The 72,089-nt window shown below is 34.3% G+C and overlaps 3 protein-coding genes across 14 annotated transcripts; 1 reads left to right on the top strand and 2 right to left on the bottom strand.

Annotated features, from left to right (window-relative positions):
• The first annotated feature begins 10,950 nt into the window (after window positions 1–10,950).
• Window positions 10,951–15,416, top strand: LOC107961752 (uncharacterized). 9 transcript variants are annotated; one of them, XM_041115572.1, is made up of 6 exons: window positions 10,951–11,932; window positions 13,116–14,309; window positions 14,443–14,493; window positions 14,562–14,660; window positions 14,771–14,935; window positions 15,004–15,416. In XM_041115572.1, exons 2-6 carry the CDS (start codon window positions 13,140–13,142, stop codon window positions 15,007–15,009), a joined length of 1,491 nt encoding a protein of 496 aa, XP_040971506.1. In that variant the 5' UTR covers window positions 10,951–11,932; window positions 13,116–13,139; the 3' UTR covers window positions 15,010–15,416. The 9 variants fall into 9 exon arrangements, with proteins under 9 accessions (XP_040971506.1, XP_040971505.1, XP_016753340.1 ...); XM_041115571.1 differs by having other exon boundaries at window positions 10,952–11,578; XM_016897851.2 differs by having other exon boundaries at window positions 10,956–13,004; window positions 15,026–15,416.
• A 378-nt stretch (window positions 15,417–15,794) lies between these two features.
• Window positions 15,795–19,673, bottom strand: LOC107961754 (uncharacterized). Of its 4 annotated transcripts, XM_041115574.1 has the most exons (6): window positions 19,454–19,673; window positions 17,528–19,244; window positions 17,086–17,145; window positions 16,627–16,676; window positions 16,490–16,535; window positions 15,795–15,994 (listed from the first exon to the last, which is right to left on the bottom strand). In XM_041115574.1, exons 2-3 carry the CDS (start codon window positions 18,750–18,752, stop codon window positions 17,126–17,128), a joined length of 1,245 nt encoding a protein of 414 aa, XP_040971508.1. In that variant the 5' UTR covers window positions 18,753–19,244; window positions 19,454–19,673; the 3' UTR covers window positions 15,795–15,994; window positions 16,490–16,535; window positions 16,627–16,676; window positions 17,086–17,125. The 4 variants fall into 4 exon arrangements, with proteins under 4 accessions (XP_040971508.1, XP_016753348.1, XP_016753349.1 ...); XM_016897859.2 differs by having other exon boundaries at window positions 17,086–19,244; XM_016897860.2 differs by having other exon boundaries at window positions 15,795–16,041; window positions 17,086–19,244.
• A 1,090-nt stretch (window positions 19,674–20,763) lies between these two features.
• On the bottom strand, window positions 20,764–27,268 carry LOC107961755 (plasma membrane ATPase 4). Its single transcript, XM_016897863.2, is given in 17 exon segments — window positions 20,764–21,058; window positions 21,135–21,316; window positions 21,404–21,586; window positions 22,038–22,223; window positions 22,317–22,477; window positions 22,587–22,668; window positions 22,758–22,790; window positions 22,892–23,130; window positions 23,336–23,500; window positions 23,583–23,727; window positions 23,814–23,918; window positions 24,009–24,131; window positions 24,222–24,931; window positions 24,934–24,982; window positions 25,064–25,300; window positions 25,388–25,507; window positions 26,803–27,268. Coding segments are annotated over 17 exon segments (2,874 nt in total). The 5' UTR covers window positions 26,860–27,268; the 3' UTR covers window positions 20,764–20,961.
• Window positions 27,269–72,089: the final 44,821 nt, after the last annotated feature.

Here is a 72,089-nt window from a genome sequence, read left to right on the forward strand (position 1 = left end):
GCAAAAGCATGGGGTAGAAGAGACTACATGGGAACCTGAAGAAACTATGAGAAACCAATACCCACACCTGTTTACCGGTAAGATTTTCGAGAACGAAAATCCTTAAAAGGGGGAGAGTTGTAATATCCTGAATTAGGGCTTAATCGGAATAGTGGTTTCGTGACCACAAATCCGAGATAGAAATAATTATTTTACAATGATTTTGATGTTTATGATATGATTGCAAGATTGTGTGAAAATTTCGTGATGAAATTCTATGCCTAAAGTGCTTAAATTGAAAGTAGGGACTAAATCGAATAAGTTGCAAAACTTGCATTCTAGAAGTTTTTAGTATGAAATTGTTTTGGAACATTAATGAGGACGTCTTTAAGTTCATGGACAAAATTAGGACATGGAAGGAATTTTTGGAAAGTTTAGTAGTAAGGGTATTTTGGTCATTTAGTTATTAAAATGAATTAAAAACAAAATTAAAAGCCAATTTTTGTCCATCTTCTTCATTAGGCCGAAATTTCAAGGGTTCTCCATAGCTAGGGTTTGTTTCAAGCTTCCAAGCTCCATAGTAAGTGATTCCAAGCCCCGTTTTTAATGTTCTTTACGTTTTTGGAATCCCAGAAGCTCGATTAAGCTTATGCTAGCAATAATTCAACCTAGGGTTTATATTTGGAAAAATACCCATAGGTGAAATTTGTGTATTTTGATGTTTTATGATAGAATATGGGGTTTTAAATTATGTTAGACAACTTGTGCTACTCGGTTTTTAGTGAAAACGAGTAAAATGGCTTAATCGGCAAAAATACCTAATAGTCACAAGTATATGTTAGAGAGAGAATTTGATGTTGCCATAGAAGGGAAAAGTGATCAGCATGTTATAAAACATAAGAATAAGGAATAAAGTTTAATTCCCGAGCCTAGGGGCAAAAGTGTAATTATGCAAAAGTTTAGGGACAAAAGTGTAATTTTTTTAAAGTTCGTATTAAATGCTGTTTTGATAAATGTATGTATTAAATAAGATTAATTTGGTATTATAGATCAAGAAAAACGAGATTCAAGTCATGATCGAGGAAAAGAAAAGATTGTGGACTAAATTGCAAAATCTTTATATTTTGGTACCAAGGTAAGTTCATGTGTAAATAATGTAGCATAAATGTTATTTTTAAGTTATTAATGTTAATTATATGATATGCTAATTTTTAATCGTGAAATATTATGCTTTGTGGTTAATGTTGAGTAATATGCAAATTATGTTTACTACTTGATAAATATGAATTGCTACCGAGTATCGGTTCCGATATTCCATGGAAGACGGCAAATGTGAGATCGAGGGAAAAAGCCCGTTTGAACCTTAGGAATAGATTAGGATACAAGTGACATGCCACTAGGATGGTTGAGCATCCGAACTCGTTGAGTTGAGTCCGAGTTCACTTATGGATGCGAATGTCCGAACTCGTTAAGTTGAGTCCGAGTTCGTGAAATGCAACTAGGCATCCGAACTCGTTGAGTTGAGTCCGAGTTCACTTATGGATGCGAATGCCCGAGCTCGTTGAGTTGAGTCCGAGTTCGTGAGATGTAACTAGGCATCCGAACTCGTTGAGTTGAGTCCGAGTTCATTTATGGATGCGAACGCCCGAGCTCGTTGAGTTGAGTCCGAGTTCACTTAGGGGCGGGTTACATGATTTCTTGATTACATATGAGGCACTTATGTGCAAATTATCCGTGTATCCGAGTTGTATTCCGATGTGTTCAACGGGTGAAATTTCTAGTTTAATGGAAGAGCACTTAAGATATAAGTGACGTTTTGGGTAAGTGTTGTGAAATGGACACTTTGGACAGGTATGTTCTTAACCCTCGAGTTGAAAATAGATACAACAACGATAAGGTGGTAAGATGATGAATGATGTTTAAAGATGTGATATATGTTTTGGTGGTACCATGCTAAAGTTGTTTGGTATATTTGTATTGTTATGTTACTTGTTATTTACATATGAACTTACTAAGCATTTATGCTTACTCCTTCCTTTTCATTCACTGTAGTTTTGAACAAGCCGGCTCAGGAATCGGGACAGGTCGAAAGTTCGATCACACTATCCAAAGGACTTTTATCTTGGTAAATGGCTTGTACAACTACTTAAGTATGGCATGTATAGCAATATACCTATTTTGTGTAAATAATTTTATGATATGACCATGTTTGGTTGAGAAAATGTTTGATATTGATAAGTCATGGTGATGGCTAATTTAGATCATCTTTGATATCATGGAAGTTTAACAGGTTATCTAGTTCATAAAAATTTATGGAAAGATGAAACTTGCCTTAAAACAGAATATTGCTGCAGCAATGACATGAATTTGAAACATCACTAAAAATAGTATAAATAGAAATAAATGATGAGTAAATTATTAAATTGAAGCTTAATGAGTCTATTTTGATATGGATTGAACAAAACAGGAATATAAATTATATTTTATGAGATATTTGAACTTTTGCGAAACAGGGCCAGAGTGATTTTTGGATCCCCTGTTCTGACTTTAAAAATTCATAATAAATTTTACTAAAATAATTAGAAGTTGTTATTTATATGTACAGATTCCTTATTGAGTGTAGTTTTAATAGAAACAAACCTCATAGTCATTGAAATTTTTTATAGAGATATATCTGATTCGTAATACACAGAGGTCAGAGCAGTCGAACCCTGAAACAGGGGATACTTTAATTAATATAATGTACTAATTTTCCCAATAAAAAAATTCTATAAAAAAATTAGTAAATAGATATATGAGTCTAGATTCAGAGAAAATTTACGGATCTTGATTTTGAGTTTCGTAACTCGAGATATGATTTTTCTTGTAACTGTGACGCGAGTAGCTAGAAAGCTATGAATGTAGAAACAAATGATTTGAAGTTCTTAAATTGATAAATTATGTTCGGTAACCCCCCAAGCTCGACTCCGGTAATGGTCTCGGGCGTGGGGGCGTTACATCCTCACTTTGGCAATTTTGTGGATATGGCTGAACTCTAAGATCTAGGTTTCAGGGGACCTCCCTTTACTTGGCACAGAGGTGGTATTTTCGAAAGATTGATTAGGCGTTGAGGAATGCTACGTGAATGCGTAATTTTCCAAATAGCCTGATTACTCATTTCTCTAAAATCAAGTCAAATCACAAACCTCTTCTACTCTCCTTAAATTTGGATTTAATTTTACCTAAAGGTAGACCCTTTCGATTTTTGGCTGGGTGGGTTGAACATCCTTATTTTGGGAAGTTCGTGGACGCTAACTACAATCTTAGTAGAGATATGGCTGACATTTTAAACAAGCTTACCACTGGTTAAAGACTGGAATAAATCGGTTTATGGCTTTATCACCACTCGGAAGAAGAACCTGATTAATAAATTAGCTGGTATTCAGCGATGCATGGATAATTAAGGCTCAAACCAACTAGCCTAAGTTGAGTCCAGGGTTAGAAAAGAACTGGATAATGTGTTTTATCATGAAGAAACTACTTTAGAAACAAAAGGAAAGATGTGACTGGTTGAATTTGGGGGACTGCAATACTAAATTTTTTCATGCCTGGATGCTCAAAGAAGGAAATCAAATCACATAACAGCTATTCGCAATTAGGATGGGGATTGGATTTATGATCCTGAGAGCATTGAGTCTAAGGCAAATAACTTTTTCCAAAAGTTGTATGGGGAGGACCTTGGGCCTATGGGGTGCCTACCCACTAGTTGTTTTCCTCAATTAGACTCCATTGATAGAGATTTTTTGGGGAAACCAATCACTGATGAAGAAATTAAGTTTACCCTTTTCGACATGGCTTCTCTTAAAGCTCCAGACAGTGATGGTTTTCACGATCTTTTCTTTCAAAAGTAGTGGGATACGGTAGAAGGAGCTAGTTGTGCTTGGGTCAAGTCGATATTTAATGGTGGTGTCATTGACTCAGAGTTGAACAACACTTTGATTGTTCTTATTCCCAAAGTTCCAAATTCAGAAGTTTTCACTCAATTTTGTCTCATAAGTCGATGCTCTGTCCTCTATAAATTGATCATGAAAGTAATAGCTAACCGATTCAAATGTATTTTCCATAAAATTATAGCATAGGAACAGGTTGGTTTTATTGCAAGAATAAACATCATGGACAATATCAATATTGCACTAGTGATCTATTTTATGAGTAACAATAAAAGGAAGTGGATGGCGATCAAAATTGACTTGGAAAAAGCATATAATCATATTAGATGGGACTTTATTAAGGCTTCACTTTAGGATGTAGGTATTCCTGATCATCTTGTAAATGTGATTATGTCTGCTATGTCTAACTCCACTATGCAAGTTTTGTGGAATGGCGTTCCGTTGTCTAAATTTAAGCCCATCAGGGGTATTCGTTAGGGTTGCCCGCTATCCCCTTATCTTTTTGTGCTTTGTATGGAATGGCTCAGTCACTCTTTTCAGTCAGCCATATCTAATGAGGGATGGAGCCTTATTCATCTGTCTCGTTCTGGACCAGCCCTTTCGCATTTTTTCTTTGCTGATGATTTAGTCATTTTTGGCAGAGTGAATTTGGAGCATGGCAGGTTACTTAAGGAGATGTTATCGAATTTTTGTAAAGTTTATGGTTATAAGATTAATTCCAGGAAAACTAATATTTTCGTCTAGTGGAAGATGTCACGACCAATTTGATTAATACCTCGTTTGGGTTCCAAAAAAGTTCAAGACCTTGGGCACTATTAGGAGTTCCTCTTTTTCACCAGAGACTGACAAATAGCACCATGCATTTTGTTGTTGAGAAGATACGTCGAAAATTATAGAGTTGGGATACTAGACAACTTTCCATTGCCAATCAAGTTACTTTAGTGCATTCGATTCTTCTGTCCATCCCTAGTTACTTCATACAGTCCATGTTGGTACTTAGGTCAATCTGTTATGAGATTGAAAGTTTGGTGAGAAGATTCATTTAGGGTTCTTCTGATAGTAATAAGAAGATGTCACTAGTTGGGTAGGGTTTCATTTGTCAACCTAAAGGTTGTGGCAGCCTTGGAATGAGGAAATTAAGGGACCAAAATATTTCGTTCTTACTGAAGCTTGGTTTCAATATTATATTTGAGAAGGAAGCTCTATGGGTTCAGGTAGTTAGGTCGAAATATTATTTGAATGATGTTTTACCGGATTGTATTGATTGGGATAGGAGCTTCTTTCTTTGGAAATCTCTCGTTAAGGTCTGGCCTTTATTAAAGGAAAAATTAATCTGGTTTGTAGGCAATGGGAACAAAATTAGATGTTGGAATGATAGTTGGGTTCCAGAAGTGGGGCGTTTGATTAATCTTATTCCTATTAATATCAATCTTGTTTTTTATTTTCTACTCAAAGAAATGGTTACAGAGGAAGGATTGTGGAACCTTGACCATTTAAAAAATTAGTAATCGGATGATGCGGTTCAAAGAACTATGGGTGTTCCCCCAACCTTCTGAGGGGACTGACAGAGTAGCTTGGTGTCATACCTCGATAGGGACTTTTTCAGTCAAAAGTGCTTCAAAGGTTTTGAATGAAGAGTCTTAGAGTGCAGATGATAACAAATGGAAATGTGTATGGAAGTTGCCTGGCCCACAAAGGGTCCATTTCTTCTTATGGGCTATTCTGAGACAAAAAAAATTTTAGTAATACGGAAAGAGTTTGACGAGGATTAGTGGTTGATCCTTCTTTTCCTATTTGTGGATGTGACTCAGAAGATACATTGCTTATTATCAGAGATTGTCCAGCAGCTAAAGCGATTTGGAGACAAGTTATTCAAATAAAGTATCTATCCAATTTCTTTTCGAACACTTTAAATGAATGAATCCTTTTTAATGAGCAGGATGCTACAAGAATTCATGAGGAATGTGCTAATTGGACGTGCCTTTTTTGTATTCTTGTTTTGCGCATTTAGAAAAATCGCAACCTCTTTATCTTTCAAGGTAGAACTTGGATCCCGGAAGAGATAGCTAAAGTTTCAAGTAGTTAAGCTAAACAATTTTCTTCGGTCTTGAATGTTGATCCAATTGGTTGCTTCGAGTCTTCCATTGGAGAAGGGTCAAATGAGGAATAGATTCTGATTAACATTGATGGAGTTGTTCAGTTACAATCCAAGAATGCAGCTGACGGGGGAATTGTACAAGATGGGACAAGAGATTTGGTTTTTGGTTTCAATTGATATCTTGGAAAGTGCTCGATTTTTTACGCGAAACTTTGGCGAATCTTAGAGGGCCTCAAGTTTATCCGACGTCGTGGTCATGAAAAGGAGATAATTCAAACTGATAGCCTTGAAGTTGTGAAAACCATATAAGGAAGTGTTTCGAGCATTTCATATTCAGCATTGATTAGACGGATACAATGTATTTTGTCTCAAGAAGGTTAGTAGATCTTGTGCTATATCTTTAAGGAACATAACCAGGCAGTAGATTGTTTAGCAAAGCTGGCTTTGGCTAATAAAGAAGACTTGTAAGTTTTTGACTTGCCTCCAAGAGAAATTTTAGCTTTTATTGATTCAAACAGGTCAAGGGGGTTTAGCCCTCATCAGAATAACTTTTCATAATTTTTTATTTATATTTGTTCTTTTTCACCACAAAAAAAAAAGAATTATGGATAAAAAAATGGTATTTTTATTTTTTAAAAATATCAATCAAAAACACATTTTTTTAACTTGTAATTTTTTTTGAAATGTATTTCTTTTGGTATTAAAATAGGCCTGAGAAACTGTAGAAGTCCAAATAAAAAAAAAATGAAAGACGTCCAAACAACACAGTAAGCAACTGGAAAATTAAAAAACACATAAACATAAAGGAGAATCTAGAAGCTTCAGTCAGACCCTTCAGTTACCAAAAAACCAAAACTGCAAAATCCTCCTTTGTTTAGATAAACTAAGAGAAAACAAAAGGTAGGTGATTGAGGGTTACTTACGATAGATCAGAATGTCATCAATCTACAAGAAGATAAAAAGACACAGATGTTTATAGTGGTTGAAGGAAATGGTGGTCAGAACCTACCAACTCCGAAGCTTTTGTCGATGCGTCTTCAACTCAGAAACAATTCTCAAGCCTTCTCATACCTTCCTCCGCTAATGCATGTGCAACAAATTTCGTAGGTAGCTAAAATGTTGTCTGAGATAAGTCTACCGAGTACAAAGGTGCTTTGTGCTTTATTGATGCAATAATGAAGTACATTCTGAAATCTGTTTACTAACATTTTGGCTACAATTTTATAAAGAATATTGCAAAGGCTAATAGGCCTGAATTGAGTCATGGAGTTAGGATTACTAACCTTTGGGATCAAGACGATTCATGTCTAATTAATTTATGAGATATTGTTGGAGCCATTTAACAACTTTATACAATAATCTGCAGCTTCCTTTCCCACAATGTGCCAGAATCTATGATAAAACACAGCACCCAAACCATCCTCGCCCAATGCCTTTAATGGGCTCATATTCTTAAAGGCTAGACATACATCTTCATAAGAAAAAGCTCTTGTAAGTTCATCATTCATCGATGGAGTAATGCAAGGCACGACTCCTGCTAAAATCACATCATCATTTTCAATTCCATTTGATGTAAAAAGGGAGTCAAAATAGTTGTTGGCTAGCGATAAAAGATCCTTATTGTTTTCACAAGTATTTCCATTTGAGTCCATCAATTTTCCATCCTATTTTTTCTTCTTCTCTCGGTTGTTGCTTTGTGAAAAAATTAGTATTTCTATCACCATTCTTCAACCAATTCACTTAAGCCCTCTGTTCCCAATAAAGTTCCTCTTTTTTGACCTCCAAACTAAAGGCTATTTGGTATCAATAATATCCCCAAGACTTCATCGGTTGGATTCAAAACATTCAACTTTTGGAGCTATTTTTCAATATCCTTTCTTGACAAGGATCTTTCTCTTTTTATTCTTTGAACTAGGCCTCAAGACCCTCCCCAACCTTCCTTAGTCTCACTGAAATAAAACCCAAACTAGTAGCCCATAAATTATTTACCTCTAATTCGCAAGTGTCCTCTAAGAGCCAAGCAGCCTCAAAATGAAATGCCATATTTTTTTATTCATATTATCCATCATCGAATTTAAGAGTAGAGGACAATGATCCGAGAAAAAAATGTGTAAGGTGGTGCAATTTATAATTCAAAAACAAATTCTAGCAATCGTCATTAGCAACCCTAGGATCCAACCGCTCATGAATATTTGATTTTGTCCATCCCTTCTCCCAGGTAAACAACTGCCCCGAATAACCCAGATAAGAAATAGAGCAGTCTGATAACATCTCCCGAAACCTCCTCATTTGGCTTTCACGTTGAACTAAACCTCATTGTTTCTCAGATGAATATGCGATCTCATTGAAATCCCCAATAACTAACCAAGGGATTTGTGGACAATCATTAAGAGAGTGCAATAATTTCCAAGAGGCCTCCCTTTAACTTTTCTTTGGAAGCTCCATAAAATCTAATGCACCTCCATTGCAATCCATCCGAATCTTCATCAATCATAATATCTATATACCTTCGTGAATATGATATGAGCGACACATTGCAATCATTTTTCCACCACATAGATAATCCCCCACTTCTCCCATCAGAGTCAACGTCGATTCCATTCTGAAAACCACACTTACTCCTAATCTTTTCCATACAAGAACCCTATAGTTTAGTTTCAATAAAAGAACTATATAGGGATTTGAGTCTCTCAACATATGCCGGAGACGTTAAACTGTTCGGGGTATCCCTAAACCCCAAACGTTCCAGCTTAAAATTTTTATTGCTTCTAATTGACCTCTTCAACGAGGCCTACTGATCTATTTTGGTTTGGTACATGCATCAGAATACTCGAGGCTTCATTTGAGTCAGCGTTTGTGGAAACTCTTAAAGCGCTTGATTAGAAATGAGGTCGTTTTAGCCCATCAACTTGTCTTATTGGGTTGTTTTCTTCTTTTAAAGCTACCATCTCCTCATCATAATTATGACTAACCGCATTATTAATAAGGCCCAATTCACTTCCTTTTATTGGCCCAGGGAACAATGGGTTGTTTGAATTTCCTTTTGCAGAGTATGGAATGTTGGAAGGAAATCCTGATTTGTTCCTTGGTTCATGAAAACAGATTGTAAATCCCTCAAATTACTCCATAATTATTCATAGAGTTACCCTAATTCGAAACTTTTCCACCCGTCCACTACTGGCCACCTGCTACTCCACGCCGCAGATCTTTTAGACTGTGCACGGAGAGAAATATCCCATTGAAACTCATACTCCTGTTTCGGATGAATCACTCTGACCAGGCAATAAATTTCACCATGCCCTAATTTACCACAGAGGAAACAAAAGAGGGTAAGATTTTTGTATTCGAATTTGACATAGATAGACATACCATTTGGGAGTGTAAGTTTCTTTTTTTCTTTTCAATGGCTTTCTAACATCAATCCATACCCTCAGCCGCATTATTCCTCTGTATCCCAATTGGAAAGTCGATGTATCGTATTCCAAAAAGGTATCAATAAAGTTCCCTAACTGTCTCACAACTATCTCAAACATAAAACTATGGGGGAGGTTATGGATAAGAGTCTAGAATCAACTTCCAATAATTAGACGGTCAATCGATTTTCCCTATGCTTTAGTCGGTGTAACACCAACAAATGGGAATTGAAATTCCACAGGCCATTTTTCTCAAGTCGATCCACATCTACTTTACAATAAAATCAAAATAAGAATCTACCATTTTCCAGATCTGATATTGAAACTTGTCCGATAGGATGCCAAACATTTGCTAGTGTCAATCTCATATATTGGAAGTGAACCACACTTGAAGTGAGAAACACTCCCACAAAATAGTTTGCATAAGATGTTTCGCTATCAGATGATTCTACCCTTAACTAGATGGATTCTTCCTCTACTTCTTCTAAAGATAAACTCGATATAAAATCCTCCATTGGTTAGAACCTGTAAAGAATCGAATACTCATAATTGTAAACAATCTTGGAGAAAAAAAAACTGTGCTAACAATAGCAGAAAAACATGTCATAAGATAAAGGAAAAGCATGTCATAAAATAGAAAAAAAAAGCTTTAACTTGGTAAAATTTAAAAACTCTGTTATTAATATACTAAATAATTTAGTAAAATGGTATAAAAAATCTCTATACTATGCAAAAAAATTTTTATAGATTTTGTCCATTAGTTTTAATCTTTTTACTTGTGTATTTTCAATTTAATGATTAACTCATTTTTAGTTAATTTCATAAAAAAATTGATGCGGCTTATAACATATAATGGCACAACATACACACAGTAACCATTCTTTTGCAATTGGAATAAGTTTTTACACATTAAAAAAGAGAAAAAGAAGGAAGAAGAAGAAGAAGAAAAAGATAAAAAGTAGAATACTTGTCCAATTGTTAAAAAAGGAAAAGCCAAGTGTGTCCATATGGCACAACTCCACATGTTTTTCTTAAATAAATATGTCAAATTATTCTCAAGAAAATAGCATGAAAGAAAGTAGCAGAGTCCAAAGATGCAAGAGTAGGCAAAGCAAGGGTGTTCCTCCTCCCAACCGAAAATTTTCATTTAATCTTTTCATAAATAATAAAATTATAAATTAAATGAATAATTTTTATCTAGTCTCTTTAAAATGATGATACCATAATTTAATAATAATAATAAAATATAAATATTATTTATTTTAGATTCATTGAAAGATGAATTGTTATATATATAATAAATAATTATTTTATTATTTAATTTATGAAATAAATATATTTTCTTTCTTTATTTTGAATTTATTTAATAATGAATTATATTTTATTAAATTTATAGATAATTGATGAATATTTATATTTGAGATTTATTTAATCTGCTATTTATAAAAAAAATTATATACATACATCAAATATTTAAAAAAAAGGGCAGAATATCATAGAAAATGGATGCAGTATTTACTACTTTGATTGTGAGGGTTAAAAAACCAGAAAGTATCAACTTACACACAAAATAGAAAGATTTTATATGCAATTTATCCAAAAAATTATCCAAAAAATAAACACAAGGGAAGAGAAAAGGAAAGAAGAGGCAGGAGGATAGGGTCCTCAGCTGTTGCTGTTGAAATGGGGATTTGGGGTGTGGGGTTAGGGATTCTATTCCTTTCCCTCCACAAATTCTCTTCCCCCATTTCTGAATTTTTTTGGCGTTCGCATTGCTTTTGCCTTCATTATTTATTTATTGAAAAAACAAAATAAAAAGAGGTTGAGTTTTGCAGAGGCGTTGATCTTTGACAGTCCATCCTGCCACTGTTGGGTTTTTGAATATTACCCATCACCAATTTCCATTGCAATGCCATTTCTTTAATTTCCTCTCAACTTTCACTATATAAACAATAAAAATAAAGATTAGGATTTTGGTTGGCAATTGGTAATTGCAGGCAGCTTTGGATCTTCTTCCCTATCATTTCATGCACGTTTATTTCTTGCCTTTATAATTTTATTCTCTCACCCTTTATAGCATCCACTTCTTCTTCTTCTTCTTTTAACACTTGAAAACTTTCAAATTATCAAAGGGAGAAGACAGAGGGAGAACCAAACAGGTAGGAGATGATGATTGCCTTCCCTTTCTTATCTAACCCCCTTTAGTTTCTCTTTTTCACACAACAACCACAATTTTATCGTCTTTCGTAACCCCCTTTTCTTGAAGAAACAAAAATCTGGCCATTAAAAGTCTTTGCTTTTCTTGAGAAGAAAAAAAAAGGGTCTTTGATTTGATGGAATTTTTTTCTTATAATTTAAAAAGAATGATTACTCTACTTTGATGATTCTGCTTTCCAAGAAAATTTTGGTAATCGAGTCTCTCGAATTTTTGTGTGTGGTGGGTTGGAACTTAGAAGGGATGGATGGATGAACTAGGATGGAAGAAATCTTCAAATCTTTTATTAAAATTTTTGGTTGGTTTCCTTTTCTCTACTCTACTTTTTAAGTTTAATTTGGTTTTTGAACCCTTAAATCACGGATAAAGTCTCTTTTATTTTTAGGAAAATGAAAATAAATAAATAATAAAAATGATTGTGTGGAGAATAATTCAATCAAATGAAAATGAAAAACCCAAAGTGAGAGAGAGACCCACTTTTGTTGGGGATCAATTACAAAATACTGGACACCATGTGACCATCTACCCTCTCCTTTTCTTTTGCTTCCCTTTTTTCTCTTCATATTTACTTTTGGTTTTAAGGAAACAAAACAATAACCCAGAGGCTCTTTCTTTTCTGAAAATGTTTGCTCCTTTGATAACATAGGTGTTCAATTCTTTTATTTCTTTAATGTCCTTCTTCCTCTTTTATGTGTATATTGATTCAATTCTTGAGGTGGTTTTTGTTCTTTTAATTCATTCTGGTCTCTCTCTTTGTGAATTCATAACTATGCTATGCGATTCTAGATTAATTTGTTTTTGATGGAGAGCTGAAATTTTTACCCTTTGGTGAATAACCCTAGAATTGGGTTTGGTGAAATTTTTACTTTGTTAATGGTTTCCTAGGATTCAAATAGGTTTCCAAACTCTTCATCTATATGGTTCCATATTGGAGTAGCCTTGAACTATTGTTACTTGTTACTGTCTTTTGGGGATTTCTTTGCGTTGATTGATTGTGATTATGTTAATGGCACACATATTCTAGGTTGAGTAAGTTATAGAAGTATTCAAGTAAATGATTTGAGTTACCGAATTCGGTTTTTGTGTGGAAAAAAGGTGAAGTCATATTGAAGTCGGATTTATGCATCAACATTTGCATTCATGTTTCTTGTTTTTTTATCTGTTTTGTTAATTTGGGGTTGAAGTTTGAGAAATGGTTTTTGTTTGCAAACTTTTTAACTTTTTATCGAAAGTGGTATCGAGAATAGTTGTCCAAAACAAAGTAAGGTTGTTGTCCAGTTTGTGTTAATAGGATGCCTAAAGAGGCAATGTTTCTAATGATCGTGATCTCTCCAATGGATCGTGTCAAGTTCCTGCAGTATAAATGCAATGTATGCTTGCAACTATGGTTTTTAGGTTTTTCTTTTTGATCCTGAACTAAAGTTATGTTATGGTGGAGATTTCTATCATTGCCTGACAAATTTATTTCGATGTATTTGCAGATATAAAGGATACTTGCTATATAGATGGATGGATTTACTGGTAAAAGAGCTGTTGATGGGCCTGTTGTACATGGCAAGGGATCGAGTCGCATCTTGAAGGACCATGTTAATAACCGAGAACGAAATGCTCAGTTTTGCAACCGAATCGGATGCAGTGGTAGGCTGAACTCCTCGAAAGGTACTCCGAATGGCTGCTCGGATAAAGCCAAATCTGCAAGGTCTTCTTACCACTCTTCGTCAAGTGGAAAGGAAGTGATTGGAAATTCCTCTAGGGTATCCTCTGTAATTAGCAACACTAGAAAATCCACTACGAATCCTCAGAAAAAGCTTCCATCTCAGCTGGAAACAGATTCATCTGAAACTAGTAGCATTCAGGACGAGCCAGAAGTATCTGAGCTCATACCTCCACCAGGAAAGATTCAAAGAGGTCTGCATCATGAAGCTGAGGATGCTGATTCTAGGGACGTTACGGTGATGGAAGTGGGAAGCTCTAGTGTAGTGTCAAACACGAGACCAATGAGAAAATTTATTCAGAGAGCTGGGTTGGGCAACCAGGAGACTCTGGCCAGTCCATCTCAAAGTGCTTCCCAGGCATCTCGTTCCAACACAAGCAAGTATGGTTTGAGAAATCTAAGATGTAGCTCTATTTCTGATGTTGTCCTGACAGGTTGTTCGTCCTCAGATTCTAGCCTTAGCAAAAAGAAAGACATGGTAAAAAAGAGAAACTCTGATGAAGAGGCTAGTTCCTCAGCCAGGGGGAAAAAGTTGAGTGGGTCATCTTTGGAGGGGCGAAACAACAGTTCTGGCCATGGTGTTTCTATATCTGATTCAAGACGAGCCAGGAATTGGCCTCCTAACAGGGACAGCACTGTTGCTTCTTCAGTTAGGACTCGGAGGTCAAACAGTAGTTATGTTAGAGGCAGACCTTCTAACCAAACAAATGGAAATAGTTTAAGTTTGAACCAGTCCCCCATAGTCATGCCGCTAGTTCCTCAATCTGATATACCTAACGATTTGAATGCTCCTGTTTCCACAGAAACTGTCTCCACTCTTGTTAGTCCTTATGGTCGAGCAGGTAGTATAAGTGAGGGTTTGCGCAGTATCATGCAGTCTAGTCCTTCAGAAGTTGGCGTTAATCGCACCTTAGTGAACCGAGATAGCTTCCAGCGCTACAATATGGATGGAATTGCTGAGGTATATTAACAGTATATCTCAGCCTGCAGGCCTATGCTCAAATTTAGAACTTTCTCATTTTTCATTGTTTCTGTGTTGCAATTAACTTTTGCCCATTAATATATCTCAAATCATCTGTTCCATGTTTATGCAGATATTATTAGCACTTCAGAGGATCGAACAAGATGAAGAGTTGACATATGAGGTACCTAGTCTCGAACTGTCGTGCTTTGCCTGGTTGTTCTTTTGCTGATTTCTGTTCCTGTGTCGCAGCAATTACTTGTTCTAGAGACCAGCTTGTTCCTTAATGGCCTAGACTTTTATGACCAGCATAGAGACATGAGACTGGATATAGATAATATGTCATATGAGGTTTGTTTTTGTTTTGCTATGTCAGTGCTAAGTATATATGTTTTATTTTCCGGGTTACATGCTTGTTAAAGATGAACCGCACCGTAAGCTTTATGCTGCTATCATGACAGGAATTACTAGCCCTAGAAGAGAGGATGGGTAATGTGAGCACTGGGCTATCGGAAGAAGCATTGTCGAAATGCCTCAAAAAAAGCATCTATGACACAGCATCTTCGGAGTTTGCAAATGTGAGCTATGAGGGTGAAAAGGATGATGTAAAATGCAGCATATGTCAGGTACTTTTTCTATATGACTTTCCACTACCATGCTTTTTCATTTCTTCTACTCATCTATGTATGGAAAGGGATGATTTTGCACATTTGCAGGAAGAGTACGTGAATGGAGATGAAGTAGGGAGGCTGCAGTGCGAGCATACGTATCATGTGGCATGCGTACAGCAGTGGCTGCGGGTGAAGAACTGGTGCCCTATCTGCAGAGCATCAGCAGAGAAGCCACACAATCTTCTTCGTTCACCTCATGATTGAGGAACAGCCAAAGAAGGCAAAGAGGCTCTTCTTTTGTACAAATTGATGGCTTCTCTTCAGTATTACTATTATTATTTTTTAAATTAAAATTTATTTTTATGATCATTATGATGTAAATATCAAATCAAAAACCCATCATTAAGTCAAGTCAGTCAAACTAATAAACCAGGTGCTAATTGTTTCAGCACTGGAACTCTCATTCCCTTATAAATGAAATGCGAATCAAATTACACACTGCTGTTGTTGAACATGATGAAGATGCTCTTTTGGATTTCTGGTAAAAGTGTGTTAGGTGCAGGATGGATGTGCTTATTTTTCATCCCCTACATAAATGCAAAAGCAAGGAAGCTTTTGCTGATATGTTAAGGGTTGGGGGTTAACACTTTAACAACGATACAGGATCTTATGTGACAGTGACAGCTACTTTCTGTTTCTACTTTGGTCTGTTTGGTACCCAGTGAGTAATGCAATGTAACAAAGGCTTTATTGGTTGGTTGGTTTCAAGCCTTCTTTCATTTTCATTGGTTTCCTTTAACTGCATTTTTCAGCTTTTGATTTGGTGGCATTGGAGACAAAGGTGGGGTTTACATCAAATAGGAATAATGGAAGGTAGCAGCAAATCTTAACGTGCATGAAATAAAACCAATGGAAGTAGGTTCCTTCCTTATCTATGAACCACACAACATTCTCTCTTAATGAAAAGAGCATGGTTGAACACAAACTTCATTACAAATGTTTATATGGCAGGCTAACTACATATTTAACAATCCAATGTTTTTCTTCTCCACTTCATGCCTCATCTCTTCTCATCTTCAAAGTTGAGGTAAATGTACATATGAATTAGGCACACTGGACATCTGTTTAATGAGTTCCAATAATAATAATAATAATAAACGAATGAAATAGTGGAGAACACTAATGTTATAAGTCAAACAAAGGAACAACATAATAAAAAAAACTATCTATGAACTTACCATCACCAACTTGTGTGATAATGCAAATATACTTAGCAACAGGTTTCCAGTTTTTTGGTTAAGATTTGTAGTGAGTGGTAAAAATATAATAATGAAATATCCCACTCTAATTAGCTCAGAACATAAAAACTCCAAAATCAGGCCAACAAAACATAGCATCTGTATGTTATAAATTACTTGAGTAGTTCTACCGCAAAATTAATGTCCTCGTATCTACAACAGAGTGCAAGTCCAAGAAATGCTTTAAAAAGCACCAAGTAGTAAACGTGCCTACTACAACTGAACAAGTGTTGGTACAGAATTTTTATTATCCAAACCGAGAAACTTTTACCTCTTTAATCATAAGCAATCCTTTTCATCTACAAATGCCCGTTTTCCTGTTCCAGATAGTCACACATTAGAATACAAATTGTAAGACTTAATCCACAGAATACTTGCAGATAAATAGCAAGAATTCTACAAACTAACCTTGCATGATGGTTTTGCAGAGACCAAATTATCCTCACTTACAGAGATACCTGACATATGTAAGCTCAATAAGAAACTCATTTAGGTTGATACAGTAATTAGCCTGAGACCAAGTACTCAACAAGCAATATAAAAGTAGCAAAATAAAACTAGAGAAAAGGTAATATTGTACATATCCGATCAACAATCAAGAAAGTAATATGACCACTACGAAAACTGTATGCCCCAAAATCTAGTCAATGACAATTTATTAGATAGCAAGTCAAACTCCACTAGAGCACAGAATTGGAGCATAGCAACTAGAATTTTCAGCCTTTGTTGAGTGGAAGTATCTCGATATAAAACACCATGGACAATTTAATGGATGCTGATTTGTTATTAATAATGGAACTCAACAAATTCTCATATTCTAAAATTACATACAGAGCAATGCTGCAGCTGTTACATAAGTAATTTTACCTTTCAACAAGCTGCAAAACAGTTTTCCTGCAAAATTTTCTTAGATTTCCTCCTTGTTGTCTGTAATTTACAAGAAAAGCCCGAGATCTGTTGAGATGGCAGAAGACAGCCAAAATAATGCTAATTGTACAACAGAGCAACTGGTTGTCAGCACTTCTTTTGCAAGCACCTTATCTCAGTTGCTCAAAAATAATTTCCTGATCCATCCTGGTTCTGTGGCAGGGGTATACACCTCCACACACTATAACACATAACTTTATCTTGCAAGGGCCAGAGCTTTATGCTACTGAGCAGCATTTGGTTAGTGTCAGTGATGGAAAAGAACTGGGACCTTCACTGATCAATATTTGTCAAGAACATTGAACCAGAATGAATACATCTAATCACAGCTTCAGGATAAACAAAATTTTGCAGGGCATTCACTATTCAAAAGAATGCATACAAATTTTCTCGAGTAGTACTGGCCAATCTTCACCCAGCTGCCGCGGATTTAGCTCCATTGCCACTTTAAAATCAAGCAAAGATATCAAGTAGCACTGCCCGGGTTCCTGCAACACTTCTATAGGCCCCGAGCTACTCTGCATATGCAAGTGATTACTTGGCCACATACCATTCATAAGCTTGCCTTGAGGCTGCGACTTGTGAGCAGAGTGCTTCTTCACTTCATCTGTAGACTTTGATCCCACCAGATCTACACATGATCTAATGAGTTTCTTTAAGTATACATCCAACATGTTATTCAGCATACTAGCACATTCGACAGAAACTCCTCCAAGGCCCTGTGCTGCTGCAATCTGCTCCATACGTTTCTTCAATGTCTCGATATCGTATAAGCCACCACTGTCATAGTAGCTAATGAAGTCACTACTGCCTGCCACTGCCAGAGCCTTGCGGGCCCCACCAACACTAGCTGAGCAAAATGGAATCCCAAGTGGTGCGAGCAGAGGACTTTTAGAAAGATTAATTTGGTTAGCTTGCTCCACCTCTTGCTCATCTTCAACAATGGCTCCTACAGCCTGATCTTTACCAGGCACCCTTGGTTTTTCTGCAGAGTGCACCAGACCTCTTACAATTTCAGGCAGCTCAGCAACTGCTTGAAGATGCTGCACTGGTCTCTTATAATCATAAGGAGTCAAATCACCATTTTCGATACCCAACTTACTGACATTTTCTTCCATCCCCATTGAATGATGTGAAACACTCTCAGCCTTCCCATTTGGCCCGAGTGGGCTGGGTCTATCCCTTGGCTTCCTATCCCGTATTCCAGACCTAGCCTTTCGTGGGGATGACACTGGAAAAACCCCATTTGACCAAATGTCTGCATTTTGATTCTGGTTGGGAACAAGGGATCCAGTCACTTCATGTGCATCTTCTCTACCAGGAGACCTCTCCACAGTTTGTATCAAAGATTTCATGGGACCTGGGGGTGGAGTCTTAGCCTGACATGCATTTTTCAAGATTGAACGTATCAACTGATTATGCAGTGACAGGTTCTGCCTCCCAATAATGCGGTAACACGACTTATCAAACTCGCATTTCCTGACCTTTTGACTTAAAAACCTACTCAAATTATAAAAGTACCTTTTTGACCTCTCAGCCCCAATCTTCTTCACTATCTGAGCTTTCAGTTCACCTAAGTCAATTCTGGAGCCCTGCTGGGATTGCATTGCTCGATAAACAGATTCCTACACCATTCACAGAACTACAAAACCACTGAAACCCGTTTCCAAACCCAATTTACAGTTTTCTCCAACACCAAACAAGTCCAAATCCACTTTGCATAGCTTACAATGCCAACCAAACTCTCAGTCTATGCATATAGAAAGTAAAGCAGTAAGCCTGAAAATCCTCGAGATAGACCAAAAAAAAAAAAAGAACCCAAGGGTTTCCAAGGTGGATAGAATTATTTCAGTTTCCAAACATGCCGAAATTGACCCAAGTTGAAACCATACAATGTAAACCCAAATCTCATTTTTGCAGAACCAAAACCCTAAGGATCAAACTCCACTTTAGTAGTTGATAGAAACCCCACTAAACAAAGCCGAAATTCCATAACGAATCAAAACCCTAGAGTTGGAATCAACGAAACTCAAAAGAAACAAGAGAGCGTCGTCTCAACCCCGCGAACCGTAAACTAAAATCACCGCAGCAATTAAAACCTACAAGATAATTTTTTTAATTATAGGCAATGAAAAAAGAGTTCGGAATTGAAAATATGAAGTTGGGAGGAATGAGATCAGTGGAGCTGGTAGGATAAGAGCAGAGCACAGTGCAGGAATTACAGAGGCAAAAAAGTAGAATGAACACCGAAAAACAAGCTCCAAAAGCAGTGAAAAAAATAGAAAGGGTTAAAAGGTTGATAGCTGACCTTGGACAACTTGCTTGAAGAATTGCATAGAAATCAAGTGCCACTGAGTTGTTGTTTAGGGGATGGATTGATGGCAGGCAGCCTCGATTTTTTTCTTCTTCTTTATTTACAATAATTTGTGTGTAATTGAGAATGAGTGCATTTCCTCCCCAAAATTTTGAGCTTGCCCCCCTTCTTGATTTGGTATTAGTATTTCAGCTCCTCTCTGTTTTGTTTTTGTGTTATTAGATCGATCGATCGCTCGCCCACTGCTGCTATTTTAGTTTCTAAAAATGGTTTAATTTTCTATCGGTCCTTGTAGTCTTTAGACTTTTGAAATTTAGTCTTTATTCTTTTAATTTTAGGATTTGAATCCCTCGGTAGATTTATAAATTAGCTTTCTGTTCGGATTAATACTCTCAAAAGGAAAGGAAAAATTATCTTATTTGCATACTTAAAATTAGTAAAGAAAAGTGATGTAATTTTTGTATAAAGTTTTAACAATTTTTATTTAACTAAACAATGGTAAGGAAAGGAAATAATATTAAATAATAATAATTTTTTTTTTGCAATTATAAGTTTGTTAAGAATAACCATGTTATAAGTGATGAGGACAAACTACACACTCTAGATTGTAAATGATTATAAAATTTTGTTTGATTTCCTTTCCCTAATATTTCCACAAGTTGAGGTAAAAATTGAAGAAAAGAAAGGGATACTCAACTTGGTTAACTTTTTATAATTTGAATTAAAAATTTTATCAATTTTCTTTCCCCTCTAATTTCAATCCAAGTTCAATTGATAACACAATAAATAGGCTCCCCTTGTGACATTTTAATATTTTAAAAACTAGAGTGTAATTTATAACTCATTCAAATTATCAATTGTCTAATTCAGACAATAAGAGAATAAATTCTTGACGTTAAAAGCAAAGGGACTAAATTTAAAAAATTATAAAGAGTTCATAGACTGAGGGCATAATTAGACGTATTAAAATCTTATTAAATGTATGTCTGTCTACTTTATCGCTCTTTCTCATCCTGTTTTCTTTTTCTTCGTAAATTTATTTTCTATTTTGCAAATATTTGTTTTGAGAATTTGGGTTAACATGCAATGTAATAATTTGTCGCATATGTGAAACTGAAAAGTAAAGAGTGGTAATTTCCTCCTGTTGTATTGGACTAGTTTAATGCTTATCCTCACTTATCAAGTTGGCCAGATAGCACAATTGGGTTTGATGAAGCAAGGGTCTATGCATCACACAATAAAAACGTTGAACATCAAGTGTTTTATGATGTTTAACTGCAAACAAAGAGCCTTGGATTAGATGATGTTATAAATTAACCTTTCTGCATTCCAAAAGAGGTAATCACAATGAACACAAATTCCGACATTTAGGAAAAAGGAAAATCATCCTAAATCTATACTACTACTATAAGCCGATTGATAACAATATTAATATTAATATCCGGGGTGATTGTTCGTCATTATAACTACTTTTTTTCTTGGACGGGAAATAGCATCCATCTTTAAACGGTGTAATGCTGCTGGATGTTATCGATATCAAGCCCCTTGAGCTTAACCACTGATTCAACATGCCCCTTCAGTGTATTCAGCTCCCTCAGCCTACACCATGAAATCCCCATTTCATTAAACATCTCATTTCACATATTTTGCAAGAAAATATTATTAGATATCCCACCTTGCAACCTCAGCCCTGCGCTTGGCCTGCTCTGCGATTTCTGAAAGTTCCCTGTAACTGCTCCTTTCATTGAAAATGCTTGTGGTTTCAGGTGGTTGAAGGCCATGCAGAGTCCTCTGCGCAGCTGCCCATTGTGCTTCCCTTTCCTCTTTTCCGTAATCTTTCTTCGTAGTGAAGGCAGTCTGCAATGGTTTTCAATGAGACCCAAACATCAATCAAATCACCAAGAAATATAGCCAAATTTGCACAGAGGAGGACTCTAATCGTACCTTGTTCTCCAAAAGGTTATCCCAAGCCTTTCCACTAAGAACATAGCGGATTGCAAATTTGATAAGATCCAGTGGGATATAAGTCACCACACTGTATAGCCAGATTACACCAGCCCATCCCCAACCCATACCTTTAATCCTTGCAAACCCCCAGTCTGCATAAACAGCTATTAAAGTGGCCACCTGCCAAAAATCAAAGTGGGTCATTTATAATCATAAAATTAGTTAATTGAATTGTTAGATTTGTAAATAAATCTGAAATAAAACTTAATAAACCAGGATCTATCATGTCAAATCATCAAGAATAAATTAAGAATAAATTGAACTTTTATCAAATCTTGAGAATTTGATCTTCCAAATTAGCACACAAGAAATTTAAAGAATATCTACTCTCTCTTTCCTAATGATGGGATATTAGAAAAGATATCTTGTCTATAATTTGGGACCATAACCCTAATATTTATAACATTGGCAAATTAGTTCTAATCAAATTCTAATTAACCCATCATTAATTAGAATTTGATTAGAACTTAATTACTAGAGTATCTAATCTTTATTTAATAATTAAAGCCCAACAAAATTGTCCATATTTTTCAACATGTATATCTTATACGATTTAGTTAAATTTTCTTACCAACTGAGCAACTAGAAAGGCACTGACTAGTAGAAGTCCAGGGCGTTCAAAGTAGGACCAGCTGCGAGACCTTGTGACAAAAATGAGGGCCTGACTCACAATACTAACTTGAAGGTATAAAGCTGCCATCATTTCTTTCTCACCATCAATATTATTATGCCTCAGTGATCTAACATTGAATGTGTTCTGAAATATAGGACACGGAAATATTGCAAATTTAAAAAAAATCTCACGAAAATATAATACATATATAGGAGACATAGCAAAAGCTGTTCTTACCGAGAAGAAATTGGTGTCTTTCATTGCCCAGAAGAATATCACAGTCATTAGTGCTAAGTAACCTCCAAGCACAATGCCGGTAGAGAAAATCTCCTTGAGTTTCCAGCTGTCTGGCTGTGGAGATGGTTTCACTCTGTCCTTTGAAATTGTCATGATTGTACCTATAAATGTGATGATGATATAAATCAGATTCAAGACCATGATGGGTTGGTCCTGGTGACTTGTACAATAAGGCATAGTGATATAACAATTTGATAAAGATCATCTCACCATCGTTCAGAATGGCGATAATTAAAACCATGAAGGGTGCAAAGTCGAACTTCCATATCAAGGCAATAAACATGAATCCAAACTGCCAAATGACAACAAAAAACTTAATCCATTTGTAAAAACATTTAGCATTACCAGTGTTCAAGTCTCAACAGGTCTTTATCTACTTACCACAATACGGATGGTGATTGAAACTGCATAGATCTACAAAGTGAAGGAATAAGAGAAGAAAGGTTAGGGAAACTTGCACTGTTGATAAAAAAACTGATAAAATGCAAGCAAAAGTAAGTTATGATATGACTAACAGTGTAGTTCTTCATTCTTTGGAAAATAGCCCTGCTGGTCAGCACTGCACTGATAATGACACTTAGCCCAGGTTCAGTAAGGACAATGTCTGAAGCACTTCGGGCAGCATCTGTAGCATCAGCAACAGCAATTCCAATGTCTGCCTTCTTTAAAGCAGGGGCATCATTGACACCATCTCCTGTCATACCACAAATATGTTTTCTCTCCTGTAGCCTCTTAACAATTTCATACTTGTGTTCTGTCATTGACATGAAAAGGAATTGTTAGGCGGGAGGAAACTTTAAGAGTAGCGGTCCTATAGAAAATAAATTTAATGAAACTTGTAAATAATTATCTAAATGTATCAAAGGTGCCTGGAAATGTGTTACACAGAGCACTTTCTTCAAAAAGCATAAAATAGAAGCTGCCAATATTTTGTCAACAGTGTTGTTATTAAAACAGACCTGGAAACACTCCTGCAAATCCATCAGCCTTCTCAATCAATTCATCTATAGGAAGGGCAGCAATGGAAGCGTCCTTGTCTTGGCCCAGTAAAGAAGATGAAGGGTACATGTTTGTTCCCATTCCAAGCCTCCTGCCAGTTTCTTTGGCAATGGCAAGCTGATCCCCTGGGTGTCATAAAAATAATATAAAGATTACATCATGAAATTATAGACAATTTGGAATACTAATTAACTAGACAACTCTCACCAGTAATCATCTTAACATTCACTCCAAGGTTTAGAGCTCTTCTGATTGTTTCAGCACTATCATGCCTCGGTGGATCAAATAGTGGCAACAAGCCAATAAACTGCCACGGGGATCCAGGACTCTCTTTTGTTTTCTCAGGTATTTCCTGCAGAAATAGAAACAAACACAATATGATTACTCTGATTTACTTATCTAAACAACATGAAGGATGCGCAAGTTTAATTTTCTAACCTGTCTTGCAACAGCTAAAGATCGAAGTCCACGTTCAGCAAATTTATCAATAACTGAATGAACTTTTTTCCTGACATCATCTTTGCATTTGCAAAGATCTATAATCTATTTCAGAACATTGAAAGCATATAGGTTAGAAGTTACCTACCTAAAAATTTCAGAACTTGATATTCCAAAATGAGAAAATGTAAGTACCTGCTCAGGTGCACCTTTGCTAGCACGATGCCAGTTTCCATCAGAATCAATGTAGGTTAGAGCAGTTCTCTTGTCTACAGGGTTGAATGGTAGGAAGTGAATCTCTCGGACACCAGCACGTGCCTGGTCAATTATTATCCAAAATGACTAAAGAATTCTTGGACCCAATCCTAAATATAATAGAAGAAAGACATGCAGAAAAAAATAATTTACCTCCTTTGGATCTGCAAGCATTCCTACAATTGCAGCATCAATAGCATCCTGATTTTCAGTCCTTGAAGCCCTTGCTGCATAAAGAATAACATGCTCTTTTTCGACTCCCTTTGTAAATACTTCAATGAGGTTTCTATCAACAGTAAGTTTGTTTAAAGTCAGAGTCCCAGTCTTATCACTGCAGAGAACGTCCATGCCAGCCATTTCCTCAATGGCTGTCATTCTCTTTGTGATAGCCCCTTGTTGAGAAAGCCTGTGGGAACCAATAGCCATGGTGACAGACAACACCGTGGGCATAGCAATTGGGATTCCACCAATCAAGAGAACTAGCATATTGTCAATTCCATCTCTATACTTGCGATGCTGTATCGGGTACATGACTATTAGCTCAACGATTATTCCAACAGCAATTGAGCAAATGCAGAAATTACCAATGGCTGTAAGCACTTTCTGGAAATGCCCAACTTGATTGGTGCTGTCCACTAGGTGGGCAGCTTTACCAAAGAAGGTGTGAACACCAGTTGCAATAACGACTGCTTCTATTTCACCCTGTTTACATGTTGAGCCGGAAAATACTTCATCTGATGGATTCTTCGTAACAGGAAGAGACTCCCCAGTAAGAGCAGATTGATCAATCTTCAAAGGATCACCCTCTAGAAGACGAGCATCAGCAGGAACTATGTCTCCCAATTTAATAGTGATAATGTCCCTGGAACTAGAATTGCTGCTTCTTGCTCACTCCATCGGCCATCTCTAAGAACCTATATTATGTTACAAGGACATGATTAAAATAAGACAGATGATTCGACAAACTGTTGGGTTGCTGAATGTATAATTTTCACCTTAGTTTTCGGAGCAAGATTAGCCATGAGAGCAGCTGCAGCGTTACCAGCATTATTTTCTTCAATAAAACTTATGGTGGAGTTGATGACCAACAAGACAATGATACCAACGAAGTCCTGCCAGTCCGGAGGCCTTCCATCACCATTTGCCAGGGCAATAGCCATTATAGCAGCAGCTTCCATGACCCATGACAAAGGGTTCCACATAAAACCCAAGAACTTGAGCACCTTGCTCTCCTGTTTGCAGAGTAGCATACTATGTCATGCATAAATATACAAGCTGAAAATGTACGAACTCATATGCAAGTGGTTTATGGCATGAACCTTTTTCTCCTCTAGTTTGTTTAGTCCAAAGACTTGAAGGCGATTGTTGCCTTCCTCGGTTGACAAGCCTTCCCTCGTACATTTCAGTTGCTCGAAAACTTCCTCAATAGGAATCCGTTCCTGTAAACAATTATCATTTAGCCAAACGATAGAAAATGCACTTACGGAGTATGTTTGTTGATTTTGGTTGTCATCCGTGCATGAACTGCAGATTATTATTGTCTTTAATCTCAAAAAGAATTAAATAAATTTTCAATCGATTGCAGCTGAATAAAGATTTAACTGACCCAAGTTACTCCTACTCGTATGAATAGTTAAAATTTTCGAACTTTTTACTATAGTTAATTTTTGTAGAGAAAATCCAAGAATTCACACCTATGTGAAATTGAAGCTGATCAAAGTGACCGACATGATTAAACAAACCAAATCCAAACACATAGGAGGGAATATCATTTTCTCAATTTGCATTTCAAAAAGCCGTATTAAAGTCAAAAAGCCCATCAATTTTGAAATAACTAATTTTAATAGAACTTTATTTAGGAATAGGCGTAAGATTAGACATAATATGACCCTCTGATACGGCCATTCACACTAGTGAAAACCCTCACCAAAAGCTGTTAAAGAATTAGATACTTCCCCCCCCCCCCGAATATTATATAATAAAAAGGTACTTATTATCTAATTCGAAAGGAAAAGTCAACTAAAATAATTCAAAAGCGGAAAACTCTACTTGCCCAATGGGAAGCGCATATGTGAAATTAATAATAGCAAAAATTATTTCACACTGACAGAAGTTAGTAAAATTAAAATTTTCACTGACCGTATATTAGATGATACTTTTAAAAATATCCTGATATTAATAACTTTTTTAAAGTTAATGATAAATATATGGTATACAGAGAGTGAAACGATGGAATGTCTATTTATGAGATAGAAATATGGTAGAAAATCTTATCAGAAAGATATATAATATCGAGCTATTTAAATCGAAGAAAAAAAAGATAGAATTAAGCTTTAAATATCATAAAAAGTAACGGCAAATCGTAACCGAGCGTGTCGCTAAAACATGTTTGGTGTGCACGAAATTCTTGAAAACGGAAGAAATAATATTATTTGACTCGTAAATCTTGAGGGAAATCATTTTTTTCACTCTGTTTGGTTAAAATTCATAAAAGTTGAGAAAAAGCACCGTTTGAATCACCCATGATAATGAACCCAAAAAAAAAAAATCACGCATGATGAAATCTTATCAGTTAACCAAAAAGTAATGGAAAGATTCCCCTGTTTCGATTGAAAACGGGAAACTAGATTCGAATATATATATAAAATCGCTTTTCAGTGATAGAGAAAACCAAACAGAAACCAGCATGCATGTATTGGAATTAAAAAGATTTATGTGAAAGAAAAGAGAATACCAGATCAACGGACTCGTTTTTGATCTCCTCAAGACTGATGCCTTTTTCGCCTCCCATCTTCTAAGCTTAGTGGTTGAAGCAGCAGGGAGTAATGGAAGAAGGTATTGGAATTGTAAAAAATAAAGGAAACGCCAAAGAAACGCTTAAATACTCACATTCAGAGTAAAATACTAACAAAAAAGTCTAGGAAGAAAAATGAGAGACGTATCCCAGTTTTTTTCTGACCTTTTGGGTATTAGAAACGTAAATGAATGGAGTGTGGGTTAGAGTTGGTGAGTTTATATAGGTGTTAAGTGAGGGAAGAGGAGGCTGCCCCTTGGGGATATATAGTAAGCCAAATGAAAAAAAGGAGAAGAGCACCAAGGAGGGTTGGGCGGTGGGACCCGCATGGGCTGGTCCTTCTTCTTGCCCGCTTTGACCCGCCACGCGCCGCTTCTTTCTCTTTTCTTCACTTCACACATTTGTCTCCCCAATCTCTACGGACTTTTCCTATCCTCTTCTTTTATCTTTCTTTAAATTAAAAGTTACGCATTTTAGTCTCTCTGATATATTAAAATTTGGATCTAACTCTTTTAGTTTAATTTAACATAACTCCCTCCATTTCTTTTTTATAATATTAATTTCTAAATCTGTATTGTGTTTTTAATTATTGTAATTAGGATAAAGTAAATTGTTAAATATAATTAAAATATAATATTATAATAAAAAAATACATGTACTTTGATTTAATATGCAATTTGATACATAAAACTTTTATTATGGTTCAAATATATATATATGAAACTTTACTTTTGATTCAATTATACATGTTTAAATAAATAAATACATCAATTAATTTATGTATGTAATATGTAATCTTGAAATATTCTATAATGATAATTGTGTAAGTGATTTATGAAAATCAAATCAAATGAAGATCTCACGTGTAAAAATACACAAAATCAAATTTCATATATAATCTTATACATTTATCCAAAATTTATATATAATTTTAAAATTTATCCATGATAAAAAAAAATTCAATTCATAATTAAAAAGTTTTTTAAGATATTTAATATGCAATATAATGTTAGTACAAAGCATGTCCTAAAAGTACCACCCGAAGAAGTGAATAGTGTGAAGCTAGTATTATGATCGAGGATTTCGTGGTTCAACATGTTTTGCCGATGCACCAAGCCCTTTGACCTTCTTATTATTAAAAAAAAAAACAAAACAAAACAATATTATTCAAAATAATAAATAATAAACATAAAAAAATATATCACTTATTTTCATTATTCAAATATAGTGCTAATAAAAAAATTGGTTAAAAGGTTTTAAAAGTTCTTAAATAAAAAAAATTAATTAAGTACTTTTACTTTTTTTCCTTTCAATTAAACATTTGAGTATTAAAATTACAATCAATTAAGTCATTTAACAATTAAAGTTAAATGTCAATCGTTATAGAGTAACAACAACTCCCTTTTTTTAGTGTTTTTACCATGTGGCATAGTAAGATCGTATGTGCCAAATCGCGAAAACTGATATTTTATATTTAAAATCATTAAATAATTATAAAAATTATAAATATAAATTATTATTTTTTTTTAAATTATAAAAAATTGCAAAAAATTATAAAAAATAGTATAATAAAAAAATTATATAATTAAGAAAAAATAAAAAATTGTAAATATTATGAAAAATGTTTAAAATATAGAAAATTATTAAAACTATTAAAAATGAAAAAGTGCAAAAAATCATAAAAATATAGAAAATTACAAAAACATAAAAAAATGTTTACAATTTCATATATAGATAGTCCCGATTATTACTTGTCTTCTCAACCGATTTATCCACTTTAGTTTACATCTCAAAACACTTCCCCATCATTGACAATGGACAAAGGGATGCAAATTTGGGGAGGTATGTGGTGGATGAGCACAACAGATAACTTCAATGATCAAATAAATATTTTATTATTACATCTCAAACTTTCTCAACTCTCTCAATCTTTTTGTTCTAAATTTATCGATATTCTCACCTTACAAATTATTTTTTAATTATATCATATTTTATTAGTTCGGATTACTTTCTCACAAATGGTTGCCTCTCTAATTCTTTTTGACAACAAGCATGTTTTCGCCGCCCAAGCAGTAATAGTAAGACGAAATTTTAAATTTCGTTATTTTCAATTATGTTAATTTTTTTTTTGATAATTTGAAATAATTTTTTATGTTATAAATAGGTGGATGATCGAATTTTGGAGGAGTTCATACAAAATATGAAAATCCTCCGATCCTTCAAATTCGTGACTACTTGTAAGAGGTTGGATTCTTGCATATGTCTCACATGCTCAGGGGTTGCAAACTCGACCCTACACTAATCAGCGTGTTGGTGGAAAGATAGAGGCCCGAAACACACACTTTTCACCTTCCATGTGGTGAGTGTACAATCACACTCGATGACATAGTGTTACAACTCGATCTACTGATGGACGGGCCAGTCATCACGGGATTAATGATTGTTTTCTGTAAAGTGGACCTCTGCAAAGCAACGTTAGGGAAGGTCCCAAACAGGTTTGATGGTGGTCGAATATCGACCAATTGGTTGGAGGATAATTTCAATAAGCTTTATAAATACCCAAATGAAGAGGTTATATAACAATATGCCCAAGCATTTATCATTAGGTTAATCGAGGCATTTTAATGCCCAATAAATCTCAAATTTTGGTGCATGTAAGGTGGCGACTATATCTAATGGACTCTAATCAATGCAGAAAACTAAGTTAAGGATATGTCATTTTGTCCATGTTATACTGGGAGTTGCGTCACACCACGATACCGAATATGATGTCAATCAGTGGTTGCCTACTCCTACTGCAATTATGGGCTTGGTGGCGACTACCGTTTCTACGTCCCAAAGTAACCGACCTATACGTGTTCCCTTTGGTGATAAGAAAAACATCATTTATTAATAAACACGTAATTTGTATAGTAAATATTTTTATTTATATGTTTCGACTAATATATCGCTTGTATAGGTGGAACCACGGACCATGTTACGTTAGAATGCCTGAGGAGCTAGAAGATTTTAGGTTGTTGTTAGACCAACGCTCTAAAGCTAAGGTTAGTTACTTATTCTTTCGAACCTATATTAATTACGCAATGATTCGTAAAAAAATCATACATAACAATATTTACAATTCTATTTTTCAGTTTCAATGGATATCGTATGTCAACACTGAAGTCATATCTTGCATCCCGTTGGAAGTGTTTTTTTAATCGGGAGATGTGGGACGCGAAAGTGTCATTGATAGTGTACACGACAATGGAAGTGCATAAATTAGACCGGGTGTTGCAATAGTTCGAATTGAGGTAACGAATTCTGCCCCACCGTGAGACATGAAGGAGCTGTATAAGGTGGACATGTGAGGAAGAACGACGAGGATTGGGTAGAGACTCACAAGGAGCATATTGAGACTTAGGATAGTAGGACAGAATTCTTACCTATCTACGAACCATTTTTCTCAGCAAACACAATGGCAGATATAGATTACTTGACGTGGTTCAAAGTCACTAACAAACCGTATCTGCTATTTTCGAAGGCGAGGAGTAGGCAAATTTGGTAGAAGATTCAACGACGATCGCCACAGCAATATCATAGGAAGGGACAAGATTGCATGACAGGTTCGTCATCGACTCCAGAAGAAGAAGCGATGCCTATGTCTACGCAATATTCAGGTCAGTTAACTTCACTTATTCCTCTTTATTTCACAACCCCATTTTTTTTACAAGCACCACCTTATATACCACCGCCGTACCTGGCCGATTCTTTTGTTCTCGTAGGAAGATATTTCAAGGCATCGACACCCATCGCATTCTTCACCTTTATGCCAATGTCGATGTCGGGCTAGATGTCAGTGCATGTACTGCTATTAATACAGACGCCCATGCAGTAGTTAATGCCAATGTTAATACCCGGGACAATGCTGATGTACCTAAGATTTGGGGCACCTTATGGTTACACGCCGATAGTAGCATAAACACCGTTTGCATCATTATTTTATTAGGGTGGCTCATTGAGGCAACCACTAGCCGCAAGAGTGTAGGATACACGATAAGAGGCTAGGACGACACAATAGTCAATCATGGAGGACGATGATGACGCTGTCGAAGTCGAAGTCCTACCCTAAAGGGATGTGCTGGGGGGTGAAGGCGATAATGACGCTGACAAGGAAGTCTTTAGGCCCGCACCTCCAGTTGTATGTAGAAATCCTCTAAGTGACCGTCATCCACCGCCTTGCTACACACATTCTCCTTGATGACACAATTGATGTATTTTTTTTCTAAATAGTGCAATGTAAATATATATATGACTTAAGTAAATAAATGGAGATTTTTTATTCAAATATCACATTTGTCTTCATTATTGTCTAACGCGAGTTATACGTAAGTTAACAAGATATAACAAATTTGGAACACCTAAATAATAGAAGCATTGTAATGAATGTATTATTTAGATAAAAATAGTACCATCGACACTGAGGCCCCAATGTACCCTTATACAGAGAATATGTTGCCTTCGTATACCCTGGGTTTTTACAGTACCCGCATAATCGTTGTTGATTGTTTCTCTCCTTAATATCCATATTGTTCCTTATTCTAGTGAAATTTGGGTGACCATTTGAGATACAACGTAGTTCCTTCTTTGACGCCAACTCGTTTGACACATTAGACACCGACAACCATATACTCTCATTTGGGATGGGTGGGAATTCAAGACTCCATACACTGTGAATATGTTCTAGTTGGTAAACATCATTGATGTAAGTCATGTACTCAATTCGTACGTTCCCACATGTGGCAATTGTATGTGTGCATAGGAATCGAAGTGCTTGGAATCTCCCACAATCGCAAGTCCCTCCTATTAGGTTCACACAATAGGATGCCCTTGAATGTCTTGGTCGAGACTAGGGTGCTCCGTGACATGAAAATCGAGGTTCTAATGCGAGTAGGACACTACATACATAGTGTTCGCTCTTGATGTGTCTCATTGAATCTCTTTCATTACGTCATCGCACCAAGTATCACCGCCCACTATCTGTCCAGCATACGTTTGTCACCTTCTTTGCAAACAATGTGGCCTGGTGAAAGTTTTTTTTTTTACAATCGAGGTTACCGAAAAATGACGTCTCCCTTTTAGTATAGAATTGATGCACTTAGCTAGGTTTGACATCATATGCCCATATTGTATACCCCTGTTGTATGATTGCATCCACTGTTCGAACGGTATATTCATTAGGTATGTCGTATCGAAGGCGTTGATGGTGCCCAGGTTATTCAACATTTCATGGAAACGATGTTGGACGAGCTCATAACCTGTCAATATATGCATACCCGTTAGTGAAAAGAACAAACTTAGTATAGATATTCGATGTACAGTGATTAAATAGTTGGAACTACAAACCCATGTCAATGACTATATCTCATTCAATTTTTAAAGGCCATTTTTTGTGGTAGTTGGATCCAACAAGTTGTAAGTTGTACTGATGATGGGTGCAATCCCACAGCTATTATGACGCTCAATTGTGAACAATATTCTAGTTCCTATATCTGATATGGCACATATGTCAGGCTACGAGTAGACGTGGCAGCACAATCAACTCAGGAAAAAATCAAGTCATTTGTCGTTTCTCTAAGAGTTATTGTAAATGCTATCGGTAGAATCTTCTGATTACCATCATAAGCAATGAAAATCAACAAATGATTCTAATACCTTCTGCACATCTAGTGTCGTCAATTTGAACCAAAGGCATGTAGTGCTGAAAAGCTTCTCTGCATTGTTCAAAGCTTCAAAAGATTTAATTGAATACTCTTTTCCCAAGGACCAATCGATCACCGAAGTATGCTGGCTGGATTTCTAGGTCGGTTATGGAACCTGGTACAAACTGATCCAATACCTGACACCATTTCCATAAATAGTTATACGAACTGCCTTATCCGTGATACAACTTATCCATAGCCTTCTATTTTGCAACCCACACTTTTTTGTATGATGGAGTGTATTCGTACTGGCTACGGATGTTCGCAATCAACACCAAGACGAGAATCCTAGGACTTGCTTTCACCATTGATAGAATAATATTTGAGATCATGTCCAAGTCTAGCCTCGAATGGTCTTGACTTGCACTTGCTGTAACATAAGTATGTGGAATGGAATACTTCTTCATTGTCCACAGCCCGATTTTTTTTTGAAAAATGCCATGATTTTTCACTTGCACCTTCCATCTCATATTGCGCATTTTTCTTTAAATTTATCAAGATGAGACTTCATGACATAGTAGTTTATGCCATTCTTGAAGTTGTATCACTTCAATGCAGCAAGGAAAGCATATTTGTCTAGGTATTTCATCCCAACTTCCAATACTTATACATCATGATATATGGTTGCATGACCAGGTGTTCTATATGGTAGTTGCAGAAAATCCAAACCACCTTCAGCCAATAGGTCGATGTTCGTCATGTGGGGCAGAGGTTCATATGCGCTGAATAATGGATCTGAATCTGGAGCATTTTTTAAGGCGTCATCATTAGACCCAGAAGGTTTTGATTCCTTTAGAACCGACTCCGATTCCACAAATAGCGCCACTTCTGAACCATCTATACCACACTGTCGGATTGGCTCAAGGTCTAACTCTTCCTCGTCAACTTCATTTGATGCCACTTCTTCTTCATCTGCATCTTCTTTTTCGGCCACCCATTCTCCTTCTTCCTCATATGTACATTCTTAGTTGGTTGTATCTTTTTCCTTATCTGCGCCTTTATTGTCACCTTCAAGTAAGGGGTTGGACGTACCTTCACCAATCTCAGTCGAAAAGAGTACGCCATCGGTTCTCTTGTAACCCATATGTCTGCCAAAAAATGCACCAGTTTGATGTCTGATATACATCAATAAAACCCCGGTATAATTGCTTCTGCCTCATGACATCGACCTAGTACCAAAGTTTAAATTGAATGCACTGGTTGATGTTGAGCTTGAGTGTCCAAATTAAGGTTATGTTGGTACTAGCCACTAAAGTTTAGATCCATGCCAAAACTTGATGAGTGTTTACCTATAGATGTTTCGGGAACATCGTAGCAACTGCTTTGTAATAGGCCATTCAACCTATGCACAACCGTATAGTAAGACTTTCTGTTTCAGCTTCAGTTTCTGTATTTGTTGCAACGGTGGTCAAAGATGGGCCAGATTCATCAACCTCCCCAAACTCGATGTATAACTCCATTACAGCTTTTCGCTTAAGCAATGCAATGATATGACCATTTCGAGATGGACCACATCAAATAACTCATACCTATAGGGGTCAATGAAAGCCAGATATCTACATTGCAACTTCGAAATTCTTCCCCGGGTCGGTCCTCTGACTTTTCTCTTGATTCTATTCTGTAGTTTACACAATTGAACAGTAGGACTGAACACCAGTTCCACAGACTTTGCTCCTACAACCACCACTCCGACCTCTATATTACAAATTTGACACTCTTAGAAAATAATAGATTTCATTTATCGACTCATTTCAATATCGGCCACGAATTTGATGAATGAATGCAAAAATAGTACTGGATTGTCCAAAGTATACAAAACAAATTTTGAAACACAACTTTTTGGTAGTTTGATATTAATTTTTTGCATGTCTAAGTTATGAAAATTATGTCCCTTTTATAGGAAATAATATAGGGAGAAAAGTATATGTGTTTCAAAATCCATTTATGAATACACGCATTCATTGAATTGGTATGATGCAAGTGCAAAGTATTATTATCCACAGCGAGTTTAGAAGTCATATAATTTTATCTCATTCGTTCTTTCCAAGTATTCTGCAAAGTTACTTTAACTTTTAGCAGGAAAGAAAAATGTTAGAGAAAGTTCCCCCAATTGGACATGCTTTCTCTAACATTTTTCTTCAGCCCAAGGTTAAAAGTACTTAATGCTTCGTATTTTTCAACCACTTTAAACACGTTTTGAATATATTCGTCTAGTCCTATATCATGTTTTCGACCATTTGAAATTTTTACTTTGCAATCCAATTTTTCCCTACGCCTATAAAAGGGGTCTTACACACCAAGCTTCATCGTCCCTCGAACATCTTCTCCCCTACTCTTCATCCTTCCTCTATAAGACATTTCTTGGTCTTAACAATTTCGGTCACTAAAAATATTTCATTAATGTTCGAGATATTCTTGAGTCATCGGTGATGCAATATCGCTCTGAGCTGTACAAATTTCTTATATCATGTCGAGTGGGGGCCATTACCTTCTTGGGGAACTCAGGTTTCGAGGTGATTTCGCTTTGTACAATTAGGGGTGGAACTCTAAGTGGAGGTATCAATCAACAACCGTTACGTGGTCATGAAACAAGGTCTAACAAGGGAGCTAGTTGACGATCATTATGCGACCACGAGCTCAAACTTTTCAGATACCCAAAAATGTTGCCCTATAAATACCATGTAAAAGTTTAAAGGTATAATCATACGAAAAACCTCTAGGTCTTTCCACTATAATCGGCATAATTTTTTTTCTCCATTTCCAAGCAACCGATACTTTCAACCTTCCTTTTTATTTGAAGGCTGGCATCGTTGTGGATGCAAGAGGACTCTTAGGTAGGGAATGACTGTTGGGGTACAGTAAAGGTGATTCTCCTTTCGGGGCGACGATGGTTGTCGTTATTAAACAACCTATTAATAACTACAACCGTTGCCGCTCCAACCCGAGTTTGACCTCTACTATTCTGGAACATCCACTTTCCAATTGAGAGCCCTCTTGTATCAACCTCGATGTCAGCCTTCGAATAAGAATGAAAGGATAAAGTTACAGACTACTTGGAAATAAAGAAAAAAATTACATTGGTTACACTAGAAATCCCTAGAGTTTTACTGTATAATTATGAACTCAATCTTATGTATGGTATATATAATGAATCATTTACGGGTATCCAAAAAGCTTAAACTCTTGACCGTGTAATGACCATCACCTGACCCTCAATTATACTTGAACCCGTGATTGTATCACGACCATCGACTGGGACTTCCACCTAAACTTTGACCCTTGATCGTAACAAACACTGTCACTCTTAAACGTGATTTCCCCAGGATGGGTTTCTCAAGTGATGGCCCTATCTCACCATGACATATGAAATCTATGTGTTCTGAGGCGTGTTATCATGTCCCCAACCCCTCAAATTTACCTATGAACTATTGAGGTTTCAATCAAAAACCCAAAGCTAATTTAAAAAACTCAAAACCCTAAAATATTAAAACCTTACCTTACTCCTAAAATATTAAAAACTCTAATTCCAACCATAAAAATAAAAAACCCTAACCCTAAGAGAGAGAAAGGGAAAGTGCATGCAACTAGGCATGATTTCTCTTCATTTAATAGGAAAACGCCTCTAGTTGGCTGTGCTTTCTTGCCACATGTACAGAAAGCGTGCCCAACTTGACGCACTTTCCCTTTCTCTCTCCTAAAAATGGCCTATTTTCCTAAATTAAAAAAAAGACCCAAACGTTTAATTAAATAATTCAGCGTTTAAATCTAATTTAGTCGGTTTATAACTATAAATATCATAAGGATCAATTTTAAGAAAAAAAATTAAACTTTTGTTGTGCCCCAAAACATTGTTTTCTAAACCAATATTCCAATAATATATAACAAATATTATATCAATTTAATGACATATACAATCCAAAAACATGCATAAGATTAAGAATGTTTCCATCAGTTTAATCAATCAAATAGAAAGAACGAAAAATTCAATAAACAATTTACACCATAGAGATAGCAAAATTTGGCTTTGATACTAATCGTTAGAAAATTCAATTGAGAAAATAAAAATTAGAGAAATTTTAAATTTGTTTTATAAAACTAAACCATGTTGTGTTATCTATAACAATAAACTTTACCAAATTATTACTTGTATTTTTGAACTCAACAAGATCCGATTAATTCTTGGCTCTCAACCAAAACGATCATCTCTACTATTTTCGAACCCTCATTTGCTTAGAGAGTCAACTCTAATTCCTGAATTGAACACATAATGAAAACTTTAACTTTCCAGTAGGAAAAGTCATTTCACTTTCTATGAGAAAAAAACATAAGTCAAATCTCAAGTTCTCACAAAAATAGAATTTATTAAAAATAAATCTCAGCATTTTTTGGCCAAACAACTATGCTTAATGTTGTGTTAATTAATTTAGCATATAGCCCCTATGTATAGAGAAAATTCCACAAGAGTTATACTAGAACAAAAAGAGGTAAAATCATAATATTTTAATAGAAAACATAGAATCCTACTAGGACTCTATACAATGGGTGGCACACCAATTAAAAATACTAGTATGCCCCCAACCCTAACCACATGTGAGCTTATTGGATCTTTATATTTTAGGTACATTATATGTGATATATAGTCTTAATTTAATTTTTAAAAACCCATATAATTCTCTAGCCTAATAACTAGTTTTTTATTCCTAAAATATTACTTATTAAATTAATTAAAATAAATTTATTTAATTTTTCAAATAAATTATTTTCTCAACCCAATTTTAATTCTATTAGAATCATGACGACTTTATCATATTAGAATTTATGAGTAAATAAATTTAATTATTTTTTTCAGTATAATTGCAATGACTAATTAACCTAATTATCACTTTGAACTTAATTATTTAATTACAATCAATTAAATAATAATTCAAAGAAATTAAATTAATTTATAAGTCATCTCTTGTTTCTTGTGAGAAAATGCATTTATTCCAAATAGTAATACATGTAATCTATTTCACTTTTCGATGCTCTTATTATTCCAACTTATCTCCTTTGGTTGCAATCCGAACAAGGTTGTGTTGAACAAGCGGAGTGACTTATTGAACACACATAATTAGCGCTCAAATAATTTGTAGTTAAGTTTTGAATTTTCATCTATTGATTACAATACTATTTAGTCATTGAGTCAATCTACTAAAAAGACCATGACTGGACTGTCCCTTATAACCATTATGAAAGCAACTTATAACTCTACTCATCTAATGACCTTATCATTAGTGTGTTACTCTCATAGGATATCATTAATATTTTTGGGTTAAAATTCATTCATCCAATATGATTTTATTTTATTTCATGGTAATCAGTACATCTTCCACTATAAAAAAGATCATTACTAATAAATAGTAATAAAAATCATTTATCCAAGACAAATGATTTGTTGCTAAATTTATTTTTCCATAAACCATGCAATGCCAATGAGATAATATCATTTACCTTTTATCGAGGTATAAATTCCACTATTGTAGATGAAGTTAAGTCATACATAAGTTATATACCCAACATGCCTCTTTTCAACCCGGATGCCAATGGAACACGAGCTTTCTATATATCAAAGTATATAAGTTACATACACATGGTCTGTCACTTACTCAAGATTTAGGTAAGTCATAACATGAATGTCACAAGTGAATAAATTCGTAAACGGATTCAAGATATACTCAACTTAGATCTTGCTTGATTTATTGTGTGTCCAGACAAGTACACCTGACCACGTGCATGTGTGCGCATAAAATAAACTATTTTATAAAGAAAATTTAAAGTGTGGTTTTGCTAAGCGTACAGGTCAGTTGTTGTTGGAAAAATCCCGGTTTGAAAATGGTTTTCTTTCACAGTAAAAAATTAAAATTTTGAAAACTAACTCGATTTGTAATTTATATAGCAATAAACCTTAACTGAATTCGTACATGTGTTTTTGACTTAGCGGACGTTCATTGTTCCTAGCTTTCAACCAAATGATCTTATCCACTATTCTCGTACCACGAACTGCTTAGAATGTGGGCTCAAACCAATTGAATCGAAGCACAGAACTAGAAAAAGTTCTCTCCTTTAGAGGTGAAAACAAAAATTCTCTTCTTAATAGAAACTAGTAGAATTGTTATTTCGGAAAAATATATGTAATAGTTGAGAATAAATTCTCTCTATTTCTCGGTAGAATAACAATATTTCAAAGTTGTGTTAATAGCTCTATTAGTTCCATCTATTTATAGGAAGAGAATGTAGAACCCTTATTGAGTTGTAGTGATTTATTTCAAATAGAAAAACAACATTCTACTTAGAATAGGACTAGAGTAGACGACATACCCTAGTATTCCTATTAGGGTTATCGCCCCCTTCATATCCATTAGGGGTTTTTGGGCATCTCTCCCATCGAGTCCAATTATGAATACTTTCTAGGCCTTTTTGACCTGGTACTTTGTAATGTAATCCAATCCGATTCAGTTTTTCTATTTCCCAAAATAAACTTTAATATTCATATATAAAATAATTTTTTATCCCTATTTTACCTTTAGTAAAATTTTGACGATTTTCCCTTGGTAAAATTTTAACAATTTTGCCCTTAATAAATTTTGAGAAAATATGTTCAATATTTTAGAACTCAACATGCTCACTATGACTGAATAATTTATTTTCATTTTTGGGCTTCAAAATAGTCCAAAAATATAAACTCATTCTTCCGATCATTTTTTGATTAATCCATATAAGATTGCAAATTGATAATTTCCATTTTTGGAAACCTACATTCATTTCCAAATGATTCCATTTTTACATTTAAGAGAAAACCATAATCATTCCTAAATGTTTTTCATTTTTTTTCCTATTCATTCTGTTTGTTTCTATTCAAATACGCAGTTCATTTATGGTTTCAGTGAGCTATTTAGTTTAGGCTCTAATGATTTATAATTAAGTTCTAGCTTTTTGCCTATTAGTTATAAACTCATTTAGTCACGAAGTTATCCCACAATAGTGTCGTGACGGAGCTCTCCCTAACGAAATACCATTACGAAAGTAACTACTTAGTACTCGTCCAATGACCTTGTCGTAAGTGTGTTACGCTCATAGGGTATCCTTGATATATTTTTGATAATATCCATTCTCCCAATATTATCTTATTTTATCTCATGGTAACCATTACATCTTTCTTCATGAAAAGTTAATCACTACAAAATAATGATCAAGTCATCCATCACAAAAACAGACGATTGGTGGTCACATTTACTTTTCATCAACCATGTAATGTCAATGACAGGATATCATTTACCCATGTTTTGGGCTATAAATTACATTGTTGTAAAGGACACTAAATACTATAGAATTCGTAGACCTAACACACCAACTTTCAATTCCTTATCTATTTGAACTCAGGCTTTTACTTACATCAAAGTGTACAAGTTACACATACATAGTTTGCCATCCACTTAAGATTTAGGTATGCCATACTATGAACGTCACAATTGAATAAATCCATAAATGGATTTAGGATTTGTTCTTTTTGGGTCCTATTTGATGTACTATCAGTCTAGTTCATCACATCTATGTCTCTATCTTTTCAGAGTCATTCGCTTCGATGCCTAAGATAATGCATCTCCCTAATTGGACTTGATAGATGATATATTAGTCTTTTAATTGGTTTTTTCATTTTCAATTAGACTAAAGACATGTTTAGGTTCATCTACTAATACAATTTGTCTTTCTGTACTACGATCCGACCACGTAATACCGTTTAATGTCAGTTAAACATTTAGAGAACCAATGAACAACATTTTTTTTCCATTTTGCTTTGCATGCAAAAACCATTTGTGGACAATTTTATACAAAGTATATTAATTTAATTAATGAATTTATTTTTTAACTAATCTATTTGAAAAACTTACAAGTGTATATTGACGAAAATACTACACTTATGGCACCAGATCCAACAATCTCCCGTTTGCTCTAATGAAGTAGATGAGTCATGTTTCACATTCTTGTGCCCCTCCATATGTTTCCTAAATATCTCTCTAGCTATAAGAGTCTTGGCTAAACAAATCCCCGAGTTTTGTCCTTATATTTGATCTTTGACTACGTCCACCATTCAATCAAACACTACCTTCTCCCTTATGTGTTTTGTCCTAATTTAGTTTCTTCGATTTTAGCTATATTTATATTGTTATAGTGCCATAACTTTTCCATATCTCATATTCAACCCTTCATAGTGAAGTTAGTAGTGCAACCTTGCTTCACACTTATTCACACAATTGACCCACTGCTTAGGACAAAAATACAGCCTGATGTCGATTTCCTCAAATTCCAACACGTTTGGAAGTTAGAATTTGTATATCCAATAGGAGTGAGATTTCCTTCAAAATACACAAGCATATAATCCCTCGTTCTTCATAAATACCAGTGTATATACTTAAATGCTTACCAATGCCCTGGTCCTAGGTTCGCTTGATATTAACTTAGAAACCCTACTGCAAAACAGATATCTAAGCATGTGCACAGCATAGCATACGTGAGACTCCCTACTTCTAAACCATAAGAAACATTTCTCATGTTCTCTTTTTCTTCCACTACCTTAGGATAGTCCTCTAAAGATAGATGAAATCTTGATACGGAGGGTTAATTTCCTTTCTTTGTATTGGTCGTTGCATAGCGCTTCAATATCTTGTCTATATATGAACCCTAAGACAGTGCTATCACTTTGTTCTTTCAATCCCTTAGGATTCGAATACCTAAAACAAAATTAGCTTCTCCCAAGTCCTTCATGCTAAATTGTTGGGTTAACCCCAGTTTAACCAATGACAATGCCCCTACATCATTTACAATAAGTAGAATATTATCGACATATAGAATGAGAAAAACCATATTTCCAACCCCTAAATGTTTATAAACATAAGGTTCATCTACGTTTTGCTCAAATCTAAAATTCTTGATCACTTTATCAAATCTTTGGTTCTATGAGCAGGATGCTTGTTTAAGTCTATATATGGATCTAAGCAATTTACAAACTTTATACTCGTTTCCTTTAGTTATATATCCGGTGGGTTGCATCATTTAGATTCTTTCTTCAAGATATCCGATCAAAAACACTGTCTTGACATCTATTTGAGATCTTGTAATCAAAAGTCACTGCAATGGATAGTAATATGTGAATTGACTTGAGCATGACAACGAGAGAGAAGGTTTCTTCATAATCGATACTTTTTTTCTAAGTATAACATTTGTTACAAGTATAGCCTTATAATTTTCCATTTTTCCATCCGTGTTTCTTTTCCTCCTGTAGATGCACTTACACTCTGTAGGTTTTATCCCTTCTAGTAAGTCTACAAGTTTCCATACTGAGTTGGAATCCCACACTGAGTTGGAATAAATAGAGTCCATCTAAGCTTTCATAGCTATTTCCTAGAGCTTGGAATCAGCACTTTGCATCGTTTGGTCATATGTGAGTGGATTATCGTTTTCCTATTTGACAAGCTTAGTGTTAAAAACATTTTCACCAAATTAAAAGAACTTTGGCCTATGAGAGACCCTCCCAATACGATGAAGCACCCTATGTTGCTAATCATTTGTAGATATATTATTAGGAGTTGGTTCTGGAACCATTTCTGTAAGGTTTTGTATATTTCCCGAAAGCTCTTCAATTACCTCTTTACTCTAAGGTTTGAAGTCATTCATTGAACTTTCTTCAAGAAGAGTAACATGGGTTAAAACTATAACAATTTTCTCTTTCAGATTATTAAAAAAATCACCATTTGTTCCCTTTGGATACCATACAAACATGCACAACTCTACTCGTGAGTCCAACTTCCTTACATCTTTATCCAATACGTGGGGCGACCATCCCCAAATCCTAAAACGATTAAGATTCGACTTCCTACCATGCAACAATTAGAATGGGGTTTTCAATGTTGCCTTAGTTGGCACATCATTCAGAATATAGCAAGTCATTTGTACAGCGTATCCCCAAAAATAGATTGGCAACATTGAATAACTTAACATCGAACGTATCATTACTAACAAGGTTTGATTTCTTCTCTCTGCCACGCCATTCTGTTGTAAAGTGCCCTGCGCGGTTAATTAGGACAAAATCTCATTCTCTATGAGGTACCCTAAAAACTCATCAAATAAATTTCGACTAGATTGAAGTGCCTTGATGGGTAAACCTAGTTGTTTCTCCACTTCCACACAAGACTCTTTGAATTTATCAAAGGTTTAACTTTTTCGGTGCATCAAGTATACATACCCAGATTTGGAATAGTCATCAATAAAGGTTACATAGTACTCCTAACCACCTCTTGCACTAATGCTTATGTGGCCCCCTATGTTAGTGCACACAAGTTTTAGGGGTTTTTTGACCCTCGTTCCTTTCACAAACCAGACTAGTAGATCACAACCTAACCTTGCAGGAAAACTCGTGTTCAATTTAACAAGGAATTTAAATATAAATATGATTATAGCTGAGATGGGATTCTGATTTCTAAAATATGGGTCCAAGGCTAGCACAAGGTTACATCATAGGTAAACATACATGATTGAGAGAAGTATGTATGAGTTGGCACCGTGTGTCCACCAATGATACTGTGTGTTATATTAGTGTCTATGTGGAACTCACTATGTTCAATTGAACTTACTCTATTACTTTTCTTTTTCAGGCATTTGATTGGTAGAAGAAGATCAATAGAAAGGGACTATACTAGAGTTGCATTTGTGAGTGAGCTAATTGTCTATTTTTGTATCATTCATGACTGTTGGTGAATGGAATATACATACATTTTGTAATTAACTTTTGCTTTTACTTCCTAGTTTTATTATTTTACCTTGAAAGGAGAATTTACCCATTATTATAAATGCGTACGCCAAGCTTCCTTGATTTGCAGTTTATGAACTCCTTTATATGTATTCACCACTAATGGTAGCGGATGATTTATAGGATGTCTTTTATAACTCCTATTATTTTCTCCTTTAAATATGCGTACCGAATTTAAAGAAAGAATAATGGTTTGTAACAAAAGTGGGGAATCTTCATAACTTTTTCCTCAAAGATTTAAGTCAAACTAATGAATTTTGAATCTGTCAGTAAAGCCCCAGTTCGTTGGGTGATATGTCTAGTTGAATGATGTATGCCAAGTCTTCCTAATGGGCTAAGAGGTATTACAATATTCGTCATTTATACTTGTAATTTTTTTGAATATATTGGTTTAAATAAAATTCCATTATATATTAATATCATTTGTATATGTCCTCAATGATTTTTGCATGCAAAGTGAAATGTAAGCAAATGTTGGCCCATTGATTATATAATGTTTAACTAATACTAAGTTGCATTATGTGGTCGGATCATAATGTAGGAAGACAACTAATATTAGTACATAATCTAAATAGTCTACAATCTAATCAAAATTGAACAAATCGATTAAAAGACTATTATGCTATCTATCAACTCCAATTGGGGAGATGTCTTGTTTTAGGCATCGGAGTGGATGAGACCTAGAAGATAGAGACATAGATGCAATTGTCTTGATTGAAAATACATCGAACATGATCCAAGTTGAATTTATCCTAGACTTGTTTATGGATTTTTTCACTTGTAATATTCATAGTGTGACATACCTTAATCTTGAATGGATGATGGACTATGAATGCGTGACTCACATAGTTTAATGTAAATGAAAGCTTCAGCTCAAATAGATAAGGAACTAAAAGTTGGTGTGTTAGGTATACGACTTCTACATGATGTAGATCATTCTAAAAAAATAGAAATCATCGCCCGATAAAGGGTAAAAGATATCCTCTCATTCGTATTACATGATTGATGAAAGAGGAACATAGCAATAGGTCATTTTTCATATGATAAATTATTTAATCACTATATATTAGTAATTTACTTTTTTATCTGCCATGAACTACACTATTATTTACATCCTTTTTACATATAACTTTAGCTTGTTTAATAGTTAAATCAAAATATCTTAGTATATATTTAGGTTTTCATGCTTAAATTAGTCTTTTTAGTAGTTTTTTTTACATCTAAGAAATCTAAATAAGGCCACATGGTCTTATAGGACAAATTCGAAGGTAAAGATGCATATATGAGCTAAAATTTATGCCTATTTCGCGATATTGAGAGACTGATGTTTCAACATTGAAGACGGAACCCAAAAATAAGTCCTGGAGCGAAACTGCCTTCAATGTCATGATACACTCCTTGTCGTGTCACGACAAACCCCCTACGTTGCAACACCACAGGCTCATGTTGCAATATAGCCCTGCGTAACCCAAAAAGTCTTGCATGTGATAATTACGTTTTGAAGAGAAATTAGGTGTATTTTCTGTAGTCGAACTTTAATGACTTCCAAGATAATTTAGGCTCTTTAATATTTTAAGTTTAGCCTATGTAAAGGTCACTGTAATCAGTTTAAACACACAATTTAGGGAGACAAAAATTATTATTAGGTTTTTATTTTGTTCTTAGTTTTTAATTAGTTTATTTTATGTTCTTGTAATCGGAAAATCCTATTCCGAAGTGAAACTTTTGCGAAGGGAGATTGTTCCGGAGCCACTTTTTCATCAATAAATCCATGAACATTTATTTTCCTTTATTCTATTCTTTATATCTTTTTCTTTAACATTATTTAATTGAATATTTGTGTAAAGATTAGAATCAATTTATACTTGATATATATCTCCTATGTTTCAACTGTTCTAATCTTATTAATTGATTGATTGGTAGAGTTCATTTAGATTGGTTAAATCTAATTGAGTGTTATTAAACCCTAGGATTGACGACCCTAAGAAGTCATCTAGGTAGGAATTAACCTAGAATCGGTATTACCTACCATGCATCACTTAACAGATAAGTGGTTAGGGAAGAAAGAACTTAAACCCTAAGCTTGACGACCCTAGGAAGTCATTTAGGTGGGAATTAACCCGAAATTGGCATTGCCTATCCGTGGAAACCTTACCCTACCTCAGTCTGTATTGTATCATCTAGAGGTGAGTAGTCTTGTTGTCTAGTTAAGTTAGTAGAAGGCTAAAAAGCCCTACAAGGTAAATTAGAAATAAACCATTTAGAACCCTACATCAATAATTAATTAAGTAAAACAATTGGATCTAGGCTAAAGGAACTTGCATAGTCAAAATAAGGAATGGGAAAAGCCAATACATGAACCTATGAGTAGATTTAAGTTTAGTTAAATTTATTTAGTTTATTATTAGTATTATCATCTTGCTTCTTAATTAACACTTCTATTCATGACTCAAGTAGATTAGTAACTATTTTTTTTGTAATTGGCTTAATAGCAGTTTTCCCTAAATTGTAATCCCTTGAGTATGATCCTCAGAATACTTACCAAGTGTTTTGTTGTAAATAAACTATATTACAACCTGACCCGTATACTTACAAAAATTGCCTCAATTTTGTATATTTTGTAGCAATATACACCGTATACTAGTTGATATTCCACCTTTGTGGCAAAACCTGGGCATGTCTATGAGGCATTATCTAAAATAGTTCTCGATAGTATAATTGTTTAATGATTCCACCATAGTGATCTTCCATGTCAGGGAACCTTGTGTATTTGGAATATTGGTGGTCTAAGTGTCCGCCAAACATGAAATTTCTTAGGTCCTATATTGAAGTCATCCAAGATTCTATTGCTTGAATTAAAATGTTGTATTTTTCTAAGCAAGTATGTTGTCTGGATTCATTTGAAGATACAATGTAATTGGTGTTTTGATAATCGCTGGGTACTGTAAAGGAATCTGTCAAGAGTAGTATCCATTGAGTTCCATTCTAGGAAGCGTATCCAACTACTATATGTAAAGAAATTGTGTAATAGGATTCGAAATATGGTGTGAAGTCTGAGATTCACTAGTTAGGTGAAATTTGTATAAGACGATTAAGTGTAGAGATTGACATATGGTTATCTGTCAACTAGGAATCAGAAAAGTATCTGCAAAGGTCTGAAAGGAAATCCAAAATCCTTGAGTCAAGAAATTCTACAACACCACTTAAAGGTAATAATGAATGAGGCTTACTACATTCCTGCGAACTGATATGCGTCTTTTCGTAAGCTGGTTTTCAGAACTGAACTAGTGCATTGGGAAGGACCAAGCTAGGGATGCACCATGGTGGTGGATCGAGGCCAATGTTATGCATATAGAGGGACACTGTAATGGCCTAAATTCAAGGTTATCGGAACAATGGTTTCGTAACCATAGATCCGATTTAAAGAGAAATTTATTTCAATATTTTTGCTTGAAAATTGATATGATAGGAAAATCGTATGAAAATATTGATAGGAAAATTTTATCGATTTAGTGATTAGTTAGAAAAAAAAATTATTGAAGAAATTGGGTAAAATAAGGTATCGGGACCTCTATCTCGTAAAACTGAGTCAAAAATAATTTTATAAATATTTATGAAATGTTATTAATGTGATATTAAAATTTCGTTAGGAAATTTTAATGTTTGGGTAGCCAATTAAATGAAAAGGACTAAATTGTAATAGGTGTAAAAGTTGCTAGAGTGATTAAATAGCTTAAGAGTCTAATGAGAAAAGATTTAAAAGGCAATTAGACCCAAAAGTTATTTGGGCTGGACGGCAAGGGTATGAAATCAGCAGAAAAATTGATAAATTAAGGGTAAAATTGAAATATTGCAAAATTAACTAAATAAAACTAGGACTAAATAGGAAATATCTAGATTTCTCTTCATTTCTCTTCAATTCCAGCAGCTAAAAACGCCATAGGAGGGTTCTCTAAGCTGGTATTTCATAATTTTTGCACCAAGTGAGTTAATCCTTGCCTTTTTCTTGTATTTTTTTGTTTCTAAGACTTTTACAACTAGGTCCTACTATTAAATTCATTAGTTTTTGATTTCATGGATGAAATTGAAAGTCACCATGGTTGAGTGCTGTAATTTTATGATGAAATAGAATGAAATTAAAGCTTTAATTTGTTTATGAGATGATTTTATTAGGCAATTTCAATGGAAATTGATTTTTAGGACCTAATTGTGAAAATATTTGGAATTAAAGTCTATTGCTGAAATTCTAATTCCTAAAGGTTGTAAACTAGTTTAAGATGATAGAATAAAATGTTAATTGAGAAAAATTAGCTCAATTGAGAGGCTCATTGAGTAGGGACGAAATTATCATTTATTAAAAGCTTAGGGGAAAAATGGTAATAAACAGCTTGCACTAAAACAGTTTGGACAGCAGCAGTAGACTAACTTTGAAAAATCACCAAAAATTTTAGGAATCGAATTAGAAGATTAAAAAAATATGGAATTAAATCTTATTGAGTCTAGTTTCTCATAGAAGAAATATTGTAAGCAATAGATTTGTAAATTTTGAGATATAATGAATTTTGTGAGACAATGTCAGAATGAATTCGGGTTCCCCTGTTCTGACTTTGAAAAATTATAAAAAATTGAATAAAAATAATTAGGGACTTAAATTTATATGTATAGAATTATGAATGAGTCTATTTTTAATATAAACAAACTAGAACATCATTTGAATTCTGTATAAAGAGATAATTTATTTTTAGTGAAGAAGGGTCAGAACTGTTAGGCAACAGAACAGGGGTGACTTTGAAGAATAAACTGTACTGATTGGATAAACAAAAAATTATGAAAATTTTATGGTAAAAATATATATGAGTCTAGTTTCAGGGAAAATTAACGGATCTTAATTTGAAGTTCTGTAGCTCAAGTTATAAATAAGTTAGTGACTATGACTCAAGTAGACAGCTTTGAATGAACTATAAATAATAGTTGAATTATAGAGAATGTTGCATATGAACATGAAATGTATTAAATTGATAATTAAATTTATTTATTTAGATCCAGAAGATTCAAATACGAAGCTTGATCGAGGAAAGGAAAAAGTTCGGGATTAGTAGATTTTTACTGTTTACAAACAAGTATCAAGGTAAGTTCGTGTAACTTGAATTATATTCTTAAATTGCTTGAGATTGTATGTTATTGATGTAAATATGATTTGAATGTTCATTGTATGAGAATTAATGAAACATTGATATATTTGATAAAATGGGAAGAAATCCCGTTTGAATGAAAGGAAAATTCGATGGATCTCTGAAAAGGAATTGACGGTAAAAATGATCTAGCCTGGACGGGTGATCCTATCCTGATATAGCCCTCCAGAAGAATATGTGTAAAATGGATTTAGCCTGAACGGGTTGTAACACCCCGAACCCGAAACCGACACCGGAGTCGAACACGAGGTGTTAACTGACTTTAACCCCTTATAAAATTTATTTTCCAGACACTGCCCAATCTGTGTACTAGTCGTTTTAAAAATCATATCTTGAGTTTCGTAACTTGAAAATCAGTTTCGTAATTTTTCCCAGAAACTAGACTCATGTGCCCATCTATGTATTTTTTTCTAGAATTTTTGGTTGGGCCAATTAGTACAGTTTATTAGTCAAAGTCTCCCATGTTGCAGGGGTCGACTACACTGACCTTTGCCCATTACGACTTGGATATCTCCCTGCACGGGGCTTCAATACTGATGCCGTTTATTTCTATGAAAACTAGACTCAGGGAGGAATCTGTACATATATGGTACGACCCCTAATTATCTCTGGTTAATTTATAATGAATTTCCAAAGTCGGAGTAGGGAATCCAGAAACCGTTCTGGTCCTGTCCCACAAAAATCTGTTTATCTCTTAATATACTGCCCATATGATCTTTTCGTTACTTCCTCATGAAAACAGACTCATCGAGCTTCGATTACATAATTTATTCATCAATTAATTCCACTCCTACTATTTTTAGTGATTTTTCAATCTCATGACACTGCTGCTGCCAGCATCTGTTACGAAAGTAACTAGGTCCATTTCATGCCTACCCTTGATCCAACTCAATCGAACATTCGTGCCATTTTCGCATGGCTTAAAGTTTACATGCCAAAGTTCAAACACAACGTAATAGCTTATACATGCCAAAATGTTCTTCTAAGCCAGCTAAGAAGAAAGTACCAAAACTTGCTATCCGGTGTGATGACTTCGATGACGGCCTAACCCCGCAAAAATAGATGAGTCCAAGCAACCTATAATGGGTGACAAGGAAACACCGAGTGAGTTTATAACTCCGTAAGTCATAAGCAATGCACTACCATCCATCAATAACATTATCACAAGAGGAAACAAAATGGAACGAGACAATTTACTCCATCCATACCGAACCATACCATAGTTCCTCCAACCTATCGATTCAGTTTCATATCAATTCATGCATTCACATTCCATATACTCATCAATAGGACATTGAAGCATTTTCATAAATCAATTTATTTTCGTTACAATCAAACGACTAAACGGCCTTTCACCCATCCTACGATAAATTTTATGTACGTGACTTCAAGTATATTTGTCATATAGGTTCAAACTTACCGAGCTCAACACCAAGTATAAGCATAGCACCTATTAGCCATGTACTCAAGACACTTACCCGATCCGCTGTCCGCGATCGACTCAATAGTGTCGCACACATAGTGTCCATAATGATTCACGAATGTATATTGAGTCCGCACACTCAGTGCTATATAATCAACTCGCACACTTAGTGCTACGTAATCAAATCGCACACTTAGTGCTACATAGTCAAACTCGCACACTTAGTGCCGCATGGTCAATTCGCACACTTAGTGCATCATATTCATTTCGCACACTTAGTGCAACATAGTCAAATCGCACACTTAGTGCTGTACAATTTAATCCCGCGCACTTAGCGCCAATCTCATGGTCATAAATGGTTATACCCGCACGTTTAGTGCCGAGATCAACAACTCAGTACATCTTACCTCTTTTCATTCAACAATTTCATCATCACATACGTACATGCATATATATATATGTATATTTATTCATTCCATTCAGCATCAATACATAAACATTATGACCATTTGAAATAATACCAACTACATGCTTAATGACTTACCTTGTGTTGGGTAAGACGGTTCCAACTCGGCTACTCAGTGATCTTTTCTTTGCCTTTGCTTGATTCTCCTCCTTTAGCTCCTTGAGCTTAATCAATAATTCACTAGTTTAACCATCTTGTTAAACATTCATAATTCAATTTCACATGCTTATGTATGTTTGTATATTCGGCAACCATCCTCACTAATTACTCATGTTGATGGCCGAATGGATGTATGTGTGTACAATGTCAACTATAACATCATGTAATTCCACATATGACTACATTTCTTAAGTTCCACATCTTAATGCCCATTATACATAATCAAATTTAACATCATATATATATTTACTCATGTGGCCGAATATACATACTCCCATATAATATCAAGTACTCACTTTAAGTATATTGCCGAATATACTTAATCATACACACATCTAACCAAAATAATTTCTAAAATCTTTATATCATTTATAATACATCTAATTATCCTTTTTCACATTATCAACTCAAATCACATACATTATTTACTATAACATCTTTACATTCGGCATTGGTGTCAACCATAGTAGCCGATTCTTCCTACTTTGTACCCATGCATCTATTAATCCTTAGTTGGTTCAAACACTTCACACACTAGGATTCATCAAATTTTTTTAACAAGAAATAAAATCTCTAATCCTCAAACTACCATGGCCGAACCTTCATGGAGTTGCTAAGACTCCTCATTTCTACTTCTCACACACTCTCACATCCAAACCCTTTTATTAAACACCCAAAGTCAACCATCTCCTTACCTCATCACCAAAGACATCAAAATACCAACCAAGAACGTAACATTCATGGCCGAATGTCATCTCCATCATTTAACAAAGTTTGAACCATGGCTAGGTAGATTTTGAACTTACAACTTAAAATATACATGAATCTCAAAGAATAACATTAAACATACCTCAATCTAGTTACATGCATGGCCAAACTTCCTCCTAATCCTCTTCCTTAGGATTTTCGGTCAAAAGAGGTTGAAAAAGGATGAACAAAACCTTTCTTTTCCTTCCTTTAGCTCACGGCAATGGGGTGTATGCATGAGACCATTATTATTTTTTTTTCTTTTTTTCATCACCCTTCCTTTCATTATTTAATTATCATGCTTATTATTTTATTATCCTTACCATACATCACTAACACAACATGTTGGTGACATGTTTCCACCCATAGCATGGCCGGCCACTACATATTAGGGAGGGGGAATTTGACATGCAAGTCCCCTTTTTCTTCCACATGCACTAATAGGTCCTCATGCATTGACCTATCACATTTTAAAATTTTCTCATATAAGTCCTATTGACTAAATTCACATGCAATCGACTAAATCGAAGCTTGAAATTTTCACACATTCATGATTACATATTCTAGACAATAAACATCACATTCGAACCTTTCGGTGACTCGGTTTAGCGGTCCCGAAACCACTTCCCGACTAGGGTCAATTTTGGGCTGTCACACGGGTAATTCGAATTAGGGTCTGAATTTAGCTTGGACTGGTAATTCAGATTCAAGCTCATTAGAGTAATTGTCGTTGTAGGGGATTTAGCCTGGACTGGTAATCCCAACAATACTCTATGAGTTTATATTGCAGGGGATTTAGCCTGAACTGGTAATCCCGCTGCAAGGTTGAGGTTCGCGGGAGTATGCTCTCTGAAATGGATATGTGCGCACATGAATATGAATTGACGGACCTGGAATTGTACACTAAAAGTGTACCTCTGAAAATCCATCGAAAATTCCAAGAAATTCAACAGGATAAATATGGAAAAATAAAAAGGAAATGGAAATCATGGTATTGACAAGCTCATCAATCATGGTATATATATTATTGATACATGGAAATTATTGTACTAACTTGAATGTTGAGTTTGTGCATGTTAGGGTAATAATGCATTGAATGGATATATGAATGTTTATTATATTGTATTGAAAATATTAGGTAAGTATAATTCTTGTTACATGAGCTTACTAAGCACAAAGTGCTTACCCCGTTTCCTTTTTCCCTGTTTTGTAGTGTTAAGAGCTCGGAGGTCGGATTTGGTCGGAGACACATCACACTGTCAACCTCAGGATTTCGGTATATAAAGAAACTTTATTTTGGAAATCAATGGCATGTATAAGCTAACAAAATAAATGTTAACGTGAAATGAATGTAAAGTTAGCCATTAGTATGGTTAACAAACCTGGTTATAGATATGTGATGACGTTATCTTATATAAATGCATGAATCTATCATGAAAATATGTTGAATTGATTTGGTTGATGTGGATTGGTCTCGATTTAATATTACAGGGAAGGTTAGATATTTATAAAAGGGCTATATTGAATATAAAAAAAATTTAATTCGTAAACTCCGGTAATGCCTCGTACCCTATTCCGGCAATGAATACGGGTAGGGGTATTACAGACACTTTTAGAAACATATTTTCAAATGAAAAATAGTAATACATGCTATGAATATGTTTGTTTTGTCAAACATTTATGTTGTAAGGCTTTATACTACCTTTAATAGTCTGTGACAAACGATAAATGTTATAAATGTTTCATTCAAATACTTTGTCTTAGAAAGGATTTTAAATAAATAAAAGATACATTCAGTATGATTTTCTTAGATTGTAAAATTTTCTTAAGTATATAAATATTGTGACATCTTATATTCAGATCTAGTAATTAGGGTCGGGTATAGGGTGTTACATAGACCGCCTTCATACAAAACATAGGTATACTTTCAATTAAAAGTTTCTTACTATATAAATGTCACAAACGCATGGTTTTAAGAAAAAATAAATAAATTTTCACTATGCTTAAGAACACTATTTTTCTAAACTGATTTTTCAATAATTAGTATTAGAGCCAAGTTATGCTATTCTTATAGTATAAATGGATACCGAATTTCCCTTTCTCTCATTAGTTATTTAAATAAAATGAGAAGTGACATTTTTAAAATTGTATGTGGATGAATGTATGAATTATTTTATTATGTTATAAAGTAATTTTGTCAAAGATTGTGATTATTAGAAATTAGATAAATTCTATTTAAGATTTTCATAAATTTTGCATTTGTAATTAGATTGTGAACTATAATCTCCACACAGGTTAATTTTATTTTATTTTATTGTAAAAATTATAAAAATTCATGTGATTAGAAAACGAACTAGGAATTTATGTAACATAATTTTTTTTTGTGAAACTTGGAGAAATGAGGCGATCAACGATGTGTTGATAGTGTGATATCTCCTAACCATTTATTGGTATCAGAGCTACGGTTTAGCCGGTTCTAGGACCGTTGTAGCAAATACGGGATTAGCTATACATGCCATTTAAATTATTATTGATAGTGTGATATCTCCTAACCATTTAAAATGTGTTTTTCTTATAGTAATGTCATCCGACCGAGCTCAATCTGAGGAAGCTGGGAGTCATGCTCCGGCTTCAGTACAAAGAGAAGAAACTAGCAGTAGAAGGCCCGAGACAGAGCGTCGAGGGGAGGAGGCAAAAACAGCCTTCTTTCAAATGATGAATGAATGGTTTAATCAATACTTAAGAACTAACCCTGTAGTGCAGCAAGTTCAAGCTCCCCCTCCTGCTCCTCCACCGGTTTCTGAGATCCCACAAGGTACAGGTACTGAATCTGTCAGAAAAGGGAAAGCTCCAGTAGATAAAATTCGAAAATATGGGGCCGAAGAATTTCGAGCAGCAGTTGATGATGATTCCGAACGGGCTGAATTCTGGTTAGAAAATACTACTCGGGTTCTGGAAGAATTATCTTGTACACCAGAAGAATGTCTGAAATGTGCCGTCTCACTGCTAAAAGATACAGCTTACCATTGGTGGAATACTAAAGCTTCAGTTGTTCCGAAAGAAGAAATTACATGGGAATTCTTTCAGACCGAGTTCAAAAAAAAATATATCAGCCAGAGGTTCCTTGACCAGAAAAGAAAAGAATTTTTTGAGCTGAAACAGGGCAATATATCAGTATCTGAATTTGAAAGAGAATTTGTTCGATTGAGTAAATATGCTCGAGAATGGGTACAGTCAGAAGCTGAAATGTGCAAACGATTCGAAGAAGGGTTGAATGAAGACATTAAGTTACTGATCGGAATTCTTGAAATTCGAGAGTTTGCTACATTGGCAGAGAGAGCTTATAAAGCAGAAGAATTGAGCAAAGAAAAGAAACAGGATGAGAGGGAAGCTCGAATTTTTAGTAAAAGACCGATGGGAAAATCCCAGTTTTCTGCTTCAAAGAAATTGAAGAAATATCAGGATCGTTCTACTTCAGCCATTGGGTATTCGGGCAAAGAGCGAGGTTCTCAACACACTAATCCAAGGCCCTCTACTCCATCAGTGACCAGTGTTGGTAGTGTTGGCACTCCTAAACCGAGATGCCAGTACTGTAATAAAGCTCATTTTGGTGAATGCCGATTTAAGAGTGGGGCTTGTTACCGATGTGGTTCTTTTGACCATTTCCTCAGAGATTGTCCAGAAAGGGTTGAAAAAGAAGTTGAACATATATCGAAGCCGAGTAATCTAGTTTCGAGGGGCAGACCACCTCGACCATCCGGTAATGTCAGCGGTAGTCGAGGAGCTACAAAAGATACTATAGGTAGGCCTGAGGTACGAGCACCTGCTAGGACATATGCCATTTGTGCCAGAGAAGGTGCTTCAGCACCCGATGTTATTACTGGTACATTTTCTTTACTTGATACTGATATTACTGCATTGATTGATCCTGGTTCTACGCATTCATATATATGTGTTAAACTTGCAATTGTTAAAAATTTATCTGTTGAACCTACTGAATTTGTGGTTAAAGTCTCGAACCCCCTGGGCCAGTCTGTGTTAGTGGATAAAATTTGTAAAAATTGTCCACTGATGGTAAGAGGTTATTGTTTCCCAGCTGATTTGATGTTACTGCCATTTGATGAATTTGACGTGATATTGGGTATGGATTGGTTAACCCAGCATGATGCGGTAGTAAATTGTAAACAAAAATATATTGTGCTAAAATGTCAGAATGGTGAGTTGCTCCGGGTTAAATCTGATCAGACAGAGGGGTTATCTGATATGATTTCAGTAATGGCAGCACAGAGGTATATCAAGAAGGGGTATGATGCTTACTTGGCTTATGTACTCGACACCAAGGTATCTGAGTCAAAGATACAGGCAGTTCCAGTGGTATGTGAATTTTCCGATGTGTTTCCAGAAGAATTACCAGGATTGCCACCAGAAAGAGAAGTGGAATTTTCTATAGATTTGATTCCGAGAACTACTCCGATCTCCATAGCTCCGTACTGGATGGCTCCTATAGAATTAAAAGAGTTAAAGACACAGTTGCAAGAGCTTGTTGATAGTGGTTTTGTCCGACCGAGTCATTCACCTTGGGGTGCTCCGGTTCTGTTTGTGAAAAAGAAAGATGGGTCTTTGAGATTGTGTATCGACTACCGGCAGCTTAATAAAGTAACCATAAAGAATAAGTACCCGTTACCCCGGATTGATGATTTATTTGATCAGCTGAAAGGTGCTACTATGTTTTCAAAGATTGATCTTCGATCAGGTTATTATCAGTTACGGGTAAAGGAGTCAGATGTGCCAAAAATAGCCTTTAGAACCAGGTACGGGCATTATGAGTTTCTAGTTATGCCATTTGGGCTAACTAATGTACCTGCAGTATTCATGGATTTGATGAACCAGATATTCAGACCGTACCTAGACAGATTTGTAGTAGTATTCATTGATGATATTTTGGTTTATTCTCGGGATGAAGAAGAACATGCAGAACATTTGAGAATTGTGTTACAAATTCTACGAGAGAAGCAGTTGTATGCTAAATTCAGTAAATGTGAATTTTGGCTTCGAGAAGTGGGTTTTCTTGGACACATTATATCTGCCGAAGGCATCAGGGTAGATCCAAGTAAAATCTCAGCTATCGTCAATTGGAGTCCACCGAAGAATGTATCTGAAGTTAGAAGTTTCTTGGGTTTAGCTGGTTATTATCGGAGATTTGTACAGGGATTCTCTATGATAGCTTCTCCAATGACTCGATTATTGCAGAAAGATGTAAAGTTCGAGTGGACTGATGAATGTCAACAAAGTTTCAACCGGTTGAAAGACCTATTAACGAAAGCACCTGTATTAGTGCAGCCTGAACCGGGTAAGGAATTTGTTATTTACAGTGATGCCTCATTAAATGGTTTAGGTTGTGTTTTGATGCAAGAAGGTAAAGTAATAGCCTATGCTTCAAGGCAACTTAAACCACATGAAAGAAATTACCCAGTACATGATCTTGAATTAGCTGCTATTGTATTTACGCTGAAGATATGGCGGCATTACTTGTACGGTGAGAAATGTCATATTTATACTAATCATAAAAGCTTGAAATATTTGATAAGACAGAAAGATTTGAATTTGAGACAGCGCAGGTGGCTTGAACTAATAAAGGACTATGATTTGATTATTGATTACCATCCGGGTAAGGCTAATGTTGTAGCTGATGCTTTGAGCCGGAAATCTCTGTTTGCTTTACGAGCTATGAATACCCGGTTATCATTGACTGATGATGGTTCAATCCTAGCTGAATTGAGAGCTAAACCGACATTTTTACAGCAAATATGTGAAGCTCAAAAGAATGATGAGAAGTTACAGGTTAAACGGGCACAGTGTGAGTCAGGTAATGATTCTGAATTTCAGATTGGTTCTGATGATTGTTTATTATTCAGAGGTAGGGTATGTGTACCTCAGAATTCAGAGCTCATACAGAAGATTCTACGCGAGGCCCACAGTAGTACTATGTCTGTACATCCGGGGAGTAATAAAATGTATAATGATCTGAAAAAGATGTACTGGTGGTCGGGAATGAAACGTGATATCTCTGAGTTTGTATCAAGGTGTTTAATACGTCAACAAGTTAAAGCTGAACATTAGGTACCTTTGGGGTTACTTCATCCAATTACAATGGAAATGGGAAATAATCACTATGGATTTTGTATCGGGGCTACCTTTGTCCTCGAGGAAAAAATGCTATTTGGGTGATTGTTGATCGATTAACAAAGTCAGCTCACTTTATTCCGATACGTATGGATTATTCTTTAGATAAACTAGCTGAACTGTACATATCTGAGATTGTTAGGTTACATGGAGTGCCTGTCTCCATTATATCAGATAGAGATCCCCGATTTACGTCTCGTTTCTGGGACAAATTGCAAGAAGCCTTGGTACTCAGTTGTATTTCAGCACTGCATTTCATCCTCAGACAGATGGTCAATCTGAGCGTGTAATTCAAGTATTGGAAGATATGCTCCGATGTTGTATACTAGAGTTTGAAGGTAATTGGGAGAGGTATCTACCTTTGATTGAATTTGCTTACAATAACAGTTATCAATCTAGTATTAAAATGGCTCCGTATGAAGCTTTGTATGGTAGAAAATGTAGAACACCGTTATATTGGACAGAGCTCAGTGAAAGGAAGATACATGGGGTTGATTTGATCCGGGAAACAGAAGAAAAAGTAAAGGTTATTCGAGATAGTCTAACAGCAGCTTCCGATTATCAAAAATCATATGCCGACCTTAAGCGAAAAGAGATTGAATTTCAAGTCGGTGACAAGGTATTTTTGAAAGTGTCTCCTTGGAAGAAAGTTCTTCGATTCGGTCGAAAGGGTAAATTGAGTCCAAGATTTATCGGGCTCTATGAAATCATAGAAAGAATTGGACCGGTCGCTTATCGATTGGCATTACCGCTGGAACTTGATAGAATCCATAATGTTTTTCATGTATCTATGTTACGACGATATCGATCAGATCCTTCACATGTTATTTCTCCGATAGAAGTAGAGATTCAACCGGATATGACTTACAGTGAAGAACCGGTCAAGATATTGGCAGGGAGACAAAAGAGCTTAGAAATAAAAAGATAAATTTGGTGAAAGTATTGTGGCAAAAGCACGGGATTGAGGAAGCAACATGGGAACCGGAGGAGGCAATGAGGAAACAATACCCAAACCTCTTTACTGGTAAGATTTTCGAGGACGAAAATCCTTAAAAGGGGGGGAGAGTTGTAATGGCCTAAATTCAAGGTTATCGGAACAATGGTTTCGTAACCATAGATTCGATTTAAAGAGAAATTTATTTAAATATTTTTGCTTGAAAATTGATATGATAGGAAAATTGTATGAAAATATTGATAGGAAAATTTTATCGATTTAGTGATTAGTTAGAAAAAAAATTATTGAAGAAATTGGGTAAAATAAGGTATCGGGACCTCTATCTTGTAAAACCGAGTCGAAAATAATTTTATAAATATTTATGAAATGTTATTAATGTGGTATTAAAATTTCGTTAGGAAATTTTAATGTTTGGGTAGTCAATTAAATGAAAAGGACTAAATTGTAATAGGTGTAAAACTTGCTAGACTGAATAAATAGCTTAAGAGCCTAATGAGAAAAGATTTAAAAGGCAACTAGATCCAAAAGTTATTTGGGTTGGACGGAAAGGGTATGAAATCAGCAGAAAAATTGATAAATTAAGGGTAAAATTGGAATATTGCAAAATTAACTAAATAAAACTAGGACTAAATAGGAAATATCTAAATTTCTCTTCATTTCTCTTGAATTCCAGCAGCTAAAAACGCCATAGGAGGGTTCTCTAAGCTGGTATTTCATAATTTTTGCACCAAGTGAGTTAATCCTTGCCTTTTTCTTGTATTTTTTTGTTTCTAAGACTTTTACAACTAGGTCCTACTATTAAATTCATTAGTTTTTGATTTCATGGATGAAATTGAAAGTCTCCATGGTTGAGTGCTGTAATTTTATGATGAAATAGAATGAAATTAAAGCTTTAATTTGTTTATGAGATGATTTTATTAGGCAATTTCAATGGAAATTGATTTTTAGGACCTAATTGTGAAAATGTTTGGAATTAAAGTCTATTGCAGAAATTCTGATTCCTAAAGGTTGTAAACTAGTTTAAGGTGATAGAATAAAATGTTAATTGAGAAAAATCAGCTCAATTGAGAGGCTAATTGAGTAGGGACGAAACTATCATTTATTAAAAGCTTAGGGGAAAATGGTAATAAACAGCTTGCACTAAAACAGTTTGGACAGCAGCAGTAGACTAATTTTGAAAAATCACCACAAATTATAGGAATCGAATTAGAAGATTAAAAAAATATGGAATTAAAGCTTATTGAGTCTAGTTTCTCATAGAAGAAATATTGTAAGCAATGGATTTGTAAATTTTGAGATATAATGAATTTTGTGAGACAAGGTCAGAATGAATTTGGGTTCCCCTGTTCTGACTTTGAAAAATTATAAAAAATTGAATAAAAATAATTAGGGACTTAAATTTATATGTATATAATTCTGAATGAGTATATTTTTAATATAAACAAACAAGAACATCATTTTAATTCTGTATAAAGAGATAATTTATTTTTAGTGAAGAAGGGTCAGAACTGTTAGACAACAGAATAGGGGTGACTTTGAAGAATAAACTGTACTGATTGGGTAAACAAAAAATTCTGAAAATTTTATGGTAAAAATATATATGAGTCTAGTTTCAAAGAAAATTAACGGATCTTCATTTTGCGTTCTGTAGCTCATGTTATAAATAATTTAGTGACTATGACTCAAGTAGACAGCTTTGAATGAACTATAAATAATAGTTGAATTATAGAGAATGTTGCATATGAACATGAAATGTATTAAATTGATAATTAAATTTATTTATTTAGATCCAGAAGATTCAAATACGAAGCTAGATCGAGGAAAGGAAAAAGTTCGGGATTAGTAGATTTTTACTGTTTACAAACAAGTATCAAGGTAAGTTCGTGTAACTTGAATTATATTCTTAAATTGCTTGAGATTGTATGTTATTGATGTAAATATGATTTGAATGTTCATTGTATGAGAATTAATGAAACATTGATATATTTGATAAAATGGGAAGAAATCCCGTTTGAATGAAAGGAAAATTCGATGGATCTCTGAAAAGGAATTGACAGTAAAAAGGATCTAGCCCGGACGGGTGATCCTATCCTGATATAGCCCTCCCGAAGAATATGTGTAAAATGGATTTAGCCCAGACGGGTAATCCGAATTAGGGTCTAAATTTATCCTGGACTGGTAATTCAGATCCAAGCTCATTAGAGTAATTGTCGTTGCAGGGGATTTAGCCTGGACTGGTAATCTCGCTGCAAGGTTGAGGTTCGCGGAAGTGTGCTCTCTGAAATGGATATGTGCGCACATGAATATGAATTGACAGACCTGGAATTGTACACTAAAAGTGTACCTCTGAAAATCCATCGAAAATTCCAAGAAATTCAACAGGATAAATATGGAAAAATAACAAGGAAATGGAAATCATGGTATTGACGAGCTCATCAATTATGGTATATATATTATTGATACATGGAAATTATTGTACTAACTTGAATGTTGAGTTTGTGCATGTTAGGGTAATAATGCATTGAATGGATATATGAATGTTTATTATATTGTATTGAAAATATTTGATAAGTATAATTCTTGTTACATGAGCTTACTAAGCACAAAGTGCTTACCCCGTTTCCTTTTTCCCTGTTTTGTAGTGTTAAGAGCTCGGAGTCGAATTTGGTCGGAGACACATCACACTGTCAACCTCAGGATTTCGGTATATAAAGAAACTTTATTTTGGAAATCAATGGCATGTATAAGCTAACAAAGTAAATGTTAACGTGAAATGAATGTAAAGTTAGCCATTAGTATGGTTAACAAACCTGGTTATAGATATGTGATGACGTTATCTTATATAAATGCATGAATCTATCATGAAAATATGTTGAATTGATTTGGTTGATGTGGATTGGTCTCGATTTAATATTACAGGGAAGGTTAGATATTTATAAAAGGGCTATATTGAATATAAAAAAAATTTAATTCGTAAACTCCGGTAATGCCTCATACCCTATTCCGGCAATGAATACTGGTAGGGGTATTACAGACACTTTTAGAAACATATTTTCAAATGAAAAATAGTAATACATGCTATGAATATGTTTATTTTGTCAAACATTTATGTTGTAAGGCTTTATACTACCTTTAATAGTCTGTGACAAATGATAAATGTTATAAATGTTTCATTCAAATATTTTGTCTTAGAAAGGATTTTAAATAAATAAAAGATACATTCAGTATGATTTTCTTAGATTGTAAAATTTTCTTAAGTATATAAATATTGTGACATCTTATATTCAGATCTAGTAATTAGGGTCGGGTATAGGGTGTTACATAGACCGCCTTCATACAAAACATAGGTATACTTTCAATTAAAAGTTTCTTACTATATAAATGTCACAAACGCATGGTTTTAAGAAAAAATAAATAAATTTTCACTATGCTTAAGAACACTATTTTTCTAAACTGATTTTTCAATAATTAGTATTAGAGCCAAGTTATGCTATTCTTATAGTATAAATGGATACCGAATTTCCCTTTCTCTCATTAGTTATTTAAATAAAATGAGAAGTGACATTTTTAAAATTGTATGTGGATGAATGTATGAATTATTTTATTATGTTATAAAGTAATTTTGTCAAAGATTGTGATTATTAGAAATTAGATAAATTCTATTTAAGATTTTCATAAATTTTGCATTTGTAATTAGATTGTGAACTATAATCTCCACACAGGTTAATTTTATTTTATTTTATTGTAAAAATTATAAAAATTCATGTGATTAGAAAACGAACTAGGAATTTATGTAACCTAATTTTTTTTGTGAAACTTGGAGAAATGAGGCGATCAACGATGTGACCGAAATTGAAACCAAACGAGACGATGCAAACCCAATGAAAATCGATGGCAAATGCTGACAGTGGTTGATCGACGGTAGTCGATGGTAGCCGATGACGACAGTGGTCGATAATGGTGCGTGTCGACGGTGGCCTGACCGTGGATCCCCCTTTTGATTAAGTGTTCGAATTTTTGAGTTTTGGGTTTATATTTTTACGAACAAGTTAATATCAAGTTTAGTATCTTTTTTAGAAACCCAAAGTATACTTGACTTTTATCAAAAAGACCCAAAAAATGCTTTGATAAAAATAGTGTAATTTTTATTATTTTATATTTCCTTAGGATGGAATCATGGAAATCTTTGTTTGGTCATAGTTAAGTTATTTTCTGCAATTTTATAGCCGTCTATATGAAAATTATATGAGATTAAATTGACAAAGTATGTTCATGCATATATTGTAACAACCCATTTTTAATAAAATCAGAATAGTGGTTTCAGGACTACAAATTTGAGTTCGGAAAGAACAATTGTTTTAATACTATTTTATGATCTAAAATATGATAATAATATTGTGTCAAAATTTCGTAAAGAAATTTTATCGATTACATGTTTAATTTGATGAAGGACCAAATTGCACAAAGTGCAAAAGTTGAGTTTAATAGCTAAAGGGATTAAATAACTATAAAAATTTAAATTGGAGGTCCTTATATGGTAATTATACCATTAAAAATGCTTAGTTGTTAAGGATGATGATTCATCCATGGAAAATAAAATTAAAGAAAAGGACAAAATTAGAAAGATGAAAAATAAAGATGATAAATAATAAAAAGATGAAAATATCATCATTTATCATCATCTTCCCCAAATATTTTGCATGGAAACCCTAGGAAAGAGAAAGCAATTTTTCTTGGTCAAATTAGGTAAGTATTCAAGTCCCGTTTTTAGTAACTTTTATAATTTTTAGATCGGGACAGTTTAATCTAGCTATTTTGGGAATTAATTTGTAAAGTTATCAAAGTATGAAAATTTTTATATTGATAAATATGCTAAAATTTGAAATTTATGGTAAAATATGAAAGGTTGTTGATAGATAAATAACTTTTACAAAGTGAATTTTGATAAAAACATGATTTAGAGACTAAATTGAAAAGTTGTAAAATTCATCGAAATATTTTGAATTTTATGATATACATGAGCTGTAAATGTTACATGTAAAAATAGCTAGGCTTGGAACAGGGATTAAATTGCATGAATTTCATTTTTCGAGCCTAAGGACAAAATAGTCATTAATTAAAAGTTTAGAGGCAAAATTATAATTTTGCTTAAGATGTAAATTGGTCTGAATTGAGTTTAAATTGTATTAAATTGATGTTAAATTTGCTCGTATAGTTTTGGATGGACCAAATTTGGAGCTAGAACAAGGAAAAAAGGAAAAATGTCGGATTTGTAGATTTTATGTACACAAACATTTTTCGAGGTAAGTTCGTGTAACTAAATTGTGTATATTTATATGCTTGAATTAAATGTTGTGTATATGAATTGTATAAATATTATATATAACATTGAAGATATATCCGACAAAGCCCAATAAATAATAATGCCTGAAATAAATGATAATGTCTGATACATGATAAAAATATTACTTTTATGCTTAAAATGAATGTGCTTATTTGAATTATATGAATATTGTAAAAGTATGAAATAATCACATGCCTGATCATGCCTGAAAAATATTAAATTCTGTTTGAATAAATGAAAGTCGATGGATACATTATTTTCCCGTATTAATATTAAGGTCTTGCATATGTTATAGACGGGATTTAGCTCAGACGAGTAATCCTGATAAAGCCCTCTCGAGCATCATGTTATATAGTTCCTGTGAGCATCTTGATTTGTAGTGATTTAGCATGTGTTGCGCAGTACCGCAGCTTTTTGTGAGTGTCCTGATATGCGATCAATTGTGATCCTGCATATTATGCGGACACAAACATAGCTCTTCATGAGCGTCTTGTTAAGCTTCCTTCAACTCTTTGCTACCTTATCCGGTGCTTCCTGATAGTATCTCTTCAGAGATATCTGATAGCTCTACGAGCTTCTTGAGTAAAACTCTCATGAGTTTCTTGATTTGCCCGGATAAGTGTCCTGTTATATGGTTACATGGCTCATCTGAGTATCATGATATGTGGCTCGAGAGTGTGCTTCCTGGTTATGTGCCCTAACGGGTACCCCTGAATATGAGTTGACGAATCTTGATTTGTACACCTCGAGTGTACTACTTGAGTATCCATTGATATTTCAAATAAATTCAACTGGTAAAAATCCTGACATGAGAAGATATGAATAAGAAATGAGTTATTACATGTATTTGCTTGAAATACATGAGAATGATAATACATGATAATTGATATATGAAAATATGAGATGATGATATTTGTACATGGAATTTATTTGATGAATATGTTCATCATTAATTATAGATTTGTACATCTTAAGTGTACTACTCGTGTGATACTGATATTTCAAATGATATGAATAAAGTTCTGATTTGAAATAATCTAAACTCGAGATGAATTATTATGAAAATATACTTGTAATATAAAGATATAATTTATACATGTTAAATGAATATGTGATGTGGAAAGCATATGTGCCTGGAAATCTGATTGTGTTGAGCTCATATATGTGTCTTGATGATATTGTGAAATGTATGACTAACAAGTGCAATGATGATATGTGTAGGGCTTGAGATCAAATTGATTGAATTTGCCTTACATGTTTATCTTGAAATAGAATGGATGGTAAGTTAAGTACCATGTTATATGAACTTACTAAGTTATATATATTTCCCTGTTTTATAGTAAATCGGGAGCTCGTTGGATTGGAAGCTTGGCGGAGATCACTCACACTATCCATCGGCTCATTTCAGTACATATGGTAAATCAATTATGGTTGTAATGGCATGTATAGGTTAATTAGCCATATTGGCATGTAAATGTAAATGGTTGATTGTAATCTAGCCATTGGAGTGGCTAGTAAAGATTTGTTTTGGTAAAATTCTAAGGTTATACCATGATGAATATCCATGTGTTTGGTGTGGTTGATTAGATTATGTTAACATGTATGTTCACAAAAAGGTAAGATTATAAACGTGAATGCATGTACTGATGTACCACGTTAGATGTTAGAATTAACTTGGCTATGATGCTTGAATAGGTTGGCATATGAATGAAAGTTTGGTGTAGGTCATTGGCAAAGTTTGAGTGAGAAATAAAGCTAGAAAATGGTTTTATTTTGCCTACACGGGTATGTGTCTTGACCGTGTGTGACACATGACCTAGCACATAGGCGTGTGATTTAGCCGTGTGTCCCCTGCATCCTAAAATTTAGAAGTAGAATGCTCAGAATTTGGCACACAGGTAGAGACACGGACGTGTGTCTCAGATGTGTGTGCTACACGGCCTAGAACAAGAGCGTGTGTCTTGGCCGTGTGGATCCTACACCTAATTTTCAAAAATTAAATTAACCACACGACCTAGCACATAGACGTGTGGCCTGCCATGTCACCCAAGTCAGAGAGTTACACAAGGTCAGACATGGCTTGAGACACGGGCATGTCCCATGGCCACATGGGCATGTGACCCCTGTATATGAGAAAAATTGTGAAATTTTTCAAAAAAACCTCCTGTGTTCCTGATTTAGTCCCAACTTGATTCCAACATTTATAATAGGCCTCAAGGGTCCATTTAAGGGACAATATAATTAGTTTCGATTATGAATAATAATTGACATGAGTTATCTGTTAATGTTCTGTAAACTCAAGTAATGCTCCGTAACCCTGTTCTGGTAATGGATACGGGTTAGGGGTGTTACATATATAATATAAACATGTCATATAGTTTAGGGAAAAAATGTCACTTGTACTTCTCATTTCATATTTAATCATTCATTATTGAAACCGGAATAAAAAATATTATATAGTTTTTTTAAAATATTGAGCTAGAGAATATCCCTAAACAAGACTTATTGCCTCACCAATGGTCTCTATGTGATAACATAATAATACTTCGAGCCAATTTTACCCTATCCACACTCTACAATAAGTATTATCATGTGAATGCCACTAGAGAGATTTCCTTTAAGAAGAGAACTAGCCACATATGATACTTATTGAGATTGTCCCACGGTGACTCATATTAAAGTGCGTGTTTATGATGGGTGTTAAGTTGATGGTTATACAGTCAAGTTTGTTCTAGTTAAGTAACTTTACACGGAGCTTTACTTAAATTAAATAATGGTCAAATGTAAAACTATTATGAATATGTGTGAATTCCCAATGAATAAGGTTCGCATCTTAATTGGTGAAAATCCATGTTCTTACTAGTTGGATAATATTACCACATGATAACTTAATTCAATGAATGTAGGAATTATGTTTTCATTGACTACAAATATTTTCAAAGTTTAATGTAAGACTCATGTATAATTCAAATCGTATTTTGCAAAACTTTTTCAAAATACTTTCTTAATACAAAAATGAATGACAAATTTATTTTTATAGTTTGAAAAATGACACAAGCTCCAATAATTAACATCCCTACTAATAATAAGTTGAATAGGAACAGCAATAACAAATGGAAACAAAATATTCATATTGTTCTCAGTTGTGAGAAACACAAAAAGATCCTTAACAATAAATGCCTTAATGTAAATCAACTCGAGGGCTAGAACTCGATTGAAGGACTCCAATGAGATATCTTGTTGCTACATACTGGCAAGTGTGACCAGGACATTACAAAAGCAATTGGAGAGCTATAGAACTACTAGAGAGATGATGGACAAGCTAGAGGAGATGTTCGAAGGCCAAGCTACTTTGGCTCGATAATCTACTATTACTAGCTTGAAGAACTCTGAACAAATGCTCAATACTCCAGTTAAAGGTCATATGTTTGTTCTTATGGGATAATTTTTTGAGGTCAAGGACAATAAGGCCAAATAAGATGTGAACACTCAAATTGAGATAGTGTTCAAAAGCTTGTCTAAAGACTTTGCTAGCTTTAGGGCTATTTACAACTTAGAAAACAAGTTGTTGTCTCTTACACAACTCATGAGGGAACTCTAATCCTATGAGTTGATGTTGGATGGAGGTCAACAAATCTAGAAAAACTTAGTAGTTGCTTCTTCCTCTCTTAGGAAGAGAAAATAAACTAAAAAAAGGACTAAGACTTCAAGTTCGCCAAAAGTGAAAAAGAAGAAACCTAGGAAGCCTAAGGACTTAACTAAGTCCAAATGTTTCTACTATGGAAAGAAAGGGCATGTCAAGGTGAATTGTAAAGAGTGAAAAGACTACCAAACATTTAAGGGCAAAGGTATGGAACTCTTTGTTATAGAAACTTGTTTAGTGGAAGATTTGGTAGACCTTTGGGTCATTGATTTCGAAGCCACTAATCATGTTTTTGTTTCCTTGTAGGGTTCAAAAAAATGAGAAGCCTTCAAGATAAACAAATTTCGTTGCAAATCAAAGATGAGAGTAGTGTGAAGGTTCAAACTTTGAGAGAAGTACATCTGTATTTTGATAATATTAGGAAGATTATTTTAAAAAAGGTTTTTTATGTACCTACTTTCAGGAGAAATTTAATTTCTATATCATGTTTTATTTCAAGATGATTTTTCCATGACTTTTAATAAAGGAATTACAATTCATAAAAATCGTGTTTTTTTGTATGGATGGTTGCAAAATAATCTCTATTTTATCAAATCAAAGATATACTCACTAACTACTTGGAATTGAAATTATGAATAAGAAACTTAAAACTTATCACTTTAATGAGGCGTACTTATTGTTGCAAACATCGATTTAGAAAATAGTTATTTTAGGTACAACAGAAGTCTAAAAATTTTCTAAACCTGAGTTATTTTGTGATACTTATAGTAATAAACTTTATTCATAATTATACTTCTATTTTGTGTGAGGCAGACTCAATTCGATTTGGACTTTCAACTAAACGACCTTCTACACTATTCTCAAGCCACAAATTGCGTCAAGTGTAGGCTCAATCAATATGAACCAAAAACACAGAAAAGAAATTATTTACTTACTTTTAGTAGAAAAGTATGTTCTCTCTATAAACTGATAAAACTCGTAATTACCAAAAAATAGAATTGATTCTGTGTAAAGAAATTGCCATTACTTTATGGCAGAATAACGATATGAGTGTGCTGAAAAATAAGGTTTGGAAAACGTAGCCAAAAACAAGTTTAGAAAAAAACTAGAATTTTATTTTTTTTTAAAAATAAGAAGTTGGTTGTGATATCTAAAATAATAAACACTTAATCAACATTGTACATTATCAATTCGTTTAGGATGAATGCTTCGACTGAATAGTCTTTTGAAGTGTGGACTCATTTCGAATAAAAAAAATTAAAAAAAATTACATCTGAAGTAATTACGTAAATTTTCTAACATCTGGGGTCAAGTTGTAAATATGACAAATAACTTTAGAAATTTTCTCAAAAATTTTTCTTTTGAGAATTTTCTCTCTACAACTTTCTCTTAAATTCAAATGTGCAAAAAATAATGACCTAAGGCTCTCTTTATAAAGGGAGAGTTTAGAGAGTTCACTTATGCTTAAACTTAATCACTTTAATATTAATTTAATATAATACTTATCAATATAAATATTATATTATATTTAATATTAAATCTACTAAATTAATAGATTATTTATCTACAAGATAAATATTAAATTTAGTTTAATATTAAATCTATTAAAATGATATTATTTTCGAAATAGCTAATTTGAAATCAAATTCTTTGGTAGAATCCTAGTAGGAGTGTAATTCTTTCACTCCTCAACCGTCGGAGGATCACCTGCCGGCCACCGAAATGCCATTGTTGCCATCACTGGCACCATCATGTCCCATTGCAGGTGCAATACCCTCACGAAACCCCGAGCCAATTCGGCTATGATCGGTTTGGCTATTGTCGGTTCAGTCTGGAACTAGTGATGACCTCATCGATTCGATCTACCCCATTGTTGCAGTGTCGGCCTGGTTTCACATACCAGGCCTAGTTCGACCATTTTTAGGTATCGATCTCGGTTTTGGATTCTCAGGCCTAATTTTTGATCTCAAGTCCAATTTTTAAGTTCAATTACCCATTAAGTCAATTGTCTAACTTGAAAAGTAATCTCGAAAAATATCATATTTATTTTAATTAATTTGATTAATTTCATTTTCCCAAAAATTAGTTATATTTTCCAAAATTATTTTTTCAAGAAAATTCTTTAATCAAATTCTCTAGTTAAACAATTCTCACGACCACCTAATTTAATTCCACGTCAAATAAATAAACTCAATTAAATTTTTTTCAAAGTCGTAGAATTTTCTTCTGATTCAAATACAGTCTGATTGAGCTTTTATTGAGCTAGCAGAGGGACCAACCGGACATATACAATTAAGCTATAGTAATTGCTATTATGTCCAGAAGCATCGTTCTGATAATTCCCAATTGCTTAAGCATGGAGTCAGTCTACAAAAATTACTTTGATTGAAAACTTCTTATTGTATACTCTTTGCGAAACCAATTCATTCAACTACTTTATCCAATGACCTCGTTATGTGTATGTTACCCTTATATGATATCGTTGATTCCTTTAAGTTAAATCCATTCACCTAATACAATTCTATTTGATTTCATTGTCACCATTGTGTCTTCTTAATGATTAACATGATCACTATCAACAAATGACTATGATAAACTAATCGTTCGAGAATAAGCAACCCGTGGCCACGTTCCATATTTATTAATCCACACAATACCAATGAGAGGATATCATTAAATCTTTAATCGAGCTATGAATTCTACTGTTGCTAGTAAAGTCATGCCATACACAAGTCATGTGCCCAACATATCGACTATGGACTCAATCATCTTTGCAGCATAAGCCTCTATTTATATCAAAGCACACGAGTTACATATGCATGGTCAGTGACTAAATCAAGATTTAGGTAAATCACACCATGAACGTTAGAATTGAATTAATTCATAAACAGATTCAAAATTACTTAATCTTGGGTCCAGTCCAATGTATAATTCTTCCAATGAATACATCTATATCTCTACCCGTAGAATCAACTGCTTAGATATTAAAGACCAGTCATCTCCCCAATTGGAATTGAAGGCGACATAATAATCCTTCTATGTATTTGAATCAAATGCTCACTTTGATTCTTTTACGAGATTACAGACTCGTTGAGATTATCTAAAGAAGTAAGTTGTCTTTCTCATAATGTAAACATTCTTACAGTGCCACTTATCGTCAATTTGACATTAGATAATCAATGAGCTAATATTTTTTTGTCACAATCTTGTTATTTATGCAAAACATGAAAGACAAAAACCCAAAAGATATAATAGTGAAATGTGAAATTAACTTTATTTATTTATTAATTGTTCAAATACATAGAAAATAATTACATGTTTACTATAATATGAGCACATTTTCCAACAGAATGTTGTTAAATAGCTCAACCGATGCTCTCTATTTATAGAGGGAATTACTAATTAAATGATAATATTTAACAGAAAAATAGAACTCCTATAAAATCTATAGGAGTCGGGGGTTACACACCCTTTTATTTTAACTAAGGTTGGTGCCCTTTGTGTTCACACAAGGCATAAGTTGGGCTTCTCATGAATTTAGTTTAATTATGTGTTTCTTGGACTTTTGCCTAACACTTATTATTTATCCAATTCAATATTTATCTCATATTATGCATAATAAATATTATTTAATTAATTAATTTGATTAATTAGATTAACTAAATTAATTGCTCAATTAAATAATTTTCTCAACCCAATTCTAATTCCATAAAAGTCATAGTAACTTTACTGTAATAGAACCTATGAGGAAATATACTTAATTTTCTTATTGAACAAATTTATAATGATTAATTAATTTAATTTCATCTTCAAATTTTAATTATTTAATTATAATTAATGAAATAATATTTCAAAGAACCTTAAATTAATTCTCAAGTCATTTTTGTATATAGCGAGGAAACTCATTCATTGTGAATAGTGATACATATGATCTATTTCTCTTATTTCATCATTTTTATTTATTTCAATCCAATGGTTCTAGATGCAATTCATTTTTTTGCTATCTCAAACTTGTGGAGGAACCGATTGGACATATATAATTAGGGTTTAAATAATTTATATTTAAATTGTAGGTTTTCACCTATTAATAATGTGCCAAATTGACATATTTATGTGATTATTTCTATAAAATTTTCGGCACGATGCTACTAATTTTAATTTTCATTACTTAAATTCTATGTAGGTACAAGGAAAGTCCAAAATATGGAGTCACATGGAAGATTTGGGCATGGGAGTAGCTATTCGACTTACAAGGCTATTAATTAAATATTATTTTAAGGATATTTACTAGGAGTCTAATTAGGATTAAATTTTATACCATATTGTAACAGCCCGTTTTTTGTGAAATTGAAACAGTGGTTTCGGGACCACAAATCTGATGAGTAATTTCTTTATTTTATTATTATTTTAATGTCTATGGGGTGTTAGTAAGGTCGTATTAAAATTTTGTTAAGAAATTTTGATGTTTGCATGATTAATTAAGTGAAAAGGACTAAATCGAAAAAAGGGCAAAAGTGGAGCTCTATTAGTT

Source organism: Gossypium hirsutum, chromosome A06 (genome assembly GCF_007990345.1).
Source record: "Gossypium hirsutum isolate 1008001.06 chromosome A06, Gossypium_hirsutum_v2.1, whole genome shotgun sequence".
In the NCBI taxonomy this organism is placed as follows: domain Eukaryota; kingdom Viridiplantae; phylum Streptophyta; class Magnoliopsida; order Malvales; family Malvaceae; genus Gossypium; species Gossypium hirsutum.

Bases quoted from the DNA above. Each gene is read 5' to 3' on its own strand.
- LOC107961752 (XM_016897851.2), top strand. From the start codon at position 13,140: ATGGATGGATTTACTGGTAAAAGAGCTGTTGATGGGCCTGTTGTACAT. The intron at 14,310-14,442 runs GTATATTAACAG...ATGTTTATGCAG, and splicing joins ATATGGATGGAATTGCTGAG to ATATTATTAGCACTTCAGAG. The intron at 14,661-14,770 runs GTTTGTTTTTGT...CTATCATGACAG, and splicing joins TAGATAATATGTCATATGAG to GAATTACTAGCCCTAGAAGA.
- LOC107961754 (XM_041115574.1), bottom strand. From the start codon at position 18,752: ATGCAATCCCAGCAGGGCTCCAGAATTGACTTAGGTGAACTGAAAGCT. The intron at 17,146-17,527 runs GTATGCATTCTT...TGTAAATTACAG, and splicing joins AGTACTACTCGAGAAAATTT to ACAACAAGGAGGAAATCTAA.